Source organism: Eptatretus burgeri, chromosome 9 (genome assembly GCF_056783735.1).
Source record: "Eptatretus burgeri isolate ZD-2024b chromosome 9, Ebu_testis_v1, whole genome shotgun sequence".
NCBI classification, from domain to species: Eukaryota; Metazoa; Chordata; class Myxini; order Myxiniformes; family Myxinidae; genus Eptatretus; species Eptatretus burgeri.
The window spans coordinates 102,278,845-102,350,933 of record NC_140969.1 but is presented as its reverse complement, the minus strand read 5'-3'; the positions used below and the strand labels follow the sequence as shown (position 1 = coordinate 102,350,933).

General features: G+C 44.9%; 1 protein-coding gene across 4 annotated transcripts; it reads left to right on the top strand.

The window, feature by feature from the left end:
• Nucleotides 1-27,234: 27,234 nt before the first annotated feature.
• On the top strand, nucleotides 27,235-66,153 carry LOC147020765 (uncharacterized). 4 transcript variants are annotated; one of them, XM_085896382.1, is made up of 3 exons: nucleotides 27,235-27,496; nucleotides 46,550-48,162; nucleotides 63,587-66,153. In XM_085896382.1, the coding sequence occupies exons 2-3, from the start codon at nucleotides 46,743-46,745 to the stop codon at nucleotides 63,598-63,600; spliced, it is 1,434 nt and encodes a 477-aa protein (XP_085752508.1). In that variant the 5' UTR covers nucleotides 27,235-27,496; nucleotides 46,550-46,742; the 3' UTR covers nucleotides 63,601-66,153. The 4 variants fall into 4 exon arrangements, with proteins under 4 accessions (XP_085752508.1, XP_085752504.1, XP_085752507.1 ...); XM_085896378.1 differs by having other exon boundaries at nucleotides 27,241-27,496; nucleotides 46,550-48,185; XM_085896381.1 differs by lacking the exon at nucleotides 27,235-27,496 and adding an exon at nucleotides 27,564-27,584 and having other exon boundaries at nucleotides 46,550-48,185.
• Nucleotides 66,154-72,089: the final 5,936 nt, after the last annotated feature.

Sequence of the window (72,089 nt, the reverse complement as noted above, 5' to 3'; positions counted from 1 at the left end):
TCGGCAGCCTTTGTTTCTCTGCCCTCTGTGCTTCCCTCAATAACATTGTTTTCTTAATTTTATGGAAGGTGTTTATACATTGAGATTAATGGCATCATTAAGTTATGAAGCCGCAAAAAAATCCTTTATATTTTATGGACACGTTTTGAGCCAGAGCGCAATGTCACCTCAAATAACGAATGTGGGTCGTGATGTTAATTGTGAAAAGAGGAATTCTACAATGAGTCTACAATTATACCCAACTACTACCACTAATATCGGGCCAAACATGAAGGGATTTCGCTGCTACAGGCCTGCGCTACCCTTCTCGATTCCAAGCTCTCGTTATCGTTTCTATTGGAGAAAGTCAAAAGGTGTGCAAAAGTTTGTTCGTCTTATCCTACCAATTGGTTGAAGGTTATCATCGAGGTCGCTTCCGAGGTGGGGGGGGGGGGGATGAGGTGTTCAGCTCAATGATGGTATTTGCGTCAGGGTGGTCCGTACCAGAGGATATGTGACTTGTTTATCAGCTTTCAGAGTGGGAGCTGTTTGGTAAGGCCACACACTTTGTCATCCGTCACGTAATATTGTGGCTTCATCTTCAGTCTGTGAAGAAGGCATGCGTGTTCCAAACTACTATCGACGTATTGGATGAACGTACCTGCCCGTGCCCATGTTCCACAGTTGTACTTAAACACAGGTAGCACAAGGAAGTGGAACTTGAGGTTTCCTCCATTTTTGGCTGGATTTCCAAATATGTGTGAAAGTAAGTTCATTGCAGAGTTGCCAAGGGGTTTATGACATCGGCAGTGAGGGAGGCATTCCCCCATCGATTGATTAGTTGTGCCAAATAGATTTTCAAAAAAAAGTCACTGATTGTTCAAGGAAGGGCAACGATGACCTATTTTGACCGAAGCATTATTTTAGACCAGTTATGTATCTGCAATTCAGGTTTGGTGTATTTCCTGTTGAATAGGTAAAGACCATGTTTGAAAATCTCAACTTAGTGTAGCAGCATAGCAAACCTGTTGTGCATTTTGTGATACAAGCACCAAATTTGGCACAAATGTACATTAATATGTTGCGAACATTTTCAGATATTGGGCCACTTGAAATTCTCTCTTTATGTCCGCCATATTGGATTTCAAAATGGCCGCCACTTGAAATCTACATTTGCTATTATCTCTGGACGTAATGCAGCTATTGACTTGATTCTGGTATCTAAATGTGTGTTTTTGGGGGCAAGGAATCCAATGGTACCATTTTCAACTTAATATTATCTATCACAGTCTGTTATATAATTTTATTTGGAAATTATCTAGGCAAATATTGGATTCAACACAATACTTTGAAAAGAATGTCTCAGTTCTGTAAATGTCTTAGGTATAATACTGACATGCTACATGGTCTAGTATTTGAGGCTAGGTGTACTGGTATCTGAGGCTAGGTACATACCTGTACTGAAGATACGTGTACATAAACAGTGTCATGTTAACAAGTTCAGCAATGCCACAAGTACATGTATGTTGTTGACTCATCGTCATGTGCAGTCCCCTTCACACACACAGAGGGCTGTGCACTGAAGGGCAGCCTTTTTGCACTTGCAGCGCCTCACACACCCTTTTTTGCACTTGCAAGAAACCAGCTCAATGCAGCTGTGAGCTGCCTCAGTTAGCCTGGTCCAGTAAGGTGTGTACTGTCCTCCAGTCCTTGACCAACCCCAGTTGGTTGGTAGAGGGAGCTCTGGTGCTGGTAGCAGTATCTCACCCCACAGATGTCCACCTTGATACACTGCCCTCTTGACATGTTCCTCCAGAGCTGCCTTCGTTGGAGGGATGAGCTGCACATTGTTCTTCCTTGCGAAGAGTTTCCTCCTGGCCTTGTCAATGTCTGTGCATTTGCTGGTTCGATCATACAACAGGATCACGAACCTCTCGATGATGCGCATTGCATCGTCTGGTATGTCACGAGGTACAGAGGACAGCAGCAGCAGCGCCTCAGTGAGTTCTGGCAGTACCGTCCAGACTGCCCACGCCGTCTTCTTGCCATGTCTATGAAAACTAGACACAGTGTTGCATCCAGTTAGAGCGTGGAACATTGGCAGTGCACGAGCCTTCTCTCATCCCAATCCAGCTGCTATTTCGTGTGCTGCTTGGTATCGGAAACTCTGGCCTGTTCCGAATGCCAGCCACAGTTTGTCTTCTGGTTGCAACTCCTGTGCCAGGGACACTGCCAGCACCACAACATCGGAGTCTACAGTCCGGATGAGTATTGCATGGTGTCCATGCTGGACTGCGTGAGATGCATGCAGCAACATCTGACTGTCAGCTTCTTCATGGTTACATGGGGCGAGTGAGGTCAGATCTGGCAGTAGTGGCTTGCTGAGCACTGCCTCTCCATCAGTAATGACGAGTTGCTTGTCCTCCTGGTCAAACCATTCCATGAGAGCTGCTGAGAGGAACCTGAACAGCTCGGTCTTGTTGCTGTCCACTCGTAGGAAGTTCTGCCAGTTTCCTGGCATGGCTGCGGCAGCCACCACACGTATCCGCACACCTTGTCCCCGCTTTGCACGTGTACTACCTTTCAGTGAATCAGCAAGGTAAGTATCCCAGACCAGATCCAGGCGTGACACTGTTTGCAGCTTCGTGGACATATACGTGATGAAGATCTGTTGTGCATACTCTTCAAAGGTCTTTGATGCAGCCGGCTTCAGCATCTGGACGATGGCTGCTCCATCAAGCACAATACAGGTCGTGACAGGAGTCTCTGTCTTTGCGTTGGAGACTTCTTCCAAGCATGTGAGGAGATCACTCTTGGTTCCAGTGCAGAGGCTTCCACCATCAGGCAATGCAGGAGGACATGCCTGATTCTCGTGACAAAATAACTCCTCAAGGTTTCCATCCCTCGTCTGGCAGCCAATGTACAGGCGTGCGAAGAGTTCACAGTCATTCTTGATGGAGGCGAGCTGTTGCTGACCTATGCTCTGGCTTCTTGGAGTGGAAGTGCTGAACACCTTCAGCTTGTTACGAGGAATGGGTGCGTCCACTGCCTTTGTTCTGTCCAACAGACACTCTCTGGTGAAAGCCTCGAACTGCTCTTGGCCAATCCTCTTGGCATTCATCACGGTCTCCACAGCAGCAGGATCTGCGATCTCCTTTGTGTCCAGTTTGACTACATCCTGACTCTCCTCCTCGAACGGGTTGCCCATCTCCTCTATGACACCGACGAGAGAGCGAACATCTTTCACAAATGAGGCCTGTACACTTGGCATCTGATCATGATGACGTGTTTCTGCTGTTTGCCGTCTCGAGTGTCGGTTCCCATCCTGGAATTCTTCGATCACCCTGGCAACTTCTGGTCCCGCAACCATCCAGCGATGTAGGGCACTAGGGTTGTCAGTGAGCCCAACTGCTCCACCGTCTCCTTTGATGCAGGCATTATTCTGCTCATGTGCCTGGTCAACCGGGATTGAAGAGAACACCCTCTGTGTTTTCTGAACGGTGAAGTGGCTTTCCCTGAATTTCCTGGCTACATCTGGGTGTTTGATGGTGAGTTCGGCCATGTCCTTCAGGTGCACTGGTATCCACCTAGCATAGTGGGTGTGATCCAGTGCATGGAACCAGGGGACCAGCTCTGTCAGAGCATCGAGGTACATCATTAACGATCCCTGCCTGAGAGAACGCACATACATGAGAACCAACAGTTCTAGTTCCAGCAAGGTTGCTCAGTAGTGAAACTGGGGGATGTCTTCTCCTCTCTGGCAACAGCAGTCTTCAAACTCTGGAAGGTCCTCTGCATCCCTGGTTTCTCCCAGACAGTAGTGGTTGTAGGCACGGTGTTGCAGGATGTACAGTGCTGCTGCAGTCACTTGATGTGCTCTTCTTGTGCGCAAGACATGGGATGCTCGCAGGAATGAGTCTGCTGTCCCTGCTGTCACAATCTCGGCTTGCACAAGTGCTTGCACCCAACCACTCCCTTTCAGCCAGTCCCCCAGTGTCCTCAGTGCCGCCATCTCTATGTGGAGGCCACCAAACATCACCGCTATCTGGTCTTCACCATAGCTCTCTGGCCACTTCCACTGTATCTGCTTGGCCAAAGCAAACAGTGGCTGATCAACAGTGACCACTGGTGTCTGTCCAGGATTCAGGTGTTCCACAGCATTCTTCACGACGTCCATTGAGTGCCGGATCATGGCCACCATTGGATTCCTTGCCCCCAAAAACATACATTTAGATACCAGAATCAAGTCAATAGCTGCATTACGTCCAGAGATAATAGCAAATGTAGATTTCAAGTGGCGGCCATTTTTAAATCCAATATGGCGGACATAAAGAGAGAATTTCAAGTGGCCCAACATCTGAAAATGTTCGCAACATATTAATGTACATTTGTGCCAAATTTGGTGCTTGTATCGCAAAATGCACAATTCTTTTGAATATTTGGGCTAAGCCGCCCCACTAACTGTTTCTGCCAAAATTACCACAATGTTTGCAAAAGTCCAGATCGTTTAAATACAACATGTGATGTCCCGTGGCTGACTTGCTGAGCTCCCAAGTCCCTAGAGCCCAAAAGCCACTTCCACTCACTGCAGTTTCCGCATCATTATATGCAGTCAACAGCTGATAGGATGAGGGCAACGAGATATCCCAATCAAAGGAACCCAAGAACGAGGTGTTCTTTCACGTCGAAGTTTTGTGACCATTTTAAGCTCATAATAATAGACATTCTGAAAGGGAAGGGTACCGATTATGGGGGATAGTTCGGTGATCATTTGGTAACAAATATTGCATGCAAAAAAGTCTTTTGTTAAGAGTTTTAATTTGGGATAGCAGTTTTGGTTGCCATGTTTGAAGAAGGAAATAGTGGTGGGTGTTGGCATCGATCTACGAGATTGGTTTCAGGACGAGACTAAGCTATGAGGAGTAGCTAAGGGAAACACTAACTTTTTCTCCACAAATGAAGCGATAATGAGATTTCATAGAAATGTTTAAAATAACAAAGAGCATCGATAATACAGATGGAGGAATGCTTTTAACCGGGATTGATGGTGACAGAACCACTGGGCATGACAAATTGAGGGTACAGTGGCCTGCAAAAGTATTCACCCCCTCCAAAGTTTTCACATTTTGATGCAACCTGAGCTTATTAGTCTTACCATGAAGGGGATGAGAGAATACTGCAAAGCCGTGTGTGTGTGTGTGTGTGTGTGTGTGTGTGTGTGTGTGTGTGTGTGTGTGTGTGTGTGTGTGTGTGTGTGTGTGTCTGTCCACTTCTGTGTCCATATATTTTCGTTTTAAAAATGTTTTTCTCTGCAACCGCTTGTCCGATCCCTGCAAAACTTTAAACATAGGAGGGACTCCCCATGGAGTATATATATATATATATATATATATATATATATATATATATATATATATATATATATATATATATATATATATATATATAAACATATACATATAAAATAGGTTACGTGCATGAAGCAAAAACATACCTACTGCTTAAAATTCAAAACACCTTACTCCACTGGAAAACATGGGGGACAAGAATACTGCAATGTAAATTGTGGAAACTTGTAATACCCTTCCTCCACCTGCAGGTGGCGCTACACGATACACATTTACATAGACAATACACATCCACATGCATAATTTTTGTTGGCCTTTACTCTTGTCGTCTGAAAGTTTCTGCAGTGTTTCGTATGCGTTGTTGCTAGGTAGAATGGTGTGGACTGGTCAACTGCACGTAATTTCAGCTGGTGCAGGTATGTTTGTGTCTTTGGGTGTGACTCGCAGATTGAGCAAAGCTTTGTAGACATCTTGACCTGACTGACGGCACTTCTGCGACACCGACATAACAGTTCAGACCATTCGTTCTGATAATAATCCATTGGAGTGAGATTGGGGTGATGAAGTTGTGTGCTTGATGGACCAGTTGGTGCACACGTCCTTGAATGTTTTCCCATTGAAGTGTGGACTGTTGTCAGATACTATCTGCACAGGTACTCCGAAAAGGTCAGGTCAGGTATGGGAGCATGTGCCAGAGCAGTGCATCGCTGCGTCCACTTTCCGCCGGTACTCCAGGGACCTCCGTCTGGCCATCCTCCATGCTGATGACTGGCCCAACCCCATCTCCTTGAGATGCCGATCAACCTGCTGTAACCACGAGGCACGTGGTCGGCCCATTGGCCTCCTCCACTCACGAGACTCCCTCGCTGAGAGAATCTGGTGAGCAGGATCAGCATCAGGAAAACGAGCCACATGTCCATACAGCCGAAGCTGACGCTCACGGACCATGCAGGTAACAAATCTCATTTGAGTCTCTCTCAGCAACTGCTTGTTGGACAAAACGTCCGACCAGCGATAGCCAAGGATTCTCCGAAGACACCTGGTACCAAAGGAATTAAGTCTCCGTCTCAGATCCTTGGTCAGAGTCCAAATCTCGCATCCATAGAGCAAGACTGGAAGCACCAAGGACCTGAGGACTCACACTTTCATCCCCCCGCATAGGTACTGGCAGCGCCACCGGCCATACCCCATTATCCAGTGAATCCATGACTCCCCAGGCCCGACCCAGATGTCTTGACCTCTGAATCACAACCAGCAGAGACATGAATATCACTGCCAAGGTAAGTGAATCTCTCCATGACCTCAACATCCTCACCACAAATAGGCAGATAGGACAGCAGCATCCAAGATGTCATTGAAAGCCTGGATCTTGGTTTTGACCCAAGAAACCCGTAATCCCAGCGGCTCCGACTCCTCATTCAGCACCTCGAGGGCCCCCAAAAGGATATCTAAAGTCTCTGCAAAGATGACTGCATCATCTGCGAAATCAAGGTCAGAGATCTTGACATTCCCAAACGATGCACCGCAACTTGATCTCTCCGACATCCTCCCAAGAATCCAGTCCAAACAAGTGCTGAAAAGTGGGGGCCAGTACACACCCCTGATGAACTCCAGTAACAACTGGAAATAAGTCAGAGATGGTACCACCACATCTCACAACACTCTCAGTACCAGAGTAGAGTTCAGACATCAGATCGATCAGTTTTGGTGGCACCCCACAAAGACAAAGAATCCTCAGAGGGCATCCTGATTCACTTAATTGAACGCTTTACAGAGATCAACAGAGGCTGCAAGCAGCCCCTGCCAAAACTCTCATCTGCGTTCGGTGAGGAGCCGACGAGCAAGGATATGGTCAATCGTTGACCTCTTTGGTGTAAAGCCTGACTGTTCTGGATGCTGGTGCTCAAGCAGATGGTGGCGAACCCTGTCAAGAATTATCCGAGCAAAGACCTTGCCCGAAACTGAGAGCAGCGTCACCCCTCGTTATATGTTGCAGTCTTGGCGATGACCCTTCCTTTCAGAGAGGGACAACAAGGCTCCTCTTCAAGTCAGTTGGGATGATGCCTGTGTTCCAAGCAGAGCACAGAACTGCATGCAATGACACGAGTGTAGCATTTCCACCAGCCTTGAGAAGTTCAGCATGGATGCCACAAATCCCTGGAACTTTACCCCATTTCAACCGGTTCACTGCAGCCTGTCTATCCACAAGCGAAGGTGGACCACAGTTGATTGGAAGGTAAGCAACAGGGATTGTAACACCCCTGACGTCCAACTCGACAGCTGGTGGCTCAGCCTGGTACAACCGCTCAAAGTAACGCCCAGCGGGCCTTCACTTCAGACTCCTCTGTCAAGAGCCTACCACCCCCTGCTATAACTGCAGTACACTGAGGGATGGGCTTGGATGAACGCAATGCGCGAATTCCCCTGTAAGCAGGACGAGAATTCCTTGACCACAGGTGATGCTCTTCCCCCTCACAGATTCCGCGCACATAGGCCTCCTTGTCCACCCTTAGCGCACGTACAGTTTTACGCCTCACTCCCTGAAGAGCTCAGCTCTGCCATTCAGCCTGGCTGCCTGCAGAGTTGCGACAACAAGCCTGTGGTCAGTATTGAGGAACTGAGCACTCCGGTAGACCCTGCAGTTCTGGATCATCCTCCAGCGACCATCAACGAGGACATGGTCAATCTCCTTTGCCACACCACCAGCGTTGGAATACCAAGTCCAGCGATGAGCTTGTGGGCGCTGAAACCATGAACCGGCCAACCTCAGTCCATGACTTCTTGCAAAGTCAAGGAGCTTAGTGCTATTCTGGTTCATAGTTTCTGACCCATGGGGACCAACACATATCTCCTAACCATCCCTTTCAGTTCCAGTCGATGCATTGAAATCCCCCAAGACTAGAAGTGTATCTCGTCTGGGGCATTGATCAACCACAGACTCAAGCGTGGCATAATGTGTCCTTCACGGTGAGATCACTCGCCTCAGTCGGAGCATAAACAGAGACCAGGGAATTGACACCTCAGGAGTGACGAATCCTTAGTCTCATGAAACGCTCGTTGACCGGTGTTACCTCAATTATCATTGGAGTCAGCTTATTGGACACAGCTGCAGCAACTCTTTGGGAATGGTAACCATCAGAGCGACCAGACCAATAGTCGGTGTAACCACCCACCATTATCTCTCCGCAATCCGGTCTCCGAACCTCAGAAAGTGCTGCAATACCGATGTCCAAACGCTTGAGCTCAGATGATAACAGAGACAGGTGATCATCCTCTCTTCAGGATAGGACATTCCAGGCACCCACCCGAAGGGACCGCCTCAGGTTAACCCAAGGAGACCGCCGTCTGGTGGACAACACCTCAGCACCACTCCGACACACTCTCCCGCAATCTGACCCAGGATTGCTACCCCTGGTTTCCCTCTTATCATCAAAGATTGGGGGTCCCGAAGGCTTTGCCCCAATCCCATCATCCGGTGAGCTGCCCTGCGAAGGGAAGCCGCACTAGAGGTACTCCCACGGAGTGGGTTTTCAGATTTCTTTGCGTTTTTGTATTTTGCGGAATGAAGGGTTTTACGGTGGCTGAAGTGCAAATCCTGCCACCAACCTCCTAATAAGAAGTAACCCAACTGCAAGAGGATGTCCACAGACACAGTTGGGCACTAGATATGGATGGCCGTTGGCTCACAAGGAGCTCCTCCGCCCTTTGACAGGTTTTGTTTTTAATCCTGCTGGGTGTCCATATCCAAACACCCTCCTCACCAAAAAAACCTGGTGGGGGAGACTGTTTAGTCGCCGACAACCCGACCATGGAACAGGTTAGTACAGGTTTACATGGTACCTGCAGCAAGTCACAGATCTAATCTGGCCTGACCTGACTCCAAGAAGACTGAATGTAAATGCTGTGACCTCTGTGACTGATGCGCATGAGGTGCTGGTTAACCTCTAAACTACTGGATATTTGGAATGGTAGTTCACAATGATGAGAAAGTCTTCACCATTCAATTCAAACAGGTCAGTTCCTTGCTTGGTCTCACTTATCATGGGTATTTCGTGAGGTTTAAGTGGTTCCATCTGCTACTGAGTCTGGTTTTCTTGGCAAGCTTGACATATTCCAATGTAATCGTTGATTTTTGGCCAGTATGCAGAATTGCGAGCAAAATGTCTGTCTTCTCCACTCTGAGGTGTCCAAGGTGAAGTTTGCCAAGTATGTCATCAACATTGAATCTGGGATGAGGATTTGTCTTCTATTGAAGATGACACCACTAGAAATTCTAAGTTCATCCTTGTACTACCAATATGGTCACAAGTCTCGTGGAAGTTGCTTTATGTATTCTGAGCATCCAACGTACTGTGTATTAGTTGTCGCAGTTCTTTCAGAACAGGGTCGCCTGCTGTCTCCTGTCTCCTGCTGCAGTACCTCTGCTTGATACACCCAAAATGGAGTAAGTCTATGCTGTGGGAATCTGGACCATCCTTGAGGATGACGTAAAGGCATATAGTACACACACACATACACATACACACACACACATATATATATATATATATATATATATATATATATATATATATATATATATATATATATATATATATATATATATATATATATATATATATATTGTTACGAATTTGGAATTCAATTGCACACAACATACAGGTTCCCTTAGTAGCCTGGTGTTGGCGCAGTGGTTAGGGCAGCGGCTTGGGATCCAAAAGGTCCTGAGTTCAAGCCCCGTTGGGCCACCGAATTAATACACCAGGGGGTTGACTCAGCCTGTCATCCTTCCGAGGTCGGCGAAGTGAGTACCAGTATACTGGGCGGTGTATACCCCGGTTAAAATAGGTGTACCATATCCCTGTGTCGTAAGAGGCGACCAGGGTTGCGTCAGGAAGGGCATCCGGCGTAAAACATGTGCCAAATCACTATGCGGATCATTCGGATGATCCGCTGTGGCGACCCCTAACGGGAGCAGCCGAAAGAAGAAGAAAAGAAGAAAGATACAGGTTCCCTTAGTCAGCTATGTCGATAAGTGCATGTTCCCGAGTTAGCTCACCTTCCATTGTTTAAATGTTTTGAAATCGATTAGATGCGCTGTGGATCGATTTAATAGTTAGGGAGAGAACAATGGAGACGTCCCTCCCCCTCTTCTGTGAAGAGGAAGAAGAACCCTGCCATCCCGTGACGTCAACAACTCCCTCCCACCCGTGGTTGAGCGGGGGGTGGATCACGAGGGCATGAGTCACGCCGGGTGCGCGGGAGGGGGTGGGAAGGATAAAGGGGAGATCCTTTCTTTTTCGTGTGGGAGTCCCATGGTAGGGCTGAGTTCGTGGGCTGAGTTCGAGGGAGTCCCGTGGTAGGGCTGAGTTCGTGAAGAGCCCCGTGTGCAGAGTTCGTGTGCTGAGTCCCGTGGGAGGAGTAAGCTTTTTTGCTTCGGAGAGAGCAGTCGTTCAGCAGGCCATCGGGTCCTGCTTGGCTTGCTTGGCTTTGAGGCCTTCGGAAGCTTTTTGCTTCGGCTGGCTCAGTGAGCTTCGGCTGCTGCTTTGTTTTGGAAGGAACTTGAGCCAGTTGTTCGGCTCAAGCTGCGAGTGGAGGCTTCTTCCTCTTCTTCTTGGTTCTTGGAGCTTTTTGTTCTCCATTTTGTTTCCCGGCTTGGTGCGACGCATCGGCCTCTTCTTGGAGTTGGATCCTCGGGGAAGCGACGATCGACAGGAAGGATCGGCGCCTCGTTTCACTGGCACGTGTTGAGAAGCGCGGGAGGATTTGGGGGAGCTCTGGAAGGATCGTGGCGATTGGATCCAGCTCGCTCTCGCTGGAGCCCGGGTCCGGACAAGTTGAAGACCACACGAGGTGGAAAGGTTCGAGTCAAGCTCTGAATTTCAGCTCACCTGTCCTCCGAGCTGGAGCTCGTGATTAAAGGCCTTTGCCACCATTTCTTGGGTGTGTATGCGCGTACGTGTGTCCGTGGGCCCGTCTAGTAAGTAGGAACTGCTGTTAAGTGTAAATGACTGTACATAATAAGTAGACGGTTGTTGTTCTTTTGTCGTGCTTTTGTTGCTTGTATAATTGCATATGTGTTTTGCCTTATTTAATTGCATACGTGTTTCATTATAATAAATGTCCTTGTGTGAATGCAAACCTGCTCGTTGCGTCCATTCCCTCATTGACTGAAGATTTAGTGTGTTGGGAGTTAGAAAGCCGTTGGTTTGCCGTAATAGGGGGACATTTGGACCGACGGTTCTCGGCGATTTATACCGCTCGGAATCGCGCACGGACAGGCTCGCCTCGGCGGTTTGTTCCGTACGAGTTCCGTCGAGGGTGGAATACCCCGGTAGTTGGATCACGTGGGTATTTAAGTACATTGAAGATTGGCGATCGACCCAACCCCACGTCATCTGCCGATTGGCGTATTTCGGTTCTTGTACAAGGACCCGTCGCTCGGAGTTATCCGGGCGGCGATCTATATTCTGGGAGATCGGTCGGGCCGACTGTACTTGCGGCTCCGTTCAGAGCGGTCGGTTGGCGGCTGACGCCCGGCCAGTAACAATATATATATATATATATATATATATATATATATATATATATATATATATATATATATATATATATATATATATACATACACACACAAACATACATATATATTTTCATATTGTTACGGCTGTGGAAAGTCGCAATACACCATAAAGGTTCCTTAGATTAGCTATGCTGGTAAGTGAGTGTTCAGATAGGTCCCCAGCGTTGTTTAAAGGGATTCTTCGTGTTCACCGGGCTGCGACTCTCTGAGATAGCCATTTTTCTTTTTCTATTGTTATTTTGAACAAACCTCCATGCAAACAACAAGCCGCGTTGAAAACCGTCGAACGCAAAAGGAAACCAGAGGAGTTCTGATGGGCGCGCGGATTTTTCCCGCCTGTTTCTCCAAGGAGTGTGACGGAGGCAGGGTGGGGCAGCTCGCCCCCGATTGGTGGACGCGCGGGGTGACGCGGTCGGAATGAGGCACGCCCCTTTTCGGTAACCTTCTCGAAGGAAGGAGGAGCGAAGGGCGGAGCCCCGCGCTATATAAGGCGGACCGCGCATGAGGCTCACTCGCTCTGTCGGGGTCGTGTTGGATTCTCCTCTCTGTCTGGGTCTTCGACGTCACTCTCTCTGTCGGGGTCGTGTTGGATTCTACTCTGTCTGGGTTGTCGACGTCACGCTCTCTATCGGAGTCGTGTTGGATTCTACTCGCTCTCTTGGTGGACGTCATCCTCTCGCTTCATCTTCGAGCTCTCTCTTGGTGGTCGAGGTTGGGCTCTCTCGTCTTGGCGTTGGGCGACCTGTCGGTGAAGGCGCGGGCCGGTGGCGAGTCCGGGCGACGCCTCAGAGACGCAGACGGGAGGCGCAGCCCTGCTGGCTGTGTGGTGCGAATCTGCGTGTCTGGCGAGGGACGCCGGATAGAACTCACCGACCACATCATCGCAAAGGGCCGAGAGCAGGCGCGGCTACGCTAGCTGCCGTGGGAACAAGGCGTCGCAACCTGCCCACCGTCACACCTCGAGGGGGCAGGTAACCAGCACGGTCTCGCGGGCCTTTTCGGTCATCCATGGCCCACGACCATAAAGGTTTACGAACCCCATCTACCTCCCTGCCTATGGGGAGGATTTTCCTGTTGTTTTTGTATGCATGCTGTGGCGCCGTGTCTTGTTAAGTAACGACTGTGTAAGTGACTGTAGATAATAATCGTAGTTGGTGGTATTGCTTGGCCTTCTATTTGTCGCTTGTATATTGCATGACTGTATACGTGTTGCTGGAATAAATGTCCTTGTGTGCAATGTATCCCGTTCGTCGCATCCTCCTTTCACCCCATTGAAATGCCATCTTGCATCCTGGAATGAGTAGTGGGTTTTAAACACCTGATAAATAATCTGAACCGTCGAGGTCGGCGATAACACCACTCGGTTATCCCTGTAGCACGGAACGAACCGCTTAATCGGTTCGTGTCCTAAGCCGACTTGCGGTGTGGTGCAACCCCTCGGTAGGTTACCTGCGCGGGTATTTAGGTATATCGACATTTGGCAATTCACCCTATTTCGCGCGGGTAGAATGCGGACTGGGTTGTGGTGAAGTTAAACCCCCACCCGTGACTGGCTCCTGGCGGTAGTTCCAGGAGGGTCACGACTGAATTGTCCGTCTGGTGGGCGACGCGGCTGCCATTAGAGGTACGCGGCCGATCGCACACCAGGCGGGCCAGAATTCGTAACACTGGTGTACAGGAGTGTGGGATTCGAATCCACCCCGGTCTCCAACTAAATTTACGGGAGTCGGATCAGGGGTGAGTGAAGCGACCCTCCGTGTTCCCCAAATTACGAGCATTTAAATTATTCCGTGAAATAAGATGGCTTTTCAAGGCGAACGGGTGCCAGGGTATTAGATATGTGTTATAATGTGGGATCCATGGCCCGGCACGGTTCTTTTTTGTAATTATAATCCATGGGGGAGCTCAACCCCATATTCTGAGCAGGAACTTGGCCGACAAACGGAGTCGCACAATGGCGGCGTGATCGCACCTCAGCGCGGCACGAGGTGTGAGCGGGCTGCTATTAATGCCACAGGGCCACTTGACACGAGCCAGCTCGTAACAATTCTGCTGGCAGACATGAAAAAAATGCACGCAATTTGATGGATTGTATGGATGCGCACACGAAGGCATTCAGGAGCGATATGCAAAGCCTGCAGGTGGGCATAATGGCATTTTCGTGCAACGAAGCACGGACAACGGTGTGCAAAATGGCGGCGCCACATGTTGGAGCGAACGAGCTGGGAGGGAGTGCAACGGCTGTCCGGCCCGCGATGGAAGCGGGGGAGGACAAAATAAGACGGGAGATAGACCGAGTCAAGAATGAATTGAATAAAATGGAGAAAACAGAGACGAAGATCCAGGAAGAAACTAATATACATGAGGTGACTGAGTTGGCAGAGACACGGGAGATCGAGGGTGAATTAGATGGGGGTAAGGACGAGCACACACACATTGAGGTAGTGAAGGACAATGGGGGCGAGCTAACGGACTGTTTCGCGACCCGGTGCGAGCAGCTGGATAGCCTCCTTCAGGAACGGAGGGAGACGCTATGCTCCCTTGAAGCTGATCACGACCAGGTGGGTCCAATCGAGCTTTGCGAGGTTGAGGGGGCGACTGCTGCGAACGGGTGCACGCCGAGCTCGGGGGGTTTGGAGACCCCGGAACCCCTTGTAGTGGCACAAATCCCCGTTGTGAATGTCCTGGTGTGTGTGTTCATAAGTGTGGCAAAATGCGTGCTGCAACGCGCACATAGCGTGGGTGCAAGGGCGTGTGTGAGAGCGACCGCGTGTGTGACAAAGACCCTGTGTGTGGATGAGATCCCGAGTGGGAGTGAAGCCCCGTGTGTGAGTGGTGTGGTTGCGAGTGTGCCGAAGTGCGTGCTTCCCAGCACGCTGTGCGGGAGTGAAGGGGTGTGTGTTACGGAGACCCCGTGCATGAGTGAAACCCTGTGTGAGTGAAGCATGGTGTGGAAGAAGAACAGTGTGTGTGAGGCCGCTGTATAAAAGAGAGATGACGGTCGGCATGCACGAACACGCAACCGCATCTCCGAGTGAGAGTGTAATGGTGAGGTATGTAAGCGTCGTAACACGCGGGAGTTTGAGCGCGTGGATGGAATGGCGACGAAGACGGCGACAGGTGAAGGACAAAGGCCGGGTAGCGGCCGTAGCTGGATTGAGGACCGCGCCGGGTTTACCCAGCAGCGAGCGCGAGGTTCGGGCCGTGCTTCGCACGAGATCGCCACGTGCGCGCCTGCGGGAGTGAAACCCGATCCCGGAACGCCCGCGGTGAATGTTGCCAATCCCGCGACGGACAAAGGCTAGGCTGGACAACGGATTTGGACCGGATGGGTTCTCCACGCGAGCGTGTGTGTGAAGCTCCATGTGGCCTGCGCAGTGTGTTCTGTTCGCAGAGCGCACGGCGCAGGTTACGGATGGGCAGAGCACATGTGTTCGTGTGGGGAACCCCTCGAAATGTGAGGCTTGTTTTTTTGGATGCGCAGGGTGACGTCATGGCTGCACGTAGTGTTGGAATCCGGCAGGAGGGGAGATCCCTGCCGGATGGTAACATCCGAGAAGGGGATGAGGTGCGCCAAGCGTGAACAGCTGCCATGACGTCACGCGGGAAGTGCGCAGGTTGCGCGTTGCCGCGCTGGTGCGTGCGCATTAAAAAAAAAAAAGCAAGCCTCGCTTCGGGTGAACAGGATTCCCGGGTAAGGGGTGGAAGACCCCCTTGCTAGGGCACAGGATAACAGTAGTTAGGGGGAAGGGTTAGTGTTAGTTAGACCGGCTTCATGGGGGCAGGGGTAAGTCCTCATGGAGCCCGTGGAATGGATTCGTTAGAGGGATTTTAGGTCAGATTTTGGAGGGAAATGGAAAATGATTATTTGAGAACAATGACAGACTTGTGGATGTGTAGAGGGGACGTAGCTCAGCAACGTAGGTTAAATGGAACGTGCTGTATTGTAAGGGACGACGTGGGAGCACGAGGTAGTTAGGGGATGTAGTGAGATGGCAGAATTCAGTGGTGTGATTTGAAGAGCGAAAAGGAAACATGTTGCGTGAGTGAGGCCAGCGGGTCTGTATGTATGGAGTGATTGTGGAATGCATGGTGCGATGAGTGATTGGGGGGAGGAGTGATTCCCACCCAAGGGACCCCGGGGTCAGAGTAATGTGAGTTAGTTAGAGTGTGAGTTAGTTATGTGAGAGTAATGTGGGTTAGACAAATTGAAAAATGGAGGTCGTTTTGCTGTTGGTGGGAGTGTAGGCTCGATACCAATTTGGAGGGGTGCAGGAGCCCTGTTGACGGGCTGGGAACGTGGCTACGAACGGTGAGTATCGCTTAGTGGGTACCCCGGGCACCGGGCTAGTCGGCTGCGGTAGGCCAAGGATCCATGGGGGGCCGGGATAGTGTAGTGGGCACGGTTGCGCCCACATGATGTGGGGGCCTGGGGCACCATATGCCACGGGGGCAGTGTACTGGGCACGGGCGACCCTCAGAAAGGGACCCGGGGCGCCAATACGCCACGTGGGCATCGAGGGGGAGTAGCCGAGAGGTCACTCCTCAGTTTTATGGAGCTGGTAGGCTCAGAAGCAGTGTAGTGCCCGGGGGTGCCATCGTCGGAGAATCGGCAGAGGGTAGTTCCTGCCAAGGGAGCCACACGTCCCAGCCATGAGACCGTGTGAGGGCACGGAAGGAAAATTGGGGGGCAAGGCCCGAAATTGAAAGGACACCAACACAGGCGACGGGAATCTTGGTTGTTAGAACCGATAGTTTAAGCGAGAGGCGCTTTGGAAAGCCCCGGGGTAGTTAACAGGTAAATGGTTAGGGTAGATTAGGAAGTGTACCCCTCCGCACCATCCATCCCTTCGCTCTCGTTGTGGGCCGCTGGACCCACTTTGGGTTGGTAGATCGCTGAAATCTGAGGAGGCCATTCTGAGGCTTAGATTGGGCCTCGACACAGGACACTAGCTCTCACTTATTCCCCTCCAGGAAGGGAACGTAGAGGTTGGGAGTAGGCTAGGACAGCATAGGTTAGCCGAACAAAGACGATAAAGGGGGTTAGGGGACGAGTTATAGTAGTGGGGCAGTGAAAATAGAAATAAAAAACTAAAAAATAAGTTGGGGCTAAATTGGGTTTTGACAAATTAAGGGAGTGGGTGTGGACGAAGACAGGCAAAGGCGATAGGTTGGGAGGGAGACAGTAAGGTAGGTCCGAGCCCACCTTCCGAGTGGCCAGCACCACCGCACTCCCTCCACCAACCTCCATTTCCAGGCAAAGGTGCCGGCCACTTCATCTGCTGGCTGTTGCTGCAAGACCTGTGCCGGTCAGATTGTCTGCTGGCTGTTACTACAAGGCCTGTGCCGGTCAGCTTCAATGCCGGCTGTTTTTGTTACAGCGGCCTTGTCATGCCACGCCTTGCCTGCCTGCCTGCCTTTGCCTTGGCCCATGCCTGCTGCCCTCGTTCATCTTGCCACTTTCTGTTTTGCATTCCCCCCTCCCCCCGTTCATTACCATGTGCGCCAGGATCATCGTGCAAGCCGCAGGGACTGCCCTGTTGGCAGCTGCAACACGGGACTGCACTGGCAGCCCGTGCAACGTTTGCCAGTTCACTGCGTTCATTTCAAAAGGGGGAGGCCTTGGACTGTGTTTAAGCAGCCTGGCCCCCTGCTTGTGACTGTTGTTTTTCCCCGCAGAGTCCATCGATCCTGGGCCATGGTTTAGTGTAAATTTATAAGGTTAACTTGTACTTGTAAATGTATTTTGCGCCCCCGGCATGTTTGTCTAAGCGCCGGCAATTTATTTAAGTCGTCTGTATGAGTGGGTTTGTTTAGTTAGTTACTCAGCCCGTAGGTTATTTATTATGGGGACACGAATACACTGAATGTCGCACTCAGGGATCCGAAGGTAAATCGTACTCGGGGAAAACTTACACATGATGGCACACGAAAATTTGACGACTCGCGACGAGTCTGTAAAAAAGGGAGGGGGAAGTGTTACGGCTGTGGAAATTCGCAAAACACGATAAAGGTTCCTTAGATTGGCTATGCCAGTAAGTGAGTGTTCAGATAGGTCCCCACCGTTGTTTAAAGGGAATTCTTCGTGTTCACCGAGCTGCGACTCTGAGATAGCCGTTTTTCTTTTTCTATCGTTATTTTGAACAAACCTCCACGCAAACAACAAGCCGCGTTGAAAACCGTCGAACGCAAAAGAAAACCAGAGGAGTTCCGATGGGCATGCGGATTTTTCCCGCCTGTTTCTCAGAGGAGTGTGACGGAGGTAGGGTGGGGTGGCTCGCCCCCGATTGGTGGACACGGTCTGAATGAGGAATGCCCCTTTTCGGGAACCTTCTCGGAGGAAGGTGGAGCCGAAAACGGGGAGGAGTGAAGGGCGGAGCCTCGCGCTATATAAGGCGGACCGCGCGTGAGGCTCACTCGCTCTGCCGGGGTCGTGTTGGATTCTACTCTCTGACTGGGTCGTCGATGTCACTGTCTCTGTCGGGGTCGTGTTGTATTCTACTTTCTGTCTGGGTCGTCGACGTCACTCTCTCTGTCAGGGTCGTGTTGGATTCTACTCTCTGTCTGGGTCGTCGACGTCACTCTCTGTCGGGGTCATGTTGGATTCTACTCGCGCTCTTGGTGGACGTCATTCTCTCGCTTCATCTTCGAGCTCTCTCTTGGTGGTCGAGGTCGGGCTCTCTCGTCTTGGCGTTGGGCGACCTGTCGGTGAAGGCGCGGGCCGGTGGCGAGTCCGGGCGACGCCTCAGAGTCGCGGACGGGAGGCGCTGCCCTGCCGGCTGTGTGGTGCGAATCTGCGTGTCTGGCGAGGGACGCCGGATAGAACTCACCGACCACATCATTGCAAAGGGCCGAGAGCAGGCGCGGCTACGCAAGCTGCCGTGGGAACAAGGCGCCGCGACCTGCCCACCGTCACACCAAGAGGGGGGCAGGTAACCAGCACGGTCTCGCGGGCCTTTTCGGTCATCCACGGCCCACGACCATAAAGGTTTACGAACCCCGTCTACCTCCCTGCCTATGGGGAGGGTTTTCCTGTTGTTTTTCTATGCATGCTGTGGCGCCGTGTCCTGTTAAGTAACGACTGTGTAAGTGACCGTAGATAATAATCGTAGTCGGTGATGTTGCTTGGCCTTCTATTTATCTATATATATGTATATTGTATCTATCTATATATATATATATATATATATATATATATATATATATATATATATATGTATGTATATTGCATGACTGTATACGTGTTGCTGGAATAAATGTCCTTTTGTGCAATGTATCCCGTTCGTCGCATCCTCCTTTCACCCCATTGAAATGCCATCTTGCATCGTGGAATGAGTAGTGGGTTTGAAACACTTGATAAATAATCTGATCCGTCGAGGTCGACGATAACACCGCTCGGTTATCCTTGTAGCACGGAACGAACCGCTTAAGCGGTTCGTGTCCTAAGCCGACCTGCGGCGTGGTGCAACCCCTCGGTAGGTTACCCTCGCGGGCATTTAGGTATATCGAAATTTGGCGATTCACCCTATTTCGCGCAGGTAGAATGCGGATTAGGTTGTGGTGAGATTAAACCCCCACCCGTGACTGGCTCCTGGCGGTAGTTCAAGAGGGTCACGACTGAATTGTCCACGGCCGATCGCATGCGAGGCGGGCCAGAATTCGTAACATATATATATATATATATATACACATACATATGCATGCTCACACAAACAAACATACGTATACATATATACATCTACACACATGCCTATTGTTACGAATCTGGAAACCATGCGCACTCAACATTCAGGTCCCAAAGTTAGTTATGTCGATAAGGCCAAAAAAAAAAATGTTGCATTGGCGTAACGGGTCACTGAAAAATAGGGTAGGTCGGTCGGGATCTTTTTTTTTTTTTTTTTTTTTTTTTCCTAATAAATCCCTCCCAAAATCTCCCCCGGCTCGAGTACCACCCTTGTTGTCGGCGGGTTCTGTCCGAAACACTTCCGGGTTTTTGCGATCGCGATCGCAATCAACAAGATACTTGAAAACGATAGCAAAACAACAAAAATAGCAATAAAATAGGGTCGGCAAAATTTTTCGATAGCAAAAAAACAAAAAAAAACATAGGGTCGGCGGAATTTTTAGGGTCGGGCGGGTTACGCCAATGCAACATTTTTTTTTTTTTTGGCCTAAGTATGTGTACAGTTAGAATCCATCCCCTTCTGTCTAATGGGAATTACCTGTGTGCGCTACGGGTTATTTTTTTAGCTCGGTTTTTACATCAACAACCACAACAATAACAACACCATCGCCGCCATCACCCACATGCATCGTGTCACGTACAGTGGTGAGGTGGAGAATAGGGTGCTCCCCTGGCTGTTCCGTTTGCGTTCTCAGATACGCACGGTAGGAGGGTGGTCGTTGCCCCTCCCACCAGACCACCTCTTGCCCAATCAGGGAAGCTATCACCTCAGGCTGGCTCCGCCTTGGCCATATGGAGTGTTCGGCCCGGCCAATCGGGAGGCCGCCACGAGTCGCCTGACAATCCACCGTCCAATCAGGAGGCGAGTGGCGGGGAGAAGAAACTCCTCCCTCCTCAAGAGGAGGAGAGTGCTGGTCTGGACGAGTGTTGAGAGACAAGGATTACGTGCTGAAGGATCGTGGCGATTGCGTTAGACAAGGATCGTGTCGATTGCGTTCTGCAGACTGTCGTGGTCATGGCTGGAGCGGTCTGAGACAGTGGCGAGTGTGGCTTGGTCCCGTTCGTGGGCCGTGGACTTCGGGTCGTGGGTTAGAGTCGGTTGAACCGCACGAGGCGGGGAGGTACCCGGCTCTACCGAGAAAAGACCCGTGTGTGTGTGTGTGTGTGTGTGTGTGTGTGTGTGTGTGTGTGTGTCCGTGGGCCCTGTCTGTTAAGTAGAGTTGTTTAAGTGTTTTATTTTCATTGTACATTGCATTTTATTCGTGATAACTCACTCTGTGTTCCCTTCCCGATTATTCTTTATAAATAACCCCCCTGTTAAATGTACCAGCTCATTTTCTGTGCTTTCCTTCATTGGCTTAGCACGGTGTGTGTTGAGAAATAGCAAGGCAGTAAATTGTTCATTTGGACCGACAAGCCTCGGTAATCTCTGCTCGGGTTTCACACGGTTCGGGCACGGTAACGGCTCGTTCCGCTCGAGGTCTGTCGAGGGTGTGAATTCCCCTGTAGCTTTGCCGCGTGGGTCATTTGGTATATTGAAGTTTGGCAATTGATCCTACCCCACGCGGTCTAAGTATTGGCGATTCATGGTCCTGTAAGGGACCCGTGCCTTTCGGACTTATTTGAGGGTCACGACCTAAATTCCGGTGTGTTCGGTGGAGCCGACTCCACTGCTGCCTCCCACGGTAATGCTCGCCACCGATACCAGCCCCGCAACAATATCTCTATACATACACATACATACATAAACATATATATATATATATATATATATATATATATATATATATATATATATATATATATATATATATATATATATATATATATATATATATATAGCTACGGTTGTGGAAATTCACAGAACACCATTCAGGTTCACCGAAGATCTGTTATGTCGATAAGTGTGTGTCCAGATTAGATTTCCCCACCAATGTCTAAAGGGAATTATTCGTGTGCCAGGCTGTGAATCTTGAGGTGGTATTATTCTTTTCTATCTTTATTTTAAACATCTCTTCACCACCTTCTCCCCAACCGCCGACATCTCTTTCAAACAAACAGCATCTCTTCAACGACACCACTACACCCATGCCACCTCCACCACCACAACGACATCTCAACAACCACGCCATCCCCACCACAGCGCCAACCACACTGCAACAATGACATCTCAACAACACACCAGCCCTCCTCTACAAACAAAAGCAACGGCTGTGCGGCCCGCGATAAAGACGGGTGGGGACACTAATTTGGGAGAGGTGTTGGGGGAGACTCGTAAAGGTAAACAGAAGTGACAGTTACTAAACGTATGAAAACTCGACTCCTCTCCGGGAATTTTCCCCCGCGCGCCGAGAAGGGAGGGGCGAACACCCCGGGGCGATAAAGGGCCGTGTTGGAACGCTGAGAAAGAGAGTGGGCGGTTGGTGAGCTGATGAGAGAGTCTCTCTCCTTGGTCTCCTTGGCGAGTCCGTGTGGAGAGCGCCAGAGTTGAGTGTTGGAGTCTGGAGTGAGTGGAATTGGACAGAGGAGTTGGTCGAGTTGAAGCCAGAGAGGAGTCGCCAGCCGGATCGCCGTTGGAGGCGCCGTTGAAGGCACTGGTGGAGTCCAGTCGAGTGCGGGCAGAGACATCGAGGGTCGCCCAGCGAGTCACCAAGAGGGTGGCAGGTAACCTGCACGGTCTCGTGGAGCTCCTTCGGTCTCCCAAGCTCCAAGGAACATTGAAGGCTTACAGGTCCAGTTCTCCCTTTTCTTTTCTGGGGTTTTTGCATGGAAGTCTATGGCGCCTTGTCCTTCAAGTCGGATTGTTATAAGTGCATGGAGATACTGAGTAAACAACGGCTGTAGGTCTTTTTGCTCATGTCCTGTCCCCATCCCCCCCCCCCCCCATTGCTTCATTGACTGCATGAGTGTACAATAAATGCCCCCATTGTTTGAATATTCACCTGCTCGTTACCTCCCTTCCTCCATTGAACTGCCATAATTGGCTTCAGAATAAATAGCTGGTTTTTAACACCGATAAGATAATCGGGTCCAACGGAGTTTGGCGATAATAAACCGCTTGGCAATCACAGACGGAAAGAGTTGCTTAAAGCGGCTCGTTTCCGAGCAGGTCCCGTTGAGGTACAACCTCTCGGTAGTCTGTCTGCGCGAATAATTAGGTAAATCGACAATTCGGCGATCGACCCTGTAGCGCGGGCAAAGGATTGACAAGGTTGTGGTGTGGTTAAAAACACACCCGTAGCTGGATTTTGGCGTTTATCCGAAAGCTGTGACTGGATTGCCACGGTCGGTGGGCACGTGCGGCCGCAAATTAGCTAAAGGCGGTCGCCCGCACGCCGGAGTGGCGAGAATCTACAACAATATATATATATATATATATATATATATATATATATATATATATATATATATATATATATATATATATATATATATATATATATATATATCTACACAGGCATACATACATATACACACATATGAATATATATATATATATATATATATATATATATATATATATATATATATATATATATATATATATATCTATAATTCCAGCAATCTCTGTGTCTGTGTGTGTGTGTCTGACCGCTTCTCGATAACTACTGGTCCGATCTAATTGAAACTTGCCAGGTATATTGCTGGGAACCTGAGGATGTGCCTTTTCAAGGTTTGATATTAATCGGACAAGTCCCTCCCAAGTTATGGCCATTTATTTACCAAACCAATGACAAGACACGTTGCTGCATGGGCGTGGCCGATGGGGAAGGGAAGCTCAGCCGCGTTCCGCATTACGGGTTACAACGTACGGGCTTCCGGAGAGTGATGACTTCGTGTATACGAATAATTTCTCGATTTCTTATGCACATTTATAGATAAACACAATGCCCCAAGTTATTATCGTTTTCATATTAGACGGTGCATAAATTTCAGTAACATCAGAGTGAGCTGGTGTGCTCCGAACCCGGAAGTAATTTTTTTTCTCTCTCTCTTCTCTTCTCTTTTTGTTTTTCCTTGCGATGACATTGCGGAAAGGCAAAATACGTTGGTGCTAATTGAATATTTGGGCATTAAAACTAAATTCCAAATAATCGTAACTGCGAATAATATGCGAACTTCCGGGCCATGCACGTACGGGCACGCGAGAGCGAAGAAACGGCCTGTGTGGTTGTTGTTTCTTGCTCGCGGTTTGAATATTCATTTATTTTTTTATTTTTTTTTACGGGCATGTACTAGTATATACAAACATACATACATATATACCGATATACACACATACACAAACACATATACATACATATACACACCCAGACATACACACACATACATATACATTAGGGTGGTCCAAAAAAAATAATTCAGATGTTGTCTCCACAAGCCTGAAATTATTCCACTATGATTCAGTAACGCGCATAAAAAAATTTAAGTTGATCGGAGGTGATTTAGATAGAGGTTGCTCCATATGACGCCTTTTAGTTTCATGAGTTGGTTAAATTAGGGTATGGTCAGGTACGATTACGGGTACTTGTGGATGTCCGAGGTGGAAATGGAGTGCATTTTCGAACTCTATGGGGTCGATTTACTCTAAGAAATGACTGCACCTACATTGACTTCACTTCCATTTTGAAAATATGACCGAAAACAAGATTTATCATTACTGGAGTTGAGTAACTATTCCTACTCATTTCGATATTTTCTAATCTATAATTAATTTGTTGTCCGGCTAAACATTTCTTAGAGTAAATCGACCCCACTGAGTTCGAAAATGCAGTCCATTTTCACCTAGGAAGTTCAAAAGTGTACGGATTCGCATCTCACCATACCCTAATTTAATATAATAACAACTAAATAAATAACTAACATTTTTCGTGAATCATTGAATCTAAAACACTGGATGTTGGGCCGGCTAGAAATAAGTTCAGGCGGGAGTGGAGACAGCAATAGAGGTGGAGATGATAGTGGTATTTGGTAAATGAGATGAAATATTCTAATAGTTTGTAATTCCATTGATTGAAAAATTAGGGTAGTGAATTCAATGTCGGTGCAGTCATTTCTTAGAGTAAATCGACCCCATAGAGTTCGAAAATGCACTCCATTTCCACCTCGGACATCCAGAAGTACCCGTAATTGTACCTGACCATACCCTAATTTATTCAAGTCATGAGACTAAAAGTCATCATATGGAGGACCTCTAAATCACCTCCGATGAAGCTAAAAAATTTTATGCGCGTTATTGGATCATATTAGAATAAATTGAAGCTTGTGGAGCAACATTCTATTTTTTTCGACTTTTTTGGACCACCCTAATATACATATATACATATACACACATACATACAAAAACAAACATACACATTCATACATACACACAGACATATACACACATATACAAACATACACACACATACATACATTACACATTCATACATGTACAAACATACATATACACACACAAATATATACATACATATACACACACACAGACATACACATATACACACATACATATACATATATCTACACACAGACATGCACATACATACACATATAGTGTAGTAGATAGTATAAAAATCGTGCAAATTATGATACAAGCATCAAATTTGGCATTTCTGTTCTGCAGGGCTTTTTGATCAAATCTGCCCAATTGGCCATTTGAAAATCCAAATTTTGAAAAATTTGAAAAAAAAATAAAAAAAACCAAAAAAATTTGAAGTCACAGCGGGCTGAAATTCTTGAAGCGCAAGTGAACATCCCAGACAGAAAACCAAGGGGAGATGCAGTCATCATTGATGGCTCAGCACGTATCAATGCCCTACCTCCACGCACTTCAAAGATATTTGATGACTATGCTAAAAGAAGACATCATCCCAAAGGTGGAATCCTATGGTGCCAGGTACGAGAGGGTGGACGTAGTGTTTGATGTGTACAAGAAGTCAAGTCTGAAGTCCGAGGCAAGGTCGAAAAGGGGGCAAGGAATCAGAAGAAGAGTGACAGGAACCAGTAAGACCCCAAGTAACTGGAGAAGCTTTATTCGAGATGACAGCAACAAGACTGAGCTGTTTCACTTCCTTGAGAAAAAGATGTGTGAAGCACAGACGACAAGCACAGTCATTGTCACAAAAGGAGAAGATGCCATTAGCAACACAAGGAAGTCACTGGATGATGTGTCTCCATGTTGTCATGAAGAAGCTGACACTCGAAATATTTGTACACGCCAGGGATGCAACGACGGATGGTAGCAAGTCCATTATCATTAAGGCAAATGACACGGACGTACTAGTCATAGCAATATCTGTACTGCCATCCTTAAAGGAAATAGGTCTTGAGAACATGTGGATTGCCTTTGGCCAAGGAGCCAAGGCACGATGGATTCCAATCCATGAGGTAGTTTCTGCAATAGGGCCTGAGAAAGTGTCAGGGGGCTTTAAAAACAGGAAAATCCACTCCAGCAGGCTTGAAAACATATAATAGGCATCCACACCTAGATCATGCAAATCTGGCAACTACAAATACTTCTAAGCAAAAAGTCAACTTCGGGAGGCTGACTTGGCGGCCATCTTGAAAAATGGACGCCATCTTGGATTTTCAAATGGCCAATTAGGCAGATTTGATTAGAATCCCCTGGAGAACAAATGTGCCAAATTTGATGCTTGTGTCATCATTTGCACGATTCCTCTCAAAAATTGCTGTTATCTGCCCGACTAATACATATACATACAGACACACACATATACATATAGACACATATACATATAAACACACACATATATACATTATACATATACATACTGATACATATACATACACACACATATACATACACACACATATACATACACACACATATACATACACACACATATACATATACACACATATACATACACACACATATACATACACACACATATACATACACACACATATACATACACACATATATACATATACACACATACATATACACACATACATATACACACATACATACACACACATATACATATACACACATATACATATAAACACACAGATATATACATTATACATATACATACACACACATATACATACACACACATATACATATACACACATACATATACACACATACATACACACACATATACATATACACACATATACATATACACACATATACATACACACACATATACATACACACACATATACATACACACACATATACATACACACACATATACATACACACACATATACATACACACACATATACATACACACACATATACATACACACACATATACATACACACACATATACATACACACACATATACATACACACACATATACATACACACATATACATATACACACATACATACACACACATATACATATACATATACACACATATACATACACACACATATACAAATACACACATACACACATACAGACACCATAATTCTTCCTGACCGAAGGATCCTGCAGCGAGAGTGGTTTACCGAAGGTGAACTTTCAGAGTACCAGCGGTTTAAACCGACACCGACTCGACAAAGAAGAGCGTCACGTTACGCAGTGGGCGGGCTCAACGTCATGACGTCAGCAGCAGTGGTTGAAGAGCATTAATACTTTTCACGATACAGATCGAGTTTTAATAACTAGTTTGTTTGTCAACTTGTACGTTATTTGTTGTGATCACTTATTTTTCTCGTTAAATCACTCCGAAACCGACGAACCAACTCTCCGAACAACGCGCGCGCTCACACATCCGCAAACATGACATTTTGAGATCGATAAGATTCCGAGAAAAATTAAACAGCTTGTCTCTTTTTTTTTTTATTTTTTTCTTTTCAGCGGGTGATGCGCTTCAGTAGTTGCAGCACGAGCTTCCTGTCTTCATCCACTCAGGTGCGTTACAGGTTTTGGGGACTTAACGATGTTTTATTCTGCGCGTCATTAATTAAAAGACTTGTTTGAATGAGCAGGACAACCTCAGGTGTGGAAGAGAGTAACTTGAAATGGAGTACCGTGTGGTGGAAATACTGTTCCTTACCTTACAGTGTAGTCGAGTGGCGTTCTGGACTTTACCTTGAGGTGTAGTATGGTAAAGTATCATTCCTTACCTTACCTTGAGGTGTACTATGGTAAAGTATCATTCCTTACCTTACCTTGAGGTGTACTATGGTAAAGTATCATTCCTTACCTTACCTTGAGGTGTAGTATGGTAAAGTAGCATTCCTTACCTTACCTTGAGGTGTACTATGGTAAAGTATCATTCCTTACCTTACCTTGAGGTGTACTATGGTAAAGTATCATTCCTTACCTTACCTTGAGGTGTAGTATGGTGAAGTATCATTCCTTACCTTACCTTGAGGTGTAGTATGGTAAAGTATCATTCCTTACCTTACCTTGAGGTGTAGTATGGTAAAGTAGCATTCCTTACCTTACCTTGAGGTGTACTATGGTAAAGTATCATTCCTTACCTTACCTTGAGGTGTACTATGGTAAAGTATCATTCCTTACCTTACCTTGAGGTGTAGTATGGTAAAGTAGCATTCCTTACCTTACCTTGAGGTGTAGTATGGTAAAGTATCATTCCTTACCTTACCTTGAGGTGTAGTATGGTAAAGTATCATTCCTTACCTTACCTTGAGGTGTAGTATGGTAAAGTATCATTCCTTACCTTACCTTGAGGTGTACTATGGTAAAGTATCATTCCTTACCTTACCTTGAGGTGTACTATGGTAAAGTATCATTCCTTACCTTACCTTGAGGTGTACTATGGTAAAGTATCATTCCTTACCTTACCTTGAGGTGTACTATGGTAAAGTATCATTCCTTACCTTACCTTGAGGTGTACTATGGTAAAGTATCATTCCTTACCTTACCTTGAGGTGTACTATGGTAAAGTATCATTCCTTACCTTACCTTGAGGTGTACTATGGTAAAGTATCATTCCTTACCTTACCTTGAGGTGTAGTATGGTGAAGTAGCATTCCTTACCTTGAGGTGTAGTATGGTGAAGTAGCATTCCTTACCTTGAGGTGTAGTATGGTGAAGTAGCATTCCTTACCTTGAGGTGTAGTATGGTGAAGTAGCATTCCTTACCTTACCTTATGGTGTAGTATGGTAAAGTAGCATTCCTTACCTTACCTTGAGGTGTACTATGGTAAAGTATCATTCCTTACCTTACCTTGAGGTGTACTATGGTAAAGTATCATTCCTTACCTTACCTTGAGGTGTAGTATGGTAAAGTATCATTCCTTACCTTACCTTGAGGTGTAGTATGGTAAAGTAGCATTCCTTACCTTACCTTGAGGTGTAGTATGGTGAAGTAGCATTCCTTACCTTGAGGTGTAGTATGGTGAAGTAGCATTCCTTACCTTACCTTATGGTGTAGTATGGTAAAGTAGCATTCCTTACCTTACCTTGAGGTGTAGTATGGTAAAGTATCATTCCTTACCTTACCTTGAGGTGTAGTATGGTAAAGTAGCATTCCTTACCTTACCTTGAGGTGTAGTATGGTAAAGTATCATTCCTTACCTTACCTTGAGGTGTAGTATGGTGAAGTAGCATTCCTTACCTTGAGGTGTAGTATGGTGAAGTAGCATTCCTTACCTTGAGGTGTAGTATGGTGAAGTAGCATTCCTTACCTTACCTTATGGTGTAGTATGGTAAAGTAGCATTCCTTACCTTACCTTGAGGTGTACTATGGTAAAGTATCATTCCTTACCTTACCTTGAGGTGTACTATGGTAAAGTATCATTCCTTACCTTACCTTGAGGTGTAGTATGGTAAAGTAGCATTCCTTACCTTACCTTGAGGTGTAGTATGGTGAAGTAGCATTCCTTACCTTGAGGTGTAGTATGGTGAAGTAGCATTCCTTACCTTACCTTGAGGTGTAGTATGGTGAAGTAGCATTCCTTACCTTACCTTGAGGTGTAGTATGGTAAAGTATCATTCCTTACCTTACCTTGAGGTGTAGTATGGTAAAGTATCATTCCTTACCTTACCTTAAGGTGTAGTATGGTAAAGTAGCATTCCTTACCTTACCTTGAGGTGTAGTATGGTAAAGTATCATTCCTTACCTTACCTTGAGGTGTAGTATGGTAAAGTAGCATTCCTTACCTTACCTTGAGGTGTAGTATGGTAAAGTATCATTCCTTACCTTACCTTGAGGTGTAGTATGGTAAAGTAGCATTCCTTACCTTACCTTGAGGTGTAGTATGGTAAAGTATCATTCCTTACCTTACCTTGAGGTGTAGTATGGTGAAGTAGCATTCCTTACCTTGAGGTGTAGTATGGTGAAGTAGCATTCCTTACCTTGAGGTGTAGTATGGTGAAGTAGCATTCCTTACCTTACCTTATGGTGTAGTATGGTAAAGTAGCATTCCTTACCTTACCTTGAGGTGTACTATGGTAAAGTATCATTCCTTACCTTACCTTGAGGTGTAGTATGGTAAAGTAGCATTCCTTACCTTACCTTGAGGTGTAGTATGGTGAAGTAGCATTCCTTACCTTGAGGTGTAGTATGGTGAAGTAGCATTCCTTACCTTGAGGTGTAGTATGGTGAAGTAGCATTCCTTACCTTACCTTGAGGTGTAGTATGGTAAAGTATCATTCCTTACCTTACCTTGAGGTGTAGTATGGTAAAGTATCATTCCTTACCTTACCTTAAGGTGTAGTATGGTAAAGTAGCATTCCTTACCTTACCTTGAGGTGTAGTATGGTAAAGTATCATTCCTTACCTTACCTTGAGGTGTAGTATGGTAAAGTAGCATTCCTTACCTTACCTTGAGGTGTAGTATGGTAAAGTATCATTCCTTACCTTACCTTGAGGTGTAGTATGGTAAAGTAGCATTCCTTACCTTACCTTGAGGTGTAGTATGGTAAAGTATCATTCCTTACCTTACCTTGAGGTGTAGTATGGTGAAGTAGCATTCCTTACCTTGAGGTGTAGTATGGTGAAGTAGCATTCCTTACCTTGAGGTGTAGTATGGTGAAGTAGCATTCCTTACCTTACCTTATGGTGTAGTATGGTAAAGTAGCATTCCTTACCTTACCTTGAGGTGTACTATGGTAAAGTATCATTCCTTACCTTACCTTGAGGTGTACTATGGTAAAGTATCATTCCTTACCTTACCTTGAGGTGTAGTATGGTAAAGTAGCATTCCTTACCTTACCTTGAGGTGTAGTATGGTGAAGTAGCATTCCTTACCTTGAGGTGTAGTATGGTGAAGTAGCATTCCTTACCTTGAGGTGTAGTATGGTGAAGTAGCATTCCTTACCTTACCTTATGGTGTAGTATGGTAAAGTAGCATTCCTTACCTTACCTTGAGGTGTAGTATGGTAAAGTATCATTCCTTACCTTACCTTGAGGTGTAGTATGGTAAAGTATCATTCCTTACCTTACCTTGAGGTGTAGTATGGTGAAGTAGCATTCCTTACCTTACCTTGAGGTGTAGTATGGTAAAGTATCATTCCTTACCTTACCTTGAGGTGTAGTATGGTAAAGTATCATTCCTTACCTTACCTTAAGGTGTAGTATGGTAAAGTAGCATTCCTTACCTTACCTTGAGGTGTAGTATGGTAAAGTATCATTCCTTACCTTACCTTGAGGTGTAGTATGGTAAAGTAGCATTCCTTACCTTACCTTGAGGTGTAGTATGGTAAAGTATCATTCCTTACCTTGAGGTGTAGTATGGTAAAGTATCATTCCTTACCTTGAGGTGTAGTATGGTAAAGTATCATTCCTTACCTTACCTTGAGGTGTAGTATGGTAAAGTAGCATTCCTTACCTTACCTTGAGGTGTAGTATGGTAAAGTATCATTCCTTACCTTACCTTGAGGTGTAGTATGGTAAAGTAGCATTCCTTACCTTACCTTGAGGTGTAGTATGGTGAAGTACCATTCCTTACCTTGAGGTGTAGTATGGTGAAGTAGCATTCCTTACCTTACCTTGAGGTGTAGTATGGTAAAGTATCATTCCTTACCTTATCTTGAGGTGTAGTATGGTGAAGTAGCATTCCTTACCTTACCTTAAGGTGTAGTATGGTAAAGTAGCATTCCTTACCTTACCTTGAGGTGTAGTATGGTAAAGTATCATTCCTTACCTTACCTTGAGGTGTACTATGGTAAAGTATCATTCCTTACCTTACCTTGAGGTGTACTATGGTAAAGTATCATTCCTTACCTTGAGGTGTAGTATGGTAAAGTATCATTCCTTACCTTACCTTGAGGTGTACTATGGTAAAGTATCATTCCTTACCTTACCTTGAGGTGTACTATGGTAAAGTATCATTCCTTACCTTACCTTGAGGTGTACTATGGTAAAGTATCATTCCTTACCTTACCTTGAGGTGTAGTATGGTAAAGTATCATTCCTTACCTTACCTTGAGGTGTAGTATGGTAAAGTAGCATTCCTTACCTTACCTTGAGGTGTAGTATGGTGAAGTAGCATTCCTTACCTTGAGGTGTAGTATGGTGAAGTAGCATTCCTTACCTTGAGGTGTAGTATGGTGAAGTAGCATTCCTTACCTTACCTTGAGGTGTAGTATGGTGAAGTAGCATTCCTTACCTTACCTTGAGGTGTAGTATGGTAAAGTAGCATTCCTTACCTTACCTTGAGGTGTAGTATGGTAAAGTATCATTCCTTACCTTACCTTGAGGTGTAGTATGGTAAAGTATCATTCCTTACCTTACCTTGAGGTGTAGTATGGTGAAGTAGCATTCCTTACCTTACCTTAAGGTGTAGTATGGTAAAGTAGCATTCCTTACCTTACCTTGAGGTGTAGTATGGTAAAGTATCATTCCTTACCTTGAGGTGTAGTATGGTAAAGTATCATTCCTTACCTTGAGGTGTAGTATGGTAAAGTATCATTCCTTACCTTGAGGTGTAGTATGGTAAAGTATCATTCCTTACCTTACCTTGAGGTGTAGTATGGTAAAGTAGCATTCCTTACCTTACCTTGAGGTGTAGTATGGTAAAGTATCATTCCTTACCTTACCTTGAGGTGTAGTATGGTAAAGTAGCATTCCTTACCTTACCTTGAGGTGTGGTATGGTAAAGTATCATTCCTTACCTTGAGGTGTAGTATGGTAAAGTATCATTCCTTACCTTGAGGTGTAGTATGGTGAAGTACCATTCCTTACCTTGAGGTGTAGTATGGTAAAGTATCATTCCTTACCTTATCTTGAGGTGTAGTATGGTAAAGTATCATTCCTTACCTTACCTTGAGGTGTAGTATGGTAAAGTATCATTCCTTACCTTACCTTGAGGTGTAGTATGGTAAAGTATCATTCCTTACCTTACCTTGAGGTGTAGTATGGTAAAGTAGCATTCCTTACCTTACCTTGAGGTGTAGTATGGTGAAGTACCATTCCTTACCTTGAGGTGTAGTATGGTGAAGTAGCATTCCTTACCTTACCTTAAGGTGTAGTATGGTAAAGTAGCATTCCTTACCTTACCTTGAGGTGTAGTATGGTAAAGTATCATTCCTTACCTTACCTTGAGGTGTAGTATGGTAAAGTAGCATTCCTTACCTTACCTTGAGGTGTAGTATGGTAAAGTATCATTCCTTACCTTGAGGTGTAGTATGGTAAAGTATCATTCCTTACCTTGAGGTGTAGTATGGTAAAGTATCATTCCTTACCTTACCTTGAGGTGTAGTATGGTAAAGTAGCATTCCTTACCTTACCTTGAGGTGTAGTATGGTAAAGTAGCATTCCTTACCTTACCTTGAGGTGTGGTATGGTAAAGTATCATTCCTTACCTTGAGGTGTAGTATGGTAAAGTATCATTCCTTACCTTGAGGTGTAGTATGGTAAAGTATCATTCCTTACCTTACCTTGAGGTGTAGTATGGTAAAGTATCATTCCTTACCTTACCTTGAGGTGTAGTATGGTAAAGTAGCATTCCTTACCTTACCTTGAGGTGTGGTATGGTAAAGTATCATTCCTTACCTTGAGGTGTAGTATGGTAAAGTATCATTCCTTACCTTGAGGTGTAGTATGGTGAAGTACCATTCCTTACCTTGAGGTGTAGTATGGTAAAGTATCATTCCTTACCTTATCTTGAGGTGTAGTATGGTAAAGTATCATTCCTTACCTTATCTTGAGGTGTAGTATGGTAAAATATCATTCCTTACCTTACCTTGAGGTGTAGTATGGTAAAGTATCATTCCTTACCTTACCTTGAGGTGTAGTATGGTAAAGTATCATTCCTTACCTTGAGGTGTAGTATGGTGAAGTACCATTCCTTACCTTGAGGTGTAGTATGGTAAAGTATCATTCCTTACCTTACCTTGAGGTGTACTATGGTAAAGTAGCATTCCTTACCTTACCTTGAAGTGTAGTATGGTAAAGTATCATTCCTTACCTTACCTTGAGGTGTAGTATGGTGAAGTAGTATTCCTTACCTTACCTTGAGGTGTACTATGGTAAAGTATCATTCCTTACATTACCTTGAGGTGTAGTATGGTAAAGTGTCATTCCTTACATTACCTTGAAGTGTAGTATGGTAAAGTATCATTCCTTACCTTACCTTGAGGTGCAGTTTGGTAAAGTATCATTCCTTACCTTAACTTGAGGTGCAGTTTGGTAAAGTATCATTCCTTACCTTAACTTGAAGTGTAGTATGGTAAAGGTCAGGTATGGGAGCATGTGCCAGAACAGCGCGTCGCTGCGTCCACTTTCCGCCGGTACTCCAGGGGCCTCCGTCTGGCCATCCCCCAGGCAGATGCCAGGCCCATCCCCATCTCCTTGAGATGATGGTCAACCTGCTGCAACCAAGAGGCACTTGGTCGGCCCACTGGCCTCCTCCACTCATGAGACTCCCTCGCTGAGAGAATCTGGTGAGCAGGATCAGCGTCAGCAAAACGAGCCACATGTCCATACAGCCGCAACTGACGCTCACGGACTATGCAGGGAACAAATCTCATCCGAGTCTCTCTCAGCAACCGCTCGTTGGACACAAAATCCGACCAGCGATAGCCAAGGATTCTCCGAAGAGACCTGGTACCAAAGGAATTAAGTCTCCGTCTCAGATCCTTGGTCAGAGTCAAAGTCTCGCACCAATAGAGCCACCAATGGAAGTACCAAGGACCTGAAGACTCGGACTTTCGTCCTCCTGCACAGGTACCGGCAGCGCCACACCCCATGATCCAGTGAATCCATGACTCCCCAGGCCCGACCCAGACGTCTATTGACATCTGACTCTCAGCCAGCAGAGACATGAATATCACTGCCAAGGTAAGTGAATCTCTCCACGACCTCAACATCCTCACCACAAACAGACACAGACAGGACAGCAGCATCCAAGATGTCACCGAAAGCCTGGATCTTAGTTTTGACCCAAGAAACCCGTAATCCCAACGGCTCCGACTCCTCATTCAGCACCTCGAGGGCCCCCAAGAGGATGTCTAAAGTCTCCGCAAAGATGACTGCATCATCTGCAAAATCAAGGTCCGAGATCTTGATATTCCCAAACGATGCACCGCAACTTGATCTCTCCGACATCCACCCTAAAATCCAGTCCATACAAGTGCTGAAAAGTGTGGGGGCAAGTACACTTCCCTGACGAACTCCAGTAACAACTGGAAATAAGTCAGAGATGGTACCACCACATCTCACAGCACTCTCAGTACCAGAGTAGAGTTCAGACATCAGATCGATCAGTTTTGGTGGCACCACACAAAGACCAAGAATCCTCCAGAGGACATCTCGATTCACTGAATCGAACGCTTTACAGAGATCAACATAGGCTGCAAGCAGCCCCTGCCGAAACTCTCGTCTGCGTTCGGTGAGGACACGAAGGGCAAGGATACGGTCAATCGTTGACCTCTTTGGTGTAAAGCCTGACTGCTCTGGACGCTGGTGCTCAAGCAGATGGTGGCGAACCCTATCAAGAATTATCCGAGCAAAGACCTTGCCCGGCACTGAGAGCAGCGTCACCCCTCGGTAGTTGTTGCAGTCTTGGCGATCACCCTTCCCTTTCCAGAGAGGGACAACAAGGCCCCTCTTCCAGTCAGTTGGGATGATGCCTGTGTTCCAGGAAGAGCACAAAACTGCATGCAACGACACGAGTGCAGCATTTCCACCAGCCTTGAGAAGTTCGGCATGGATGCCACAGATCCCTGGAGCTTTGCCCCGTTTCAACTGGTTCACCGCAGCCCGTGTTTCCACAAGCGAAGGTGGACCACAGTTGATTCGAGGGTCAGCAACAGGGATTGTAACACTCTTGACGTCCAACTCGACAGCTGGGGGATCAGCCTGGTACAACCGCTCAAAGTAACCGGCCCAGCCGGCCTTCACTTCAGACTCCTCTGTCAAGAGCCTACCACTCTCTGCTCGAACTGCAGTGCTCCGAGGGATGGGCTTGGATGAACGTAATGCGCGAATTCCCCTGTAAGCAGGATGAGAATCACCTGTCCACAGGTGATGCTCTACCCCCTCACAGATTCCTCGCACATAGGCCTCCTTGTCCACCCTCAGTGCACGTACAGTTTTACGCCTCAGCTCCCCGAACAGCTCAGCTCTGCCATTCAGCCTGGCCCTGCGACTCTGGTCAATGGTATCCAGTGTCCCTTGAGAGACAAAATTCTTCTTTGCCCTGCGGTGAGCTCCAAGACATCCACCGGCAACATCAAGGACGGTGGTCTTGAAGGCGCTCCACAACTCTTCAGGACCCCCCAAAGCACCCAGACCCCCAAAGTGTCCACTCAGCCTGTTCAAAACTCCTCAGCTACTCCACAGATGCCAACCCTCCCGATTGCATCGGGAGGCTTCCGAAAATTCACCCAAACTCCCGCCCTTACGATCACTATCCTTATCCTCCCGAAATTTTGATATTTTTGCACTGTTCACTAATCAGAATGTACTAGTATGAGAATTGAATGAAAAGCATCGTCTGCTACGTATAGCATGTGGTAACTCCATAACGTTCGCTGCTACCAAATTGTACGTAAAAAATTGCAAATTCAAATGAGGAGCAGCGAAACATTGGGTCTGGATCTCGCTTATGCGATCATGCACTGAGATTTAGTGCATGCGGTATGTGTGCAATACAGTGCATGCGGTATGTATGCACAGTGTATATGCATGCGATACGCTCACTGCATGCAGCTGGGCCCGTACCAGCCCGGCGGTCGCGACCACCGTGCGGTGTTTAACAGCCGCTAGAGTTCTACGAGTCGCGCTGCAGCTGTGGAACATCGACTTCGAAGTTACCGATGCTTCAAGCCCTCGATGTTGATTACGAAATGGCAGAAAAGAAGCTTACGAAGACCAAGAAATGGTCTCAGAAGTACAAGACCGAATACAGTCTCCAATACCCGTGTATTCGAAAGTCTGAAAGAGGAATTCATCATGCGTATTGTACAGTATGCAGCGTTGATATTTCAGTTGAGCACGGAGGTCGCGATGATATTCGGAAGCACGTTGGAAGCAAACGGCACACAGACATTGCAAAGGAGAGATCTTCGAGCACGAGTACCGGTACACTTCTGAATTATTTCACCAAACAAGGGACAAGCGAGGAAGAGGATGTTACCCGAGCGGAACTTCTCTTTAGTGGATTTATTGTGGAACATAACTTGCCCATATCAGTCTCAGATCATGCTGGACCTCTATTTCAAAAGATGTTTCCAGATTCAAAAGTTGCTTCAAAGTATGGATGTGCAAGAACAAAAACTTCAGCAATAATTGGTGAGTTGTCAAATGTTACTGCTTCATCTATTGCCGATATTGCTAGACTAGCTCCATTTAGCCTAGCTACAGACGGTAGCAATGACAGTGGTGAGGCCCAGCTATATCCTGTCCTGATTTCGTACTATGACAACAGTGCTGGGATTGTGAAGCAAGGTTTGCTAAGTTTGCCTGCGTGCAAACAAGATTCCACTGGAGAAAACATTTTCAAACTGCTTGATCATGAGTTCAGTGACAGGAAAATTCCGTGGGGAAATTGTGTTTCCTTTTGTGCTGATAATGCCTCTGTCATGGTGGGCAAGCACAAAGGAGTCGCTGCTTATATCCACAAACAAAATCCAGAGTGCTACATCATGGGATGCCCTTGCCATATGATGCACAATACGGCCAAGAAGGCGGCTCAGGCCTTACCCATTGAATTAGATGACTTTCTCATCGATATTTACTACTACTTGGACAAAAGTAGTAAACGCGTCAAAGGAGTGAAAGCACTGCAAGAACTCTGTGATGCCCCGACACACAAGATTCTGAAGCATGTCGCAACAAGGTGGCTGTCCCTTGGTCAGTGCCTAGACAGGCTGATTGAACAGTGGGAGCCACTTCGCCTCTTCTTCAAAGAAGAAGTACGAAGAAAAATGCAACCAACTGTAGCCAAGACTCTAACAACGAGCAAGAAGGACGGCACTGTATCTACTGCCAGTACTGGCACTGCAGGATCAAGCACTAGTGGAGCAGCATTCACCACTACCACTGCAGTATCTGCTGCGAAGAAGACAGCAGGGACAGCACCAAAACCAATGCTGAGAGCAGGTAGCATCACCGGCCCTTCATCACGTTCATCTACAAAGCAGATCCCTTCAGAGTCGAGAAAGACTGTGATAGTCCCATCTACAGGCAAAGAAGGACCCAAGTTAAGTTCTGCTTTTGCCAAATCACTTGATAGAAGCTCAGCAAAACCTTCGAATCAGAGGTCTTCTTCCTTGGCTGCACCTACCTCAAGCTCTCTCCTCAAACGTAAAATTGGATCTGGTACTACGAGTCTGACCTCTTCTGCTGGCAGTAAACGCAAGTGTGATCGCCCTGCGGCTAAGTGTACTACGAGTTCTACAACTAAAAGCGCATCTTCCTCAAACACTGTGCAGGAATCTAGAGAAAAACGTGTCAACAGGATGTTCTTGTCTCCACAAACAAAACTCTATTGTTTCTTCCTTCGATATGCTAACAAGCTTTTTGAGAAGGGGAATCTTCTGCTCCAAAGAGACGAACCCTGTATTCATCTCCTGCACGGAGAATTGAATGGTCTTCTGAAAGATATCTTCGTACGGTTTTTGAAACCATCGGTGTCATCGGTTCCTCTGGTAAATGTACCCTTCTCTGACAGAAATCATCAGAAGAATGATGAGGACCTCATGATTGGGAACGATGCCAAACTGTATATAAGGGAACAAAGGAGTCTCAAGAAATCCACCTTCACTCTGAGTGAGTCAGACATCCAAGGTTTCTTCAGTGCAGTTCGCTCATATTATGTGAAAGCCTGCAATTACATCTTCAAAACCTGGCCGCTAGATGATGAATTAGCCAAGCATGCTCAGGTGCTGGATGTTAAGCTACACCAAGAAGTGGGGTTTGACTGTGTGGAGTTTTTCATCAAGAAATTCCCCTGTCTGTTCAGTGGCGGTGATAGTGACATAGACAGTCTTGAGAGTGAATTCGCTCACTACCAGGCAGACGCCTCCATAGCTACAATTGCTACTGAGACGGTGAGAGTGGATGAGCAGTGGCATCGGATTTCACAGCTCACAGATCCCTGCACTGGTGCCAAGAAGTATCCTAATTTGAGCAAAGTGATGAAGGGAATCTTGGTCATTCCTCATTCGAACGCATCATGTGAGCGGGCACTCAGTCTTGTACGGAAGAATCATACTGAATTTCGTCCCAATTTGAGTGTCAAAATCCTGGAAGCTCTCTTAATTGAAAAACTAGCTCATAGCACCCCTTGCTACCAGAGAGAATACAGCAAAGACATAATCAGAAGGGCTAAAAGAGCCACACAGCTGTCACTCAGCAAAGCTGCCATGGCAAAAGCAAGCAGCAGTAGTACCAGCCAGTAAGGTAAGAAAAATATTGCTTCTTTTGTGCTTTTTGTTAATCTTTGATTGTCCCCTAACTTACTAATATTAACATACATGTAACATTAAAAAGTGCACAATTTTCCCCTTTTTTTGTTCAAAAAGTGGGAATTCTTAACATGTTAAATGCTCCAAAATAGGGCTCGGAGGGCACTAGAGAGCGTCTAGAACCCCAGAGCTTCCAGGGCCCTAAGGCGGGCCCTGGACCCCGCCGCAAGGGTCGAGCGCTCCGCGCTCGAGATGTGCGCTTTGCGCACATTATTTGGTGTCGGTTGCAAATCCTCCCTAATTCTGATTTCCAAAAGTTGGCATCTCTACTACTCTCATCCCTGAGCTTGGCAACATCCAGCCTCGGCTGGGATGGTACCATTCTCCAGGATTTAAGGTGCAGCTTTAGAGTTGCTACAACAAGCCTGTGGTCAGTATTGAGGAACTGAGCACTCCGGTAGACCCTGCAGTTCTGAATCATCCTCCAACGACCGTCAATGAGGACATGGTCAATCTCCTTTGCCACACCGCCAGCGTTGGAATACCAAGTCCAGCGATGAGCTTGTGGGCACTGAAACCATGAACCAGCCACCCTAAGTCCATGACTTCTTGCAAAGTCAAGGAACTTGGTGCTATTCTGGTTCATAGTTCCTGACCCATGGGGACCAACACACACCTCATAACCATCCCTATCGGTTCCAGTCGATGCATTGAAATCCCCCAAGACTAGAAGTGTATCTCGTCTGGGGCACTGATCAACCACAGACTCGAGTGTGGCGTAGAATGTGTCCTTCACGGTGAGATCACTCGCCTCAGTCGGAGCATAAACAGAGACCAGGGAAATGACACCTAAGGAGTGACGAATCCTTAATCTCATAATATGCTCGTTGACCGGTGTTACCTCAATTATCATTGGGGTCAGCTTATTGGACACAGCCACAGCAACTCCTTGGGTATGGTAACCATCAGAGCGACCAGACCAATAGTAGGTGTAACCACCCACCATTATCTCGCCGCAATCCGGTCTCCGAACCTCAGAGAGAGCTGCAATCCCGATGTCCAAACGCTTGAGCTCAGATGATAACAGAGACAGGTGATCATCCTCTCTTTGGGATAGGACATTCCAGGCACCCACCCGAAGGGACCGCCTCAGGTTAACCCAAGGAGACCGCCGTCTGGTGGACGACACCTCAGCACCACTCCGACACACTCTCCCGCAATCTGACCCAGGGATGTTACCCCGTGGTTTCCCTCCTATCATCAAAGATTGGGGGTCCCGAAGGCTTTGCCCCAATCCCGTCATCCGGTGAGCTGCCCTGCGAAGGGAAGCTGCACAAGAGGTACTCCCACGGAGTGGGTTTTCAGATTTTTTTTTTGCGTTTTTGCGTTTTGCGGAATGAAGGGTTTTACGGTGGCCGGAGTGCAAATCCTGCCACCAACCTCCTAATAAGAAGTAACCCAACTGCAGGAGGACGTCTGCAGACACAGTTGGGCACTAGATATGGATGGCTATTGGCTTACAAGGAGCTCCTCCGCCCTTTGACAGGTTTTGTTTTTAATCCTGCTGGGTGTCCATATCCAAACACCCCCCTCACCAGAAAACCTGGTGGGGGAGACGGTTTAGTCGCCGACAACCCGACCATGTATGGTAAAGTATCATTCCTTACCTTGAGGTGTAGTATGGTAAAGTAGCATTCTTTACCTTACCTTGAAGTGTAGTATGGTAAATTAGCATTCCTTACCTTACCTTGAGGGGTCGTATGGTAAAGTAACATTCCTTACCTTACCTTGAGGTGTAGTATGGTAAAGTATCATTCCTTACCTTACCTTGAATTCGAGTGGAGTCGAGTGTAATAATTTCCTTTGCCTTGCTGTGCAGTGGAATACCTTACCTTACCTTACCTTACCTGCAGGTGAAGGCGTGTAGTTATAGAATACTTTACCTTGTGTAATGTTGAGTAGAGTACGTTACACCAATCAAGGACCCCGCAGGTAAGTAAGCCGAGATGATGTAATCTGCTTGTTGGGGGTTTAGACCCCTTCACTCGGTTCGTGTTGATTCACCTTTTTATTTTCTTTCAATATGTCTCGCTTTGTATATTTGGGAATGTTTTTGTTTGTTCGTCAGTCCCCGATGGGGCATCAACTTTTGTGGACATTCGTCCGGAGCCTCCACCCAACGATGACTCCATGAGTCTGTAACGTATTCGACACAGGTGCGCAATACTACCTGGCACCCAACGATGGCTCGAGGAGTCTGTGCCGTATTCGGCACAGGTGCGCTTTAATACCTGGCACCCAACAATGACTCTGAGTCTGTGCCATATTCGGCACAGGTGCGCTTTAATACCTGGCACCCAACAATGACTTGATGAGTCTGTGCCGTATTCGGCACAGGTGCGCTTTAATACCTGGCACCCAACAATGACTCTGAGTCTGTGCCATATTCGGCACAGGTGCGCTTTAATACCTGGCACCCAACAATGACTTGATGAGTCTGTGTCGTATTCGGCACAGGTGCACTTTAATACCTGGCACCCAACAATGACTCGATGAGTCTGTGCCATATTCGGCACAGGTGCGCTTTAATACCTGGCACCCAACAATGACTCGATGAGTCTGTGCCGTATTCGGCATAGGTACGCAATAATACCTGGCACCCAACAATGACTGGATGAGTCTGTGCCGTATTCGGCACAGGTACGCAATAATACCTGGCACCCAACAATGACTAGATGAGTCTGCACGCCATATTTGACACGTACGCAATAATAACTGGCACCCAACGATGCCTCGATGAGTCTGCATGCCACATTCGACCCCAGTACGCAATACTACCTGGCACCCAACGATGACTCTGAATCTGTGCCGTATTCGACACAGGTACGCAATACTACCTGGCACCCAACGATGACTCGATGAGTCTGTGCCGTATTCGACACAGGTGCGCAATAAGACCTGGCACCCAACAATGACTCTGAGTCTGTGCCATATTCGACACAGGTGCGCATTAATACCTGGCACCCAATATTGACTCGATGAGTCTGTGCCGTATTCGACACAGGTGCACAATAATACCTGGCAATAAGGTGTGGCAAATGATTCATGGGACACTCGATTTGATTTCCCAATTTTGGGAATTATAAAATCTTCTCCGGGACAGAATAGTGCAGGGAGGCCTGGAGGCCTGGAGGTCACTGTACTCCTCCCCAGTAAAACATTCGTTTTAAAACTCTTCTAATACACAGGTATTATTGTACTTGTTGGCCTTTCATGCACCCGAACACGAACGACTTGTGTCCGCCATTCGGTCTAACTTCCGACTCAGTGTTGCCGCATACTAGGGCAGAGGGGAAGGGAGGAAGGGAGGTGAGAGAACTGTACTCGGGCCCAAAAAATAATAATAATCTGGTCCTCAGGGAGTCTATGGGGGTTGCCCCCCCCCCCACCTCCCAAATAGGTATTTGCTTTCTTCTCAGAAACTACACATGCAATTCCAATGAAACTTGACCACAACCTTCATGACCCATGATGCACCAAAGTTTGTTCACACCATTTAAAATAAATTGCGGTCTATTGCGAGGGATACGGGAGGGGGAGAGGTGGGGTGCTCCCCCCCCCACCCCCAATAGGTATTGATTATAACATTGGTTCATTGTTATATTTTATTTTTCTGATTCCTTCCTATGTTGACTTCCTCCTCAGTGTAATTATTCTATCAGGTGAGTGCCCAGGGGTATTACCCCTGTTGTGGAATTTTATTTTACCGACTTGATGTAAATCCTACCACTCAAACTGTAAGCAACAATTAATTCACTGTCCACAACGGAAAGTACACAATCAGAGAATTTTATTTTAACATGGGACCAAGGAGTTCAAAACACTGAGATGTAAGCATCCACAATGATTTGCACTAATCTAAGATTACATTTCCTGGCATGTATATGTTCTTAGCAGGGAGTGGAGGGGGCTGAGAAGCATTAGAATAAAAGAACTCCAACTGAAATACGCGTTTACTAGGTGAAGAGCGAATGACATAATCATGGCAAAAGTTGGTGTTATCAACCAGGTCACTTTGTTCCATAGCAAGACACTTTTATCAACATTTAGGTCAAAAGACTCTTGGGTAAAGGGAAGCATAACTGACATCCAATTCGACTTGTAGCATAAAAATTGGATTTATAAAGCACCAGCAACAATTATAATTGAGTACATTAATATAATTATTTTCTCCAACACCCCTATTTATTTTATTTTTTCGGATCGATTGAGGTCGCTGTCAGTTGCCTAGACACTACCCAAATAATGCTATGTGTCAGAAGAACGTATTGTTACGAATTTGGGAATTCGATTGCACACAACATTCAGGTTCAACATTCAGTCAGTTATGTCGATAAGTGCTTGTTCCCTACATAGTTCACCTTCCATTGTTTAATGGGCAGAAATTGATTAAGTGTGCTGCGAGATTCAATTTAATAGTCAGGGAGCGATCATAAAACAATGGAGATGCCCCTCCCCCTCTTTTGCGAAGAGGAAGAAGAGCCCTCCTGTCCTGAATCATGGGATGTAAACAACTCCCTCCCACCCGTGGTTGAGCGGGGGAGGGGGGATGGAGCACAAGGGCATGAGTCACGCCGGGAGCGGGGGAGGGGGCGGAGGAGGATAAGGAAGAGATTCTCTGCGGGTTGTTCAGTAGTAGGCCTTCGGTTCTGCTTGGCTTGGGTTAGGGAGGAGGCTTTTTGAAGGCTTTCTGCTTTGGCTTGGCTTTCAGTAGAGCTTCGGCTTCTGCTTGGGGCTTTTAGTAAGCTTTTTGCTTCGGCTTGGCTTTTCAGTAGTAGAGATTCAGCTTCTGCTTGGCTAGGGTTGAGGCTTTTTGGAGAGCTTTTTGCTTCGGCCTGGCTTTTCAGTAGTAGGCCTTTGGGTTCTGCTTGGCTTGGGTTAGGGAGGAGGCTTTTTGAAGGCTTTCTGCTTTGGCTTGGCTTGGTTTGCTTTTTGGGCTCTGGCTTGGTTCGTGTTGTGAGAGGCTTTGTTCATCGGAAGAGTTGAGCTGGTTGCTCGGCTGGCTCTTCTTGGTTCGTGGAGATCTTTGTTCTCCGCTTGGTTCCCAGCTTAGTGCGACTCATCGGCCTCATCTTGGAGGCGGTTCTTCGAGATAGCGACGCATAGATGGGAAGGATCGGCGCCTCATCTCACCAGCACGTGTTCGGAAGCGCGAGAGGATTCGCTGGAGCTTGGGAAGGATCGCGGCTCACGGCGATTGGATCCAGTTGGCTCTCGCTGGAGCCCGGATCTGAACAGCTTGAAGACCACATGAGGTGGAGAGGTTCGAGATAGGTTCTGGGTTTCAGCTCATCTGTCCTCCGAGCTGGAGACAGTTATTAAAGGCATCAGCCACCATTTCTTGTGTGTGTGTGTGTGTCCGTGGGCCCGTCTAATAAGTAGGAAACTGTTAAGTGCTTTGTGTGCTGTAAATGATTGCATTGCATTTTGTATAGTCGGTATAGTTCTGCTCTTACGTGCTTCCCGAGTTCCCCATTATTATTAATAAATACCCCAATTGTTGAATGTTTTCAGCTTGTCGCGTCGATTATTTCATTGACTGAGCATTTCGTGTGTTGGGAGTTAGAAAGCCGTTGGTTTGCCATTAAAGGGGGACATTCGGACTGACGGTTCTCGGCGAATAAGCCGCTCGGAATCGCGCACGGTACAGGCTCGCTTAAGCAGCTTGTTCCGTCGAGGGTGGAATACCCCGGTAGTTGGATCACGTGGGTATTTAGGTACATTGAAGATTGGCAATCGACCCTACCCCACGTGGTCTGCCCATTGTTGTATTTCGGTTCTTGCACAAGGACCTGTCGGCCTCGGAGTTATCTGGGCGGCGATCGGTCGGGCCGACTCGACTTGCTGCTCCGTCAGAGCGGTCGGCTCACGGCCGACGCCCGGCACCGTAACAGTATTGCATGCTTGGAAAAAGATCACCGGTCAGGCGGGTACTCTGCTAGTATGTATCATACATGTGTGTAACGTGTACATATAACACCTGCAGTGTGTGTGTGTGTGTGTGTGTGTGTGTGTGTGTGTGTGTGTGTGTGTGTGTGTGTGTGTGTGTGTGTGTGTGTGTGTGTGTGTGTGTGTGTGTGTGTACCGGAGATTGTGTACAGGCATACCTTGGATATTGCAATTATCATTTAACACAAACCTATTTAACACAATATCTGGTAAACTCACGTGGAACTCATGTGCCGGATTAAAGAATTTGTACCGAACCTCGAATGATCGCTGAATCTGTTTATTTTGGAAATAAATAAACAATGTTTAATAAAAGTGGAAATGTGGGTTTGGAGGGGGTGTTGATGATGAGAACCTTTCAACTCCCATGAGACATCGAATAATAGTTGTTCATTCAAAGTCGAGACAACAGAACCTTCAACACCCCAACCCCCTGAGATCTGTTCTCTTCCCCCCCCCCCCCCCCCGAGACCCCCTCTGATAACAATGGTGTTAAACTGCAGCAGCTCAACAGTAGCTCTTCTGCTCCAAGGCAGTTCCGTTAAAGACAACTGTTTAAGGCACAGCTGTAACCTGCCATGAAATGGAGCACTCGGTGTAGGATGTATCAACAGAACCTTGGAAGTACAGACAAGCGATTACAATTTATATCTTCAGCATAAAACCAGAGAGATTGGAACTCTTTATTTCCTCATTTGCTGAAACAAGAGGCGAGTTTGCATCACAAAGCATTTCCACCATGTTTTTAACAAAGGCGAGCGAACAAATTCCTGGCTTTGTGAGGATATTCTCCCATTGATTCATCTGGGACTGTTGTGTTCGGAACAAGAGCGACCATGTGCATACACAATGCATTTGGTTTTGGATATGCTGCGATTGGATGAGCTTGCAATGCTGTGTTAAGCAGCTCAAATTTAGATGGAATATAAATAGTTTTTCTTTTGCATTTGTTGTATGAAATTAAACTTGATGTGTTTTTCTATCAAAGTGTCTGTTATATTATCAGATGTGTCATTGCGTACTCATCTTTTAAAACAAGACTATACCGCACTATGAATGATCGGTCACCCATGCAATTAGACGAGTCATGTTTTTATTTATGTATAATGCCAAACTGTGTTTTTTTTCCAGGTCGAAAAATCCAACAGATGATGGCTTCTTCAACTACACCTCTTAAAATTGGACCTGCTCCCGACGGCTCAACGTGCTTCTTTGCGCAAAACGCAGTTGCTGTGATGTTCCTCACCACCATATAGCTTACAAGGCTGATTGATGTGGTTGATGTTGCCAACATTCTTTGAGAGCTAACATTAGGTTTTACATCATGGAATCTTTTCCTCCAAGCATCTTGGACCAACTCGAAAACAAGCCTGTGATGGTTTTACAGAAGATGATTAAAGAATTAGCCCCACTGGATGCAAGATCGGCGAAGCTGCTCAGGGCCTGTGCTTTGCTTTCTCTTGGTTTTAACGACAAGGCCAGGGATGAAATTGAGGGATGCACAGAAAAAGTTGATGACTGCTTCGACCTGAGGAAGGCCTTATCTGACCTTGTTCTTGAACAAGTCGAAGATGAAACAAGACATTGCAGCAAAGATCATACGGTTGAGGGCATTTTAAAGCAGTATGATATTTTACAAGATACTCTGCTCATGAAAAGTAGTTGGGAACATGAGAGCAGAAAAGTGAGCTCACTGACCTCTGAAAGTGGCCGTTTCTCCAATGCCATAGGCGTCCCGAAATCTGAACAACCCAGGTCGCTCTACTCACAAAGCCCCATGACTCACTCTTCTGAAATCCAAATTAGCATGACACCCTCAATGCACCAGGAACAACCTTATGCTGACTCGGAAACCTCAGAATCTGCAAGAAATCCTTCTCAGGGCTCGTGCTTGTATTCCAAGTCGACCGCACTCATCAGATCGAACGTCGACTTGAGCCAGCCGGCACATGAGACTTCGAAGAACTCCAAGGTCGAGGAGCCTGAAACGAATCTTGGCGATAATTTTGTGCAAGATGCCAGGGAAAAACAACCGGGGCAATCTTTTACCATTTCTCCGTCGGGTACTTGCACCAAAAGCTCCATCTCTTTTGTGCCGTCTACACATCACGGACACGAGGAATCCGAATGTTTTGGTGAATTTTACTCTTTTGTGGTCTTACATCACCCAGACGATTCTGAAGTTGCCGTGAGGATTAAAGATCGTTTGGAAGCGTTGACCGAGGGACGTGGAGCTGTGTTTTGTGAGAATTTTCAAATCGCCGGTAAGGCATACTTTTCATCCCTCGAAGAAGCCATCGATAACTCTGCATTTGGTGTTTTGCTGTTGACGAGCAACTTCAACTCTATGCTGACAAATTTCATCACACAAGCGGTTCTCATGGCAGCCATTGAGAATAAAAACAGTCACAACATGGTAATCCCTTTCTTGCCCTTGCATGATCGGATAAGAAGAGTACCTTTTTCGCTCAAAGTTATAAACTCACTTGATGAAAAACAGGCATACTTTGAGAAACAAGTCAAAAACACGTTGAGTAAGGCGAGAGTTAAAAAGCACTATGACAATTGGTTGAAAGAGAGAGAAGCAAAGCTCCCGGAAACACTAATGTCACATCGTGACGCCAAGTCGAAGACGGAATGTTCTGGAAATACAACAAGGTCGAAAGGATCAGAAGAATATTCCCATTTATCGATTAAGGGCTGCGCATCGAACATGGATGGTGAAAATGCTGCAAAGGAAAAAGGTGACTGCTTGCCAAATAAAGAGGTACATTGTATGAGGTTTACAAACTGTTTGTTCAACACAACACATCACATCACATTTCAGATATATATATATATATATATATAAATATAAATATATATAGATATATATATATATATATATATATATATATATATATATATATATATATATATATATATATATATATATATATATATATATATATATATATACATATATGTGCATGGCTCACAAAGTGGGTATGCTGTGGTATGTTTGTGGGAAATGCCACATCAAACTATTATGAGGTACTTAGACAAACCAGCAATGGTCAGAAATGAAGGTGGACATCTTGGGAAACCTGTAGAAACCGTCAATATCATACTTTCCATTTCCTTGTTTTATTAAATATGAATTAAAGCAACAGAATATGGGTATTGTAACCTTAGAAATGTTAGTTTGATTGGTAAATTTTTTTTTATTTTACTGTACATTTCTTATGTGACAGTTATTTTGAGTGTGGTGACTCAGAATGTGAACTTTGGTGTCTCTTTTATGTTTTGATGATGTTCTGTCTCCCTATTTGGGTTTTCTGGCATCTACCCTATCTGATGAAATAATGGATTCATACATCACGCTTCGTGTCCACTGCATCGAGGAAAATAAGGAGTCCAGTGTTGATAATGTTTCTTATGATTTTTTACTCCAAATCTCCCTTAATTTCTTGGAAATATGACAGTCTAACTGCAGAAAAATATAGATCAAAATTGTGATCAGAAAAATAAAATTCGGACCGCAAGTAATCCCGTCTTGATTTTCGTGTCATTCCGTTATGTACGAATCTATCATCTCTCGTCGGATGCAAATAACGCTAGCATTAGAAAATCTTGCCGTCTTGCAAACTTCCCCGATTGATGGATATAATTGGCACTTGGAAGCGTGTCAGCACATTTCCATTCGCCGTCGAGCGCAGCGTTTGTCGTGTCCGTGTCTTTGCAAGAGCCGTAACGTATGAATCCAGCGTGAGGACGTCGAGCCGAACGAGGTGATTCGCATTTGTCTGATTAATTTGATTCATTTTAACCAACGCTCGGATTTTTTTGGTGCTTCGTGAGGATCCGAGAGGTAAAGGCCCAGTCGCACCTTGACGTTTTAGCCAGCAATGGCAACGTTTTAAAATGTATGTAAAACGCTGGCTTGCGTTGAACTTTTGATGTTTTTTTTTTAAAGATTCGGACGTATTCATAACGACTGGGTCTTATGCATAACGTATTAGTAACGGACACAGAACGTTTCGTTGTGTTATCGATAACTTATACCAACGAATGCTGAACCTTTTGTCGTCCTTCACAACCTATGCCCAACGATAGTCTAACCTATGCATAGCGCGCTGCACGCATCGCCGACGATGACGTGGCGTAGGTTATGAAAAGGCTGCCGCACAACGATTCAAATCATAACCGCCGCAGAAATGGAAGTGTCAACATCGCAGTCACACCTTGGCGATCTTGCCAGCGTATGCCGACCTCTGAAAAATGCGTCTAAAACGCTGGTGCACGTCTAATACGGTATGGGTAAGTTTGGTATGCATGAATAGAACGCTAAAGTACGCGATCATACGTCGTATTAAATGGAGTACGTCTTGTAATTTTAAACATGTTGAAAATTTTACGACGTACTTGCCGTATGACACGCTCCGCATGCGATGGGAATAAGTTGTACGCACGATATGCGATCGTTGACACACATCGACACACGTTACTTGAAAGGTACTCATAAGTCGAAACGCGTCAAGGTAATGGTTAGCGTCAGTGTTCCAAACTCCCGGTTTTTTTTTCTTCGGTATGACTGTGTTCAGTGTACAGTGCGGTTATGATTTAAATTGTTGAGCGGCAGCCTATTAATTATATTATATTATATTATAACCGCACTAGAAATCGAAGTGTCAAAATCGCCATCATACCGAAGGAAGGAAGACAAAAAAAAAAACCCCAGGAAGTCTGGAACACTGACGCTAACCATTACCTTGATGTGTTTCGACTTATTAGCACCTTACAAGTAACGTGTGTCGATGTGTGTCACCGATCGCGTAACGTGAGTACAACACGTTACTCATAGGTTAGAAATAAGTTTCGGGTACGCTAAACATTACCTCGACGTGTTTCGACTTATGAGCACCTGGCAAGTAACGCATGTCGATGTGTGTCAACGATCGCCTGACGTGCCTACAACTAATGGCCAGCGTTATGTGGAACGTGTGAGTCATACGCTGGCATAAATCTTAAAATTTCAAGCATGGAAAATTTGAGGACAACCGAAAAGTACAACGACGTATGGCAGTGTTTTTCAGCGTGCTCTCAATGTTATCAAAACTTACCCCCATAACGTATTCGACGTGTACCAGCGTTTTAGACAAATTTTCCAAAAATCGGCATAAGCTGGCTAAAACGTCAAGGTGTGACTGGGCCTTTACAATTGTTTTTCTTTTCATGTTGAAAGTGATTATTTTCAAAAGTTCGAAAGAAATAGATTCGATTTTAACGTTATTTTTCGCTTGCAAGTGTAGCTTTCTTTGCTACTGAACTCGTCTGTGTTTTCTTCGTAATTTATAACATCAGACTCTCTCAAAATGTGTTGTTTTTTTATTTTTCCTGTCACATATTGAGCCTGTTTAAAAAGGCAGAGTAAAAATTATCTGTTTCTTATCCCAAAATATAATATTTATGTTGTTTTTTTCATCTGATGGGTACATAACGCTGACGCCAAGCTCGAAATTCGAACGTGTAATTACAGTGTTGTATATATTCAGTGGTAACTTTAACACCGGACGTGCTGCAGGTCTAAAAATTTAGATTTAGCTATTTGAATACATGCAGATTAACATAATGGGTTGCATTTCATGTTTCCCTAAACTTTTTTTTGCCCTTTGTGTAACAGTATGTTGTACCCACTTTGTGAGCCATGCATATATATATATATATATATATATATATATATATATATATATATATATATATATATATATATATATATATATATATATATTTCTTAAAGAAGAAGAAGGCGCTTCCAACAAAAAGTAAAAACTCGATCGACTCCGCTAATTTGAGCAAAAAAGCAAGAGCAGGTCCGGTCTCAGGCAACGTTTCGCCAGCTTCACGGCCAGCTTCATCAGGCATAATGGACCCCGAGCCTCGGCATGTGTCCGGTTTTTATTTCGATGTGATTTCCTCTCACTTCCGGTCATGTGCTGATGCTCGAGGTCAAATGGAGGAGTGTTTTTTATTTTATTTTTTACTTGCACGTGATCTGGTGTTGTATGTGGGTGGATGAGCATGTGTATGCCCTTGTTGTTTTTGTGTTTCCGGGGCACGAACACGGCTGGTTTCGTGTCCGGGTTGGGCATGATGAGGTTTGGTTGTGTGAGTGTTGGGGTACATCTCACTGATTGTCAGGCTTTCTACCACGTATCATTGGCATACTTGCAGGAAAGACTGATAAAATGGTTAAGAATAGTGGTGAATTTGTCCAAAGGATAAGAGAGGTTGGAATCCAAGATGATGAGACGATGGTATCTTTCAATGTGGTTTCCCTTTTCACCAACATCCCAGTCGATCTAGCGGTGAGCGTCACACTCGACCAGTTGAAACATTCAAACGACTGTAAAATGGCTTGTCAAAACAGCAAACGAACACCTGAAGACATTGCGAGCTTGCTGGAGATGTGTCTGAATAGCACGACCTTCATCTATGACGGTGCACACGACCGACAAATATTTGGCACAGCTGTGGGTTCACCGGTCTCTGCTGTTGTCGCCAATTTGGTGATAGAGGAACTCAAATGAAGGATATTTGAGTCTCATGACAATTGGCTCCCACGGTACTGGAACAGATATGTGGATGACACCTTCGTCATTGTGCATACAAACATGGAAGACCACCTACTGGGACAACTTGGCCTGGTATTCCCCAGCATTACCTTCACAATGGAAATTGAAAAAGAAAGCAAATTGGCCTTTTTGGATGTGGAGGTTCACCGTAAGCCTGACTGCTCCCTAAAGACCTCGGTTTACATGAAAACGACCCACACCAGCAGATTACTGGATCTTAACTCCTGCAACCCAATCTCCCACAAACACAGTGTAGCACGGACCTTAGCAGCTCTGGCATGGACACTGTCGTCTTCCAAATCCGAGGCAATTGAAGAAATCCGATTAGTTAGGAGTCCTGCTCAAAAAATGGGTACAAGGGGGATGGATACTCCCCACATTGGAAGAATCAAAACGGACAGAACGGAAGAAGCCAGACACTTGGGCACTGCCTACTGTCATACTACCCAGGCCCTTCAGAAAGGATTGGCAGGATAGTACGTGGCTCACGGATTGGCGTAGCCTACAAGCCTCTACGCACCATCCGTAATGTCATCTCAAAACTAAAGGACCCAATATCAACTGGTGATAAATCTGGAGTCGTTCGCCATTCATCATGCAAAGACTGTGACTAATTCTACATTGGTGAAACTGGAAGGAATTTGAAACAACGACTAGATGAACATGACAGAGAAATTAGGCTTTGAAAAGTGACCCGGTCAGCCATAGCACATCATTGCCTGCAATCTGGACACAAATATGACTTTGGGATTCGTGTCTGAGACCCTACATCTAACAAATGACGCAGGTCAATTTTGAAAGCATGGCACGTGAAGAGCCGGGAGGGTGGTCGAACAGGGGAGACGGTGGACGTACCCATACAATACCCACCTCTGATGCAAATTGCGAAAACTGGATGGTGCAAACGACTGGATATGGTGAGCAACAAACATCCAAACCCAAACACCACGTCCACATGTGCACAACACCCAACGAGAACCTCAACATTCGCACAACCCAACACCTCATCATACCCAACCCACACAAAACCAGCCGTGTTCGTGCCTCGGAAACACAAAAACAAGCGCACACACCCACACACATACAACACCAGATCACATGCAAGTAAAAACAAAAAAAAAGAGCAGAGCACCCTGTCAATGATGTGATTTGACTTTTTTGTTTTGCTTTTGCAAAATAAAAATAATAAAAGCACTCCTCCATTTGACCTTGAGCACCAGCACGGTTACATTAAGCACCACCGGAAATGAGCGGTTACATCTAAATAAAAACCCGACACGTGTCGAGGCTCGGGGTCTATTATGCCTGATGAAGCTGGCTGCGAAGCTGGTGAAACGTCGCCTGAGACAGGGTCTGCTCTCGCTTTTTTGCTCAAATTAGCAGAATCTATCTACTTTACTTTTGGTTGGAAGTGTCTTCTTCTCTTTCTCCTTCTCCTTCTTCTCCTCAAAAAAAAAAATGTATATATGTATATGTATCTGCAAACAGGCATTATGCAGGTCTCAGCGTGCCTGCTTCCGTCCCTGCGTGCGTGCGTCCATCTTTCAACAATTGTCCAACATAAAAGGCATAGCAATACTGTACACGCAGCATATAACGTGCTGCACATGCACGCATGAGGACAGTTTGTTTCCTGGCATGGCCCGTGCCCAATACGTACCCCAGAAAGCTTTATCAGGAGGGGAAGGGGGAGAATTTTTTTATTTTATTTTGATCTTCCTCTTAGTGTGTTGTATATTATTCAAAACTGAGCACTCATCAACATTCTCCCCGTTCTCGCTGCCTGAGTGTTTTGCTTGGCTGGTATCGATACGCCGCCTCATTTGATTTTTGTCAACAACAAGCACCCTTTTTTTTTTTCTTTTTTTTTAGCAATTATGTAAAGATCGGTATTCCAGTCAGCGAAGCAACGGGTCCTGCATTGTAGTGGAATCGAAAACATCAAATTGAAAACATCCATCAAAGGTCTTGGCCATTGAATTTCTCCCCCCTTCCCCCTCTCACCGAGTGTGGGGAGATGCGATTCTCATGTGCACATGTGGAATTGTGCAAGTGGCTGAACGGAGGGGGTATTGTGAGTTGTTAAACGATGCCAATTCCGAAAGCAAATCCTCTTGCTCCCGAAGGGAGTGGGTATTGACTTGTTACGGAAAAATAGGACCACTGCGTCTGGAGCTTATCTGGGCCCCGGCCTAATATCTGGGCCCCAAAAATTGACGAAGTCGGCCATTTTGACATACTTCCGGTCATGTGATCGGCATGGCCTCCGTAATTTAATATCAGGACCCTGGCCTAATGTTGCAACCCAAATTTGGTACCATTCTGACTGGTGCATCTGAAGAAGTAGATTTTTGAAGAAATTTACTATGTTGGCCATTTTGACTAAAAGTCATGCGACCGGAACAAGCTTTGTAATTTGTTACCAATGAAGAAAGGAACTTTGCTGCCAAATTTCAGCCGGATCAGCACAGTGGTTTGGCCGGAGAGGTTGAAATAGGAGACGGACGGACGGCACATGATGATGACACCTTATCTTTAATTTAAATTCCATTTGAGCGAAAAAGAGGTTAAAATTGGCTCCAATTACAAATGAAATATTCACTATTATGTGATTTTTGTGTGCGATTCTCCACAAACCTAATTCCCACAGCGTAATTATGAATAGTTGTTAAAAAAGATAAAGAAATAAATACAGAACTCTGCAATTTGATGTCCGAAGGATACCATCTATACCCGGGGGAACGAGCACGGCAAATTCTCCGCTCACATCAATTTCAGCTGCTTCGGACGGGCATTGCTGTGAACCTTGATCCCGGTTGTTGCCACTAAATACCGAATAAAATTCCATCTCACAATCTCTGGAGTGCGCAGTCAAAGTGAAATTTGATTTGAAAGTCACCCCGTTGTTGAAAATTCGGTGGAAATATTCCCTGAAAATGCAATCACCGGCAAAAACAAGATGTTGGCCATCACATGCACATGCGTGCATCTTTGGAAAAAAACAACAACATATTTTATGGTGAAAAATCGTCAAAACACAGATGAGATTGCCAAAATTAATCAACAAGCTCAAATGATCTAAGATCCTTGTCCTCTTCATGATGACGTCATAAAAACGAATATGACGTCATTGTGATGTATCAGGTTTGCGATAAATTATCTGTGCTAATGCCCGGCTTGATTCCCGCAAACAAAATTCAAACAGCTTGCCTAGTTTCGGAGATAATGGTATCGGCGATTTCGATTAGCGGCGATATTATGACGCCAACTTTTTTCTAGGAAAAATTTCCAAAATCGGAGATGGTTACTGTCTGCGCGGGGGCTTTCTGCGTATACATGGCAAGTTTCACGAAGATCCGATGAAAACTCTTGGTTGTGAAACAAAAAATAGGAATGACATCATAAAAATTGATACTACATCATAGTGATGTATCATATGTGTGGAAATTCATCTCTGCTAATGCCCTGTTCGATTCCTGCAAACAGAATTCAAAAAGCTTGCCCAGTTTGAGATATTTTTTAGGCGATTTCTGTTAGCAGAGATATTTTGACGTCATAACTTTATTTGTAGGAGGAATTTTCAAAATCGGAGATGGTTACTGTCTGCGCGGGGTATTTTTACATATATACGCCAAGTTTCAGGAAGTTTCGGTGAAAAATGAAGGCTGTGAAACAAAAAAGTCCACAAGAACAACAACGTGAGTAAGGCTTAGAGATCCTCCACGAGGATCCTCAACGAGATCCTCCACGACACGCCCTCCCCCCAATGAAGGCAGGCCACCGAAGCAACAGACACCCCCCCCCTGTCCAAGGAGGGATGAGGTGATGTCAGAGGCGGTCCCTCTGGCCCCCGTGCGCGAGGGGGAGTGAGAGTGTTTGGCGCGTTCTGTCTGCGCTGGTGCTGGTCTGCTCTCGCCTGGCTGGTTGGTGATTCATTTGCCTGGTCTGATTTTCTGGTCGGCCTTGCAGCGCAAGGGTTCCTCTCATCTCGTCCGCCTTCGTGCTGGCTGGCGTCCGTCGCATATCCCTCACCCTTGGTGCTTGGTGCTGCATCAAAGCTGTGGGTTCGAGTCCCACCAAACAAGACCGACCAAACCGCACGAGGCGGACAGGTGCACAGCCGGACTCTGACCCCCCAGTTGACCTATACTCCTCAGCTGGAGGGTCCAATAAAGACCCGACAGGGTCCATTTCTTTTGGGTGTGTATGTGTGTGTGTGTCCGTGTGTGTGTCCGTGGGCCCAGTCCTGTAAGTAGAAACCGTTAAGTGTTTGCTTGTACATTGATTGCATTTCTTTTAGTCGGTGTTACTCTGCTCTGTGTCTCCCTCCCGATTGCTGTAAATAAATCCCTGTTAAATGTACCAGCTCGTTGCCTGTCGTTTCTACCATTGGTCCAGTATGGTTCGGGCTTGAGAACTTGGAAGGCCGTTTGTGCCATAAATTGTTCATTTGGTCCGGCGTGGCTTTGCTAACTTCTGCTCGGTTATGCCGGATCCAAGTCGGTAACAACTCGGTTCGGACAAAGTCGGCCGAGGGTGTGGCTTCCCGGGGAGTTAGACGGCGTGGGTACTTAGGTAAATTGGAATTAGACAAGTGGACCCGACCTCACACCATCAAAATATTGGCGACTACGGTCCTTTAAGCGACCCGTTAACTCCGGAGTTATCCGGGGTGACGACCTTCCATTCTGGTGTTCGGTGGGAGACGGCCTAACTTCTCCGTCTAGCGGTCGTCCTCGCCACCGACCCCCGGTGTAAAGACTTCAAGCTACCCCCCTTTTAAGTTACCTCCCGGTAATCTGAAATCGATTTCAAATTACCCCCGGGGGTAGCCTGAACCCGATTTCATATTACCCCCGCACTTTGACATTATCCCCCTCCCTGATTTAGTTGAAATGATAAATTCTTATACCCACAACTCATGATACGTTTATTGAATAGAACACGTAAAACGTACAAGATTGACAGCTCGTCTCAAAGTCTGGAAACATAAAAAAATGTAACAAAAATGTTAATTGTATTAAAACCACTCATACACTTGTTCAAAGTGCATGACATTTTATATACAAACACAATATATACAAAGATTCAACCTAACAAGAGAAATTTAGAAGGAAAAAGTATAACAAGAGTGAATATTCATTAGGGATACAGAATTGCAACTAAATTGTGAATTAAAAATACAGTACACTGCACTGTTCAATTCAACAAAAGTAACAATAACAAAAACTTAACAAAATGCAGGCTCAAAGTGGTGTGACAAATTGCTGATCATAACAGCTTCGTCAGCATGAATGTCTTTCGTATCTGTCTTGAGTGGTTTATACTCTAACCATTTATTGTCATTTCCACATTTACAGGACACGTAAATCCGATTGTTGAGGATTGTTGCCATCGCAAATATCTCAACTTCAGTGCCCCAGGTTCCAAGGAGGGCCATCTTACTCGTGTTTATATGCTCCACAACACTACAACAGACACCCTGGCACAAACTGACATTGTCCAAAACGAATGACACAATAATTGTCCTCAACAGACCATGGTTTTCTTGAGTTCCTGTCAGAATCTGACTGAAGCAACGGAACAGACAGTTGCCATCGGGTTTGATTCTGCAGGTCCTGAGGGGCTGATTGATTGGAATGTCGCATGTACCTGATCCATGTTTTAATTTGGTGGAACGTTCAAAATCGAAGTTCAGTTGTTTTGAATGAAATTTCTGCCAATCTTCACAAAGAGGTGTTACTGTAATGGAGTCGGTAGACATGGATTGTGTGATCTCTAGTGAATTATCAACTACAGCTTTTGATGAGGTCTTTTCAAGAAGTTTGGTCTGTTTTGGAGCTAGGGCACTCTGAGGTCCTTCATAGGTTTTGTGCTTTTTAATTGGTGAGGATGATTGTTCAACATATCGGGTGAGGTTGGTGGAACTTACTTACTTTTGTAGCACTTTCTTTTGATCTGAAAGTCGGGAGGTGTTTTTGCCACAAACTTCTGCCACAGTGTAAGGACCTGTGTGGCGCTCTGTAAAACGCTCTCCCTTTCTCTCCACGCGTACTAGATTCTTGAGCAGAACTTGATCACCAACACCAAACTCTTGTCGTTGATGGTTTTTGTCATATTGTTCCTTTTGAATGGACTGTGCTGATTTAATGTTGGAGGCAACTGTCGCTATCATGCTGTCCCGAATCGATGTCATGATGTCAATTTTGCTGATTATGGATTGATCACTGTCAATGCTGTCCTGATGCTTGGAAGTTTGGTTGTGCTGCAGTTCAACTGGAAGCACAGCTTGCCTGTTGTACATAATTTGGACTGGAGTCATTTTGGTGGAAGAATGTTTGGATGTTCGATACGCAAACACAACTGCAGATAAGCATTCAACCCAGTTGTAATGGTCCTCAAGGGATTTTATGAATGAATCCTTGATAGTGCGGTTCTGACGCTCCACAAGGCCATTTGCTTGAGGGTGATAAGCACTCGTTATGTGTTGTTTGGTTCCAGTTAATCTATGCAGCTCAGCTGATGTCTTGTTCACAAAGTCTCTTCCTTGATCATCAATTTGTATTTCCACACAACCATGTTGACGGATGATGTCCTCAAACAGAAACTTTGCAACACTTTCTGCTGTGTGATCTTTCAAAGGTCGAGCCTCAGGCCATTTGGAGAAGGAGTTCATAGTCACAACAATACAACATTAACCATCCTCTGTTTGAGGCAGATTGGTGATATCAACCCTAATTTGGACCATGACTTTACTTCGCACTGGAACAGGATGAAGTTCAACAACATCAACCTTGCGAACAGGGTTAACTTTCTGACAACGACCACAAGCCAAAATAAACTCTGACATCCCTGCCCACATTTTTCCAATAAAATCTCTCCAAAATTTTTGCCCTGGTTCTGTCGATGCCAATATGACTTCCCAAGCAACGGGATGTATCACTATCTCCAGAGCCCATGTGTATACTTTTTATAATACGTCTCTGCTCATCCCTATCACGAATTACCAACACCTCTCTGTACTCATTTCCAGAATTTCCGACTCTCTCTGCTCTATGGCGATAGAGTTGACCAGTTTGTTCAACATAATGCTTAGAGAGCCTACTTAGGTTTGCTTTATCACTTTTTGACATTCCAGCAGCATATTTGTTGTTAACAACATAATCAAAGATCACATCAACATTGTCAGGTTTGTCTTGTGAGACATTTGTAGAATTGCATTCTTCAACCATTGTTAAGTTTTTTTTTTTTTTCAGCAAAAAACAATATCCAGCAAAGGATTAAAACCATCCTTTCAAGCTCACTGAGGCATCAGAAATGTTGCGAAACCAGAGCGCGGACATCAGCTTGAGGTGTGAAGTTATGATAAGGACGGGGTTTAGCGACTTATTTCCCTCCGAACGCAAACATAACGCGATGTAAAAACAACGCTAAACGCACGGCAGTCACAACAGGGCGGCCTCCGTTTTGACGTGTCATGCTATATCGTTTCAAACCCTATATGCGCAAGTTGTTGAAGGCTCTTCAATGAAGGGTCTGCAGTGGCAGGTAGTTTTGCACAAAAAAAAACAAATATCGACATCGGAAGGCTCCAGAATGTTGAATGGTATGAATCTTGGCACATTCTTACGTTATAAATTTGAAAAATAATATTGAAAATATATAGCGAACTATTGAGGCAGGTGCGATGTGCTCGTGGTAATGCTTTAGCACTGATGGTTAACTTATCCTGTTATTTAATTGGTGTGGATTGAACGTTGATTCCACAAATCAGGTTTCCAAGTCTGATCTTGGTATAAGTCGCCATTGCCTAAAGTACATGGTACCATGGCAATGATTTGTCTATTTAGAAGACAAAATTAAATAATGGGTGATGGACATGTTACTTCTTTGTACAGGTGTCTGTGTGGTTATTGCCAACCAATGCAAACAATGAAGGAAAGTACATGTTGCCTGGAATCAGACAAAGTCAATGATAAGTTGGCAAACTTTGATGGTGACCTTGACTGCCTTACACACCATGTTGGCTTCGATACTGTGTGCCTCGATATGTATGTACTTGAATGTACATGTATTGGATACAGACAAGGGTTTCCCAACTCTGCATCCTCATTAGTAAGCTACCCTGATACTTTCTCGATCAAGAAAGTATTTTCAACTTAAAGAATGACAACCTAGATACACAAGTAGCTATTGCTATTATTTCCCTTGTACGGACGATACAAATATACCAGCTGCAGGCAGTTTGTCAGATGGAAAAATGGATATCTGGGCAAGGAGTTGTGTGGTGGCCTGACTTTTGTGGCTTCAGATATCCCTACCTTCCATAAGTGGTCATGTGTAAGCTGTTTTCGTTGCCTTTCTTGTATATTGATTTTATTGCGTTGTTACCATAATTGTAAATATAGTCTGAGTTGGTTAAAAAGATATACCAGTATGTCTATTTGTATCAATTATATCGAAGAAGGATATCATCTATAAAGTACTGTACTAAGCCTGGTGTTGGCGCAGTGGTTAGGGAAGCAGCTTGGGATCCAAAAGGTCCTGAGTTCAAGCCCCGTTGGGCCACTGAATTAATACACCAGGGGGTTGACTCAGCCTGTGTCATCCTTCCGAGGTCGGCGAAATGAGTACCAGTGTACTGGGCCGGTGTATATCCCGGTTAAAATAGGTGTACCATATCCCTGTGTTGTAAGAGGCGACCAGGGTTGCGTCAGGAAGGGCATCCGGCGCAAAACATGTGCCAAATCACTATGCGGATCATACGGATGATCCGCTGTGGCGACCCCGAACGGGAGCAGCCGAAAGAATGAAGAAGAGATCGAAGAAGGATATCATAAAAAATATGGCAAAAGCTATAACTGTATGAGAAATACTGATTTAAATTAATAACAATATTAAAATAAAATCATTCATAATAAAATCAAAATTCATTGCAAACTCTTTAAAGGCTGTCATGCGGTCAATGGTTTTTCCCGAATTAGTTTTCATTATCATTTTAAAAATTACTATTTTTTTGTAAATAAACATACATAAATAAATGTTTTGAGGGGCGGGGGGAGTAATCTGAAATCGTAGGAGGTAGGATGAAAACGATTTCACGCGATTTCAAGTTACCGGGGGGGGGGGGGGGAGGGAGGGAGGGAGGGAGTGTGTGAAAGATGAAGGAGGGGGTAATTTGAAATTGTTACATCGGCCCACAACAATACTACCACTTCTTAGTACAGTACTTTATAGATGAGTACACATGGACATCATAATCAAGATTAATTTTGTTTAACATTGCACTTTCCATGGATCCCCCTTTCCACCTGCCATTGATAAATTTATTTCCATATTATTCCATGCATTTCTGTGTCACCCTGATGGCAAAATACACCACCCAGGAACACTGTGGAATATTTGATGTGTGTAGATGTCAGGAAAGTTGTATTTTCCCCAATGTGGGTGCACAGTAACTGTACTCTGGTACTGAGAGTGCTATGAGGTGTAGTGGTTCCATCACTGACTTATTTCCAGTTGTTACTGTAGTTCGTCAGGGGTGTGTACTGGCCCCCACACTTTTCAGCACTTGTAGAGACTGGATTCTAGGGAGGATGTTGGAGAGATCAAGCTGCGGTGTATGATTTGGGAATGTCAAGATCTCTGACCTTCATTTCGCAGATGATGCAGTCATCTTTGCGGAGACTAGATATCCTTTTGGGGGCCTCGAGGTGCTGAATGAGGAGTCGGAGCCGCTGGGATTACGGGTTTCCTGGGTCAAAACTAAGATCCAGGCTTTCAATAATAGCTTGGATGCTGCTGTCCTGCCTGTACCTGTTTGTGGTGAGGATGTTGAGGTCACGGAGAGATTCATTTTTTTGGCAGTGATATTCATGTCTCTGCTGGCTCTGAGCCAGAGGCCAACAAATGTCTGGGTCGGGCCTGAGGAGTCACGGATTCACTGGATAATGGGGTGTGGCGTTGTCGGTAACTATGCAGGAGGATGAAGGTCCAAGTCTTCAGGTCCTTGGAGCTTCTAGTCTTGCTCTACAGATGGGAAACTTGGACTCTGACCAGGGATCTGAGATGGAGACAAGTCCTTCAGTACCAGGTCTCTTTGGAGAATCCTTGGCTGTCGCTGGTCAGACTTTGTGTCCAACAAGTGGTTGCTGTGAGAGAACCTCAGATGGGATTTGTTGCCTGTAAAGTCTGTGTCAGCTGCGGCTATATGGACATGTGGCTCGTTTTCCTGACTCTGATCCTGCTTATCAGATTCTCTCAGCGAGGGAGCCTCGTGAGTGGGGGAGGCCAATGGGTTGACCACGTGCCTCGTAGTTGCAGCAGGTTGATCAGCTTCTCAAGGACATGGGGATGGACCAGGCATCTGCCTGGGGGATGGCCAGACGGAGGCCCTTGGAGTACTGGCAGAAGGTGGACACAGCGATGTTCTGCTCCGGAGCATGCTCCCATACCTGACCTAACATCGGTGCACAATAAATGCGTTTTTTACAGCACGTGCGCTGTATACAATTGCACCGAGTTTGAAATGTCCCCGGCGTCGTCTACCACGTCTCCGGTGGGTCCGGTGTCCCCCCGTCCCCCCCCCCCCCACGCGCCTCAAGACAGCCAATGACGGCCGTTCGGTAGATGCAGTGCGTAACCTCGACGGAAATGGCGACAATTGACGGAAATACCCGAGTATTTCAATGGAAATTTGTGAAACGAATGTGTTATATATATATATATATATATATATATGTATATGTATATATGTATATGTATATATGTATATGTATATATGTATATATGTATATGTATATATGTATATGTATATATGTATATGTATATATGTATATGTATATATATATATATATATGTATATATATATATATATGTGTGAAAACCATTCAATTTATTACTTGACGGAAAAAACCGAAGAAACACTCCCCCCTCATGTACGAATGAACGAAAGACGTCACTTCCGCCCACCATCGCATTTCACGCCGAATGCTGAAAGCTCAGTTCTTCTTATGCCATCATTCTTTTGCGGTCCCTGCCACGCTGTATCAAACGATTTCATTCCTTCTCTTATATATATATATATATATATATATATATATATATATATATATATATATATATATATATATATATATATATATATATATATATATATATATATATATATAAAGGTGCTTATCACAATAATAACAAGATTTTTACATTTCAAATATTAAGTACGCTTTTTAATTGTTTTTCAACTGAAAAAGCATAAATTGCATATTTTAACATTAGTGTACTCATTTGCTTCACCACACGCGCTGTATTGAAGGATTTCACTTGTTTTCCGTTGATAACATGAAATGGAATTGTTTTTTTCTGAAAATGGAAAAGGCACTTTTTTGAAATGGGAAATCTCTGGCTCGACATCCCCTTCTACCACTGTCTTTCCCATTCACCTTCCCTTAATGTACACATGTTTTTAAAGGAAAAAAAGAAGATTTTTAGATGGATAACCTTGTTATTTTTTATTAATATTTTTTACAATGTGTACTGTTGTATTGTTTTGAAGGGAGTTGCGGCTGAAACAGAACCTCCAAACGTCCGAATATTCAACATCTCTCACTGTAACATGGTACAGATCGGAGAAGGCAACCGGATCCTGACTGATGATAAACAAACATTTAACTGACATTAAGAACAATCGCCAAGAACTGCAAGTATCCGTCGGCCATTGTGATTGAGCCAACATTATGAAATTTTAATTATGTTTTTTATTTTCTTCTCAGTATTGTTGATCTTCTGCAGAGAGCAATTCACACGTGTGAACCACAGCCAGCAATTCACACGTTTACACACACAGAGCATTTATTTTAATGGTATTGTGTCAGTTTTGTTACAAGCAATGGACAGGGCATTGAAGATTAAAGCTCTGATTTTACACATCGAGGCAAAATCTTCATGTTTCATTTGTAGCTCCTGAATTCCACTCGCACAGGTCATTCCATTCCAACTCACCTGAGTTTCCAAAAGTTATTTGGCATGACAATGTGAGAAGTGAAGTTTTGAGTCAAAAGTTCATTGGAATTTGATTTCTCCATGCACTTTTCTGGTGGTGTGTGACCAAAAGTATTGGGACAACACACATTTGATGTCTACCAAAATTTGACTCCCAGTGATGGTGGCAGCGACACCCTAAAATAAATGAAACAATTGTGAATAAATAACTTCTTTTTTGTCTCAATGCCTTTTGTAATGCAGCAATATTCTTCTACTTTTATATGAATATATCTATATACACAATGTATATAAACACCATTCACTCTCTCTCTGGCTTTGTTCCTGATGCACGGCCACATCGTTTAAGTTACAAACTCCAAACTTGGGGTACAAATACAACTTTGTGTGTGGGAAGGGGGGGTAACATTGGCTATATGGCCATGGCCTCACGTGGCGGTGTGGGTGGCCCGGGGAGAGGGAGGAGGGATGGGCATAAATTCTGGATGTGAATGTGTACGATGTAGCGCCACCTGGTGGTGATTGCAGAACGTTTTAAATTTTCCTTTTTTACCAGGGCAACACTGAGGTTAAAGCACTCTTCACACAGTTAAATTTGTCCTCCTTCTCCCTCCCTCAACCTCCATCAAAACTGGAGTGGCTTGTCAAAGCCTGTCATCGTGTGTGACATTTCTAGTGAGAAGGGACATTGGGACGAATGAGGGGGGAGGGTGAGCAGGACGTGAAGATGGGGTGGGGGTGTGGAGGGGAAGGAGTTATAGCACTCTATGTACGGGTAAGTTTGGCAAACACGATGACTAATTGTTCCGTCAGAGAAGTGACGGACAGGCTCTGCTAGTTCTACATAGGAGTCATTAACATCTTGTGTATGTAAAAATATATGCCTGGTGTTAGCTTAATGTTAGGTTCGGGGTGGTGGGCTTGGAATCCTTGGGTCATTAGTTCAAATCTTGCTTGGCTGTTAAATTAATACCAGGTGGGGTTGACTCAGCCTGTCATCCTTCTGAAGCTAGCAAAATGAGTACCAGCTTGCTGGGACGATTGAACCATTTGAGTATCCTGTGTTGGAGTGGCGACCCATCCAGGATTGTGACCAATAGCCAAAGAGACTGCTTTGGCAGCACCGACGCTCTGCACAGAGTATGGTCCTAATGAATGGATAGATGTAAAATTGTTAATTTTGGTCTCCATGTTATACATGGAGTAAGTGTCATAAATGACACCGTGTGTCATAAATCTCACCATGGACTGACATGGTTGCTCATATCTCGTTTTCTCATATCTTGGGTGGTCTTGGCTGGGATTAGATCTTTGTCTTCCTGGTGCTTTGCAGGCAGTCTTGCTTCAATTGGTAAACTGTCTTTGGCTGCTCGCATTTGTTTACCCTTCTGAAAGGCCATTGTATGCTTTCATCTTGGCCAAATTCCTACTGTAATCCTTTTTTGGGGTTGGGGGAGGGGGCAGCAGGTGGCATTCATCAGCAGCCTGTCCTGGCCACTAGAAATGATTCAAGTTAGGAGCCAGGTTCTGCGATGTATTAATGAACCCTCACGCCTATGTCGTTGTGAGCCATAGTACTGCAACTTGTCCACTGTAGACCCTGCTCGTCCCTTCGTTTGGCGTCCACCATTACTGGTTGTGCCAATTATGTTTGCTATCTGTGATGAGTGCACTGTCTTCACTCTAAGGAAATGATTAAACCAAAGGAAGCAGAAAAAAGAATTGTTAAAGACTTTATAGTTACCTCTGTGATTTGTATAAACATTTCTAACTTAACCCCATACCTGTTTATGCAACGAATAATATATGCCATAGCCCCAGGCTCATGTCCCTCTCCCTTTTCTATTCACTCTGCATATGTAATATGTATTTGGTTTCTTAAAGAACAGAAAAAAATGTTTTTATCATTTATTTTGTAGGTTATGGCATCCATAATGAGAATCATGTTAAACACTGTTGTTTTCCATGAAGTTTTGTTGAGGTTCAAATCCATTTTCATGATAAATCATGGATGACATATTCACACTGTAAATTGAGACTTTGTGAAATTGCCAGATTGTTGCCACAGGTCACACTATTCATGCTTGAATCGATTAAAATCAGCCATTTTTTCATCATGCACACTTCTGGTAGGGTTGGGTGTTGTCGCTTTTTACTTATGCTTCCGTATATGTATACAATCGTAGTTACTTTTTGTTTTTCTGCGTGTCTGTCTGTCTGTTTGTTTGTCTGTGAGCAGGATATCTCAAAAAGTTATGGAATGATTGGGATGAAACTTGGTGACCAGGTTGAGGGTGTGAGGAGGATGAATTGGTTCGGTTTTGGTGAAGATACGGTTCGAGAAGCGAGAAGTTTTAAAGTATTTCTTCATTGAGAGATGGGGCCAAAAACGAGATACAGCAGCATATCTTAAAAAGTTGTTGACGGATTATGACAAAACTTGATGGATGAGTTGGGCAGGTGACAAGCTGATTAGATTTTGGTTCAGGTCCAGATCCAGATGCGGCCGATCGGTGGGATACAAAATGTAAACTGTTCAGCCTGGTGGAGGGACGCTCTCCACCGAGTGCCATTCGAGTTTGAAGTTTCTTTCCTTCGTAAGATTTTCTGGTAAGTTCTCAAAATGGTGTTTTCATGTGCATCTGCATTACGCATTTTACATTCTGCAAAAGAAAAAAAGTGGAAAAATATCGGTTCATAGCGAGCGTCATGTGGGTGAAATTTCAGTGAAATTAGACTTCGCTGTATTGCTGGAAGATGTGGTGGTGGTGGTGGTGGTGGTGGTCGGCCAGATGGAACAAGAACGATTAACTGATCATGAGCAAATGGTCACGCTTGTGTTCACGATATTTCGACCGTGATCAGATTACACCTGATGCACACCATCGGAGATCCAAAGTATTTTGCTTTAGAACAACTGTGGGAAAACGAAGACATGCAGCAATGGAGCAATCATCAAATGGTTTGTTGACCACCAACAACGCAACCTCACAGCCGCAACTCTCACAGCCACTCTTGGGTACTTGTGGCTCTGAACTCAGTGGTGCTCAGCGCTGTGAACTTGACAACTGTGACTTCCGAACTGAGCTAATCGGGTCTTACAACTTGGAGCGGCGAGTCCCCAAAGTCTTATTTTGAGTTTAAATGGCGTTTTCAGAGCTGAGAGCCTTAACATACACCAGTAGAGGATTAATGGGGCTTCTGAAGCATCCATGCAAATGAATGGGGAAAACGGGGTAAACTATGAATTAAACCCTGAAAACCCCTAAACAGGAGACTGATTCCTCCACCCCCCACCCATAGAAATGTATAGGCTAACCTTTCTGACTCAAGGCGAATTCGGTTAAAACAGGAGAATAATTTTCTCCCATATAAGCTCATGTTAAATTCTTAGGGTCCAAAAAACCCAACCCCCCCCACCCCCACCCCCTCTGACTCTCGGTCCATGGGGTCAAAAGAAGAGATCGATCTCTACCCCATTACTTATTGATTTCCTTTTATATTTTCACTCCACTCAGAGTGAACCAATAAATATTTGTCCATGTTCTATTCGAGGTAATAAATTAATTTTCCGATTACATTCATCACCATCGAGTATATTCACAAATATTATTTTAGAACTTAGTTCTTGGTTTATATGTCTTTGTTGAGCAGAAATAAAATGATAAACTTCTCTTAATGCTCTTGTTTGTCCACCTCCTGATCCACATATCATTTTGAGATTGTAGTAAATTGTTTTTCCATTGTTCAAGTGATAACAATCAAAGTTTTCAGTCCATTCAAGGATATTAATTTTTTTTCTTGACAGCCTTCAACATATTTGTAATTAAATGTATCCGCTTATTTGTTTTATTTACTTTTAACCCAGTTATTTCTTCAATAAGACTTGTTTGATATTTCTCACATTCGTTATGTTTCCCATTTAAATACCAAGGCTGATTACATCTTCACTCTTTGGTTTGGTTATTGCTTGCTTCCATCATTTATAAATCAGTAAAAAGACACCCCTTAACACTTGTACTTATAGTGGGGCAACTTAGCTAAATATAGCACAAAAATTGTGCATTTTGTGAGGAAAGCACCAAATTTGGCACACAAGTAGCCTATCATATTGTTACAAATTTGGAATTCGATTGCACACAACAAACATGTTCCTTTAGTCAGCTATGTCGATAAGTGCTTGTTCCCGAGATAGCTCACCTTTCATTGTTTAAATGTTCAGAAATCGATTAGATGCACTGCGGATCGATTTAATAGTTAGGGAACGAACAATGGAGACATCCCTCCCCCTCTTCTGCGAAGAGCAAGAAGAACCCTGCCGTCCCCTGACTCATGATGTCAACAACTCCCTCCCACCCGTGGCTGAGCGGGGGATGGAGCACGAGGGCATGAGTCATCAGTCACGCCGGGAGCGGGGGGAAGGCGGGAGAAGGATAAGAGGAGATCTTTTCTTTGTTTGTGGGCTGAGTTGGAGTAGTAAGCTTTTTGCTTTGGCAGAGAGCAGTCGCTCAGCAGACCGTCAGGTCCTGCTTGGCTTGTGTTAGGGTTGAGGCCTTCGGAAGCTTTTTGCTTCTGCAGAGGAGTTGTTCAGCAGAGCTTCGGGTCCTGCTTGAATCTGGTTAGGGTCGGAGGCTTTTGAAAGCTTTTTGCTTCAAGCTGCCTTGTTTGGAAGAAAGTTAAGCTGGTTGCTCGGCTCGAGCTGCGAGTGGTGGCTTCTTCTTCTTGGTTCGTGGAGCTCTTTGTTCTCCATTTTGGTTTCCGGCTTGGTGCGACTCATCGACCTCTTCTTGGAGGTGGTTCCTCGGGGAAGCGACGCATCGACGGGAAGGATCGGCGCCTCGTCTCACCAGCACGTGTTGAGAAGCGTGGGAGGATTCGTGGGAGCTCGGGAAGGATCGCGGCTCACGGTGATTAGATCCAGCTCGCTCTCGCTGGAGCCCGGGTCTGAACAACTTGAAGACCACACGAGGTGGAGAGGTTCGAGATAGGTTCTGAGTTTCAGCTCACCTGTCCTCCGAGCTGGAGCTCGTTATTAAAGGCCTCTGCCACCATTTCTTGGGTTTGTGTGTGTGCGTACGTGTGTCCGTGGGCCCGTCTAATAAGTAGGAACTGCTGTTAAGTGCAAGTGACTGTACATAATAAGTAGACGGTTGTAGTTCTTTTGTCGTGCTTTTGTTGCTTGTATAATTGCATACTTGTTTTGCCTTGTTTAATTGCATACGTGCTTTATTATAATAATTGTCCTTGTGTGAATGTAAACCTGTTCGTTGCGTCCATTCCCTCATTGAGCTGCCCCATCTTGCACTCGGAATATAGTTGGTTTTTAAATAGCCGGTAAAGTGATCGGGTCCAACGGGACTGCACGATAATACCCCGCTTGGTTCTCCCAAATGGAAGTGAGCTGCTTAAGCGGCTCGTTTCCAAGCGGTCCCGTTGAGGTACAATCTCTCGGTAACCTACCCGCGCGAATAATTAGGTACATCCAAGATATGGCGATCGGACCCTGTAGCACAGGTAGAGTGTGGACAAGGTTTAAGTGTGGTTGAAAACACACCCGTGGCTGGTTTCTGGCGTTGATCCGGAAAGCTGCGACTAGATTGTCCGTTCGGTGGGCGAAGCGACCGCTATTGGTTAGACGCGGTCGTTCGCACGCCAACAGGCGGGAAATCTACAACAATATTATGAACAGATTTGGATATTGGGCAATCTCAAAATTTTGATGGCAGTGGTAAATGGCTGCCACAGCCATCAGCGGCTGAATTTGAGATGGCCCAATATCCAAATGTGTTCATAATATGTTCGGCTACTAGTGTGCCAAATTTGGTGCTTTCCTCACAAAATGCACAATTGTTATGCTATATTTAGCTAAGTTGCCCCACTTAGTGGGGCAACTTAGCATAACAAGTTTTTATTTTTTATTTTTATGAGTTTTATTTAACTTTCCATAGAAACTTTCCCTTGAAAGAAGTTATGTTTCTTTAAACTTCTCAAATGAATCCATATAGTCATAGGGATATATTCGCTTTTGCGATGAGATCAATCTCTTCTTGATTTGAGAAATATGATTTAAGACTCGTGAAGTTTTTAATATTTGATACTAAGTTAGATAATGGACTTGACATATACTTGTATGTGTCAAGAAATCTGATGTGGGTTATGGGGGATGTATGAATTGTTTTTGTGAATGAGATGTATTTTTGATCTGTGTTCGGAATGGCAGAAATATCTCCAGATGTCTTTGAAAGTTCATTTATAAATAGATGTGTGTCATAGTGAGTGTTGTTGTGAAGAAAGACAGGAATACAATTTGGAGGCTTGTAATTAAGATTACAACGGGAATGAACTGGACCTCTATATTTACCAGTCAGATGACAGTGATCCCTAACCTTGATGTCTCCCTCAATTTTTCTCCTCACAAATATGACAGATACTGTTCTTTCTAAATTCCTTTTCTCTCCCTTTGTTAATGACATTGGTTTATAGGTTTTAACCTTTATTTCTCTTAGTCTTATACAGCCTTTTTCCAATCGTCTTACAAACTCCTCTGAGGCATTTCTCCTCTATAAAGTTCTAACTTTTATTCATCACCAACAGCTGATTTGATATAATAACAGAAACCACAAGGAGTAGGTTTTTGATATTTATTTGTGTATGATTTATTTGGATTTGGAGAAACAGTATCTATCTTTTCAAGGATACTTTTAAAATCTTTGAATGATATGTTTGAACCTGCTTTTGGTAAATTGATTCCGGTTGATTTATGATTACTACAATATTTCGAATGTTGATTTAATCGTTCTTTTGTGTGAAAGGAGTTGAGACATCTCTTACAATGATACGTTTTACATTTTCTCTTATATAGTTGTGATTTGGTTAATCTTGAGAAATTTTTGATGAAAGCATAACGTGATTTTTCCTTTGAAGTAAAGTGGAGAAGGTCAATGTGTGTTTCATCATTTTTATAGTTGTTTGAAAATTTTAATATCTGAACTTTGTTTGTATCTGTTAATCCATATACATTAACAGATAGATTATTTATTTTCTCAAATTTAGGAATATCTCTCAATGACATTGGAAACTTTAAATCTTTAACATTTAATGTATTCTCGTATTTCTTATAATGTTCAACCCTTTCAGGATTCCATTGTGGAGGATGTAAGTGAACCAGAACAGACCATAGAAAACATTTATTAACCTCCGCCATCTTCGAAGATGGATGAAGGTTACTGTTTTCACCCCTTTCTGCTTGTTTGTTTGTGAACAGTATTACGGAAAAACTCCTCGACGGATTTCGACGAAACTTGGTGGGGGGGGGGTTAGGTATGGTCCAAGGATCATGCCATTAAATTTTGGACTTGGACCCCCCCCCCAAAAAAAAATTGAGAGAATTTTTTTTTTTGCATTTCTGCATGTTTTAAGTGATTTCCAACCCCCCCAAAAAATTGTTACCCCCCCCAAAAAAAAGAAAAAATTTTTTTTTTTTGCATTTCTACATGTTTTAAGTGATTTCCAACCCCCCCAAAAATTGTTACCCCCCCAAAAAAAGAGAATTTTTTTTTGCATTTCTGCATGTTTGAAGTGATTTCCAACCCTCCCCCCAAAATAATTGTTGGAGAAAAAAATTTTTTTTGCTTTTTTTTCAACAAAATTTCGATTTCTTTTTTTTTTTGCATTTCTACATGTTTTAAGTGATTTCCAACCCCCTCCCCCCAAAAAAAAAATGTTGGAGAAAAGAACTATAACTGTCAGCACTGTTGACATCATATTTAATGAATAAGATACAAGGTTCACTTGAGTGACCCAGCAGTATTGGCGGCGGAGGTTTTGCACTCTCCCGAGTGCTCCCCCTCTAGTTACCTTCGCATTCTGCGAAAGGTTATGTTTTGGTCGCTGTGTATTTATTTATTTTTGAATATGTGTGTTTGTTTGTTATTCGCATAACTCAGAAAGTATTAAACCGAATTGCATGAAATTTGGTGGGATGATTCGTGAGTATCCAAGGACGATTTGATTAGATTTTGGGAGCGATCGGGTCAAAGGTCAAGGTCATGAAAAGG

Bases quoted from the DNA above. Each gene is read 5' to 3' on its own strand.
- LOC147020765 (XM_085896378.1), top strand. From the start codon at position 46,743: ATGGAATCTTTTCCTCCAAGCATCTTGGACCAACTCGAAAACAAGCCT. The intron at 48,186-63,586 runs GTACATTGTATG...ATTGTTTTGAAG, and splicing joins ACTGCTTGCCAAATAAAGAG to GGAGTTGCGGCTGAAACAGA.